Source organism: Asterias rubens, chromosome 6 (genome assembly GCF_902459465.1).
Source record: "Asterias rubens chromosome 6, eAstRub1.3, whole genome shotgun sequence".
In the NCBI taxonomy this organism is placed as follows: Eukaryota; Metazoa; Echinodermata; class Asteroidea; order Forcipulatida; family Asteriidae; genus Asterias; species Asterias rubens.
Window position 1 is genome coordinate 8,484,048 of NC_047067.1, and position 60,948 is coordinate 8,544,995.

General features: G+C 38.5%; 5 protein-coding genes across 7 annotated transcripts in view; 2 read left to right on the plus strand and 3 right to left on the minus strand.

The window, feature by feature from the left end:
* Positions 1–3,187, plus strand: part of LOC117291244 (E3 ubiquitin-protein ligase TRIM71-like) — a 4,315-nt gene extending 1,128 nt beyond the window's left edge. Inside the window, exon 1 of the mRNA XM_033772863.1 lies at positions 1–3,187. This exon is cut by the window's left edge and continues 1,128 nt beyond it. Within this exon, the coding sequence (XP_033628754.1) occupies positions 1–1,529 (1,529 nt within the window). The 3' untranslated portion in view covers positions 1,530–3,187.
* Positions 3,188–7,133: 3,946 nt separating this feature from the next.
* Positions 7,134–19,522, minus strand: LOC117291245 (transaldolase-like). The gene is made up of 9 exons (XM_033772864.1): positions 19,341–19,522; positions 14,476–14,599; positions 13,936–14,043; positions 13,151–13,282; positions 12,489–12,549; positions 10,790–10,904; positions 9,300–9,429; positions 8,673–8,740; positions 7,134–8,353 (listed from the first exon to the last, which is right to left on the minus strand). Exons 1-9 carry the CDS (start codon positions 19,429–19,431, stop codon positions 8,193–8,195), a joined length of 990 nt encoding a protein of 329 aa, XP_033628755.1. The 5' UTR covers positions 19,432–19,522; the 3' UTR covers positions 7,134–8,192.
* Positions 19,523–20,536: 1,014 nt separating this feature from the next.
* Positions 20,537–30,928, minus strand: LOC117291861 (sulfotransferase 1C2-like). Of its 3 annotated transcripts, none has more exons than XM_033773796.1 (7): positions 30,868–30,928; positions 29,868–30,076; positions 28,406–28,629; positions 28,042–28,165; positions 26,697–26,791; positions 25,116–25,305; positions 20,537–22,716 (listed from the first exon to the last, which is right to left on the minus strand). In XM_033773796.1, the coding sequence occupies exons 1-7, from the start codon at positions 30,885–30,887 to the stop codon at positions 22,607–22,609; spliced, it is 972 nt and encodes a 323-aa protein (XP_033629687.1). In that variant the 5' UTR covers positions 30,888–30,928; the 3' UTR covers positions 20,537–22,606. The 3 variants fall into 3 exon arrangements, with proteins under 3 accessions (XP_033629687.1, XP_033629689.1, XP_033629690.1); XM_033773798.1 differs by lacking the exon at positions 30,868–30,928 and adding an exon at positions 30,651–30,822; XM_033773799.1 differs by lacking the exon at positions 30,868–30,928 and adding an exon at positions 30,407–30,435.
* Positions 30,929–32,604: 1,676 nt separating this feature from the next.
* LOC117291539 (leucine-rich repeat and guanylate kinase domain-containing protein-like) lies at positions 32,605–46,868 on the minus strand. Its single transcript, XM_033773328.1, has 16 exons — positions 46,606–46,868; positions 43,913–44,020; positions 43,308–43,389; positions 42,511–42,611; positions 41,592–41,673; positions 40,275–40,399; positions 39,645–39,788; positions 39,101–39,268; positions 37,971–38,077; positions 37,703–37,822; positions 37,396–37,492; positions 36,703–36,816; positions 35,877–36,078; positions 35,330–35,640; positions 34,622–34,710; positions 32,605–34,007 (listed from the first exon to the last, which is right to left on the minus strand). Exons 1-16 carry the CDS (start codon positions 46,786–46,788, stop codon positions 33,695–33,697), a joined length of 2,346 nt encoding a protein of 781 aa, XP_033629219.1. The 5' UTR covers positions 46,789–46,868; the 3' UTR covers positions 32,605–33,694.
* A 32-nt stretch (positions 46,869–46,900) lies between these two features.
* Positions 46,901–60,484, plus strand: LOC117291538 (glutamine-dependent NAD(+) synthetase-like). The gene is made up of 18 exons (XM_033773327.1): positions 46,901–47,071; positions 48,436–48,496; positions 49,355–49,471; positions 49,924–49,977; positions 50,374–50,515; positions 51,402–51,490; positions 52,357–52,474; positions 53,850–53,981; positions 54,633–54,710; positions 55,148–55,321; positions 55,872–55,974; positions 56,378–56,546; positions 56,722–56,964; positions 57,620–57,751; positions 58,246–58,315; positions 58,481–58,609; positions 59,093–59,269; positions 59,806–60,484. The coding sequence occupies exons 1-18, from the start codon at positions 46,987–46,989 to the stop codon at positions 60,286–60,288; spliced, it is 2,556 nt and encodes an 851-aa protein (XP_033629218.1). The 5' UTR covers positions 46,901–46,986; the 3' UTR covers positions 60,289–60,484.
* The last annotated feature ends 464 nt before the right edge of the window (positions 60,485–60,948 follow it).

Genomic DNA, 60,948 nt, shown 5'->3' on the forward strand with positions numbered 1-60,948 from the left:
TCGAGGAATGGAGAAAACAGAACGGGAAAACGTTGATCGAGGAAAGGTTATGCCATCAGCACAACGGCGAACCAGTAACTATATACTGTGGAACATGTAAGACACCAATGTGCAAGGATTGTGCCGATTTGGATCATTCAACTGGGACACACAGAAAGTGCTCTTTGCTGGAAGGGGCGGTAATATGCAGGCGGTCAGTTGAGAAACTCATGACTATTTCAAGACAGACAGAGGCCAAATTTAAAGGTGCCTGGGAGATTTTGGACACAATGAAATCGGATCTGAGGGAAAGTACGCAAAGTCTAAGAAAAGAAGTAGAGCAAGCTTTCAAGGATGAGATAGACGCTTTAAACGACAGGAAAAATGAATTTCTGACTAAAATTGACATGATTGAAACACAGCGGCAAGGCACACTCAAGACACATGTAGACAACGTAGAGAATATACTGGAGCAGTTCTGGACTGCGTTTGACCTAACGGAAAGCTTGATGGACAATGGCAACGACTTTCATGTCCTGATCTTGGAGCCAATCGTATGTGAGAGACTCAAATCACTGTATAAAAAACAACCCGAGCTTCCTCATCATGATCTTACGGTCGTTGATCTCACGGAAGAGACCGAAGAAGGAAGAGAGGAAGAGCAAGTAGATGAGGAAGAAGTCGACCGTGTCCAAGAGTCCAAGGACACCAAGGAGGAGGAAGTACCTGTCTGGGAGCTTGAAACAACTCTTGGGGACAGGGGAGCTGGAGAAGGGCAGTTTGACTGGTGCAGAGGAGTGGCGGCATCTCTGGATGGCGACACGGTAGTTGCTGACTGGGGAAACGATCGCGTTCAGGTTTTCAACAACGGTAACACTTTCACGTGTGTCCTCAACTCAGACAAGCGAGAAGATGGGAAGATATCGATGCCCCAAGATGTCGCCTGTCTTCTCGATGGCCGTTTTGTCGTCATAGACAAATCTCACTTTGTTAAAGTCTACGATCCGAACGGGAAGTTTCTTTATCGCTTCTCGACGCTCATGGCAAACGAGAAAACACTCCCATCTGATGTCGAGCTTAGTTGTGTGACTGTCGACAGAAGAAGCCGCATCGTTGTCGGTGATTGCAAACGCAACTTGGTCACTATTCACTACATCGACGGTAAACTAATCAAGACAGTGCCTGCCGTAGGACCCGGTCATATTGCAACCACGTCCACTGACCTTCTAGTGGTGAGTTGTCCACGCAAGCAAAAGGTGCGAGTGATGAACCACGACGGTCGGTTCGTTTTCCAAGTGGATACATTTGGACTCGGAGAGAAGTTAAAACCAAGAGGGGTGGCTTGCGATAATGACAATAATATTTATGTGGTTCACAAGGAAAGAGGCGGTGAGAAATCCGTCCATATGTTTAACAGTCATGGCAAGTACGTAGCATGTGTGGCAAAGAATCTAAGAGAGCCGTATGACGTTGATATTGCTCCTGGGGGAAAGGTTATCGTATCAGACGATGACGCAGTCAAAGTTTTCAGTAGGAAGTACAAAAAGTAGAAACCTGCAAAGACCCGGGCAAAACAGTTTATCTACGTGTGGTAGAAATGGTCATAATTTGCGCTTATGGATGGATTGTACATGACGTCATTGACCACTATATTTGATGAAACGTGCACGCGTTTGTCATCAAATATGGCGGTCGATGACGCTATGTGGACTTCATCTACGTGTATAGGTTCTTAGTGTAAAACGTATATACAGTTTAACCTTGGGTTGTTCGCATGGAACACCTGCACCTTGCTGCACTCTAAAAACAACTCGGTTGGAAATTAATCCGAATTCAAAATCCTAAACCGGGTCAGCCTAAAAAGAAATGCTTCAAAAGTGTTTTTAACTCCAGGTCATTTTGACTCGGAGTCTGCATCATTTTGACCCACTTCTGGGGACCCGGCGGGAAGCGGGTCAATGCTGAGCCAGAGGTTTTTGGTGTGTGCAGAACCCTCAGCCTCCAATTGCTTAATAAGATGGGTATATAATTATTTTTGACATGTTGAGGAGGAGAAGATGCCTCCATCTAACTTATTACGTAATGATGGTCAACACTGCATGCCTTAGTATAGCTGTAATCTGTATACATAACCCCATGCACAACGCGAATTTCACGTCTATCCGCCATTTTGTGAGTCAACTCTTTGTGTTTGGGAGATCAATATTTTTATTTTGTGTATGGTATACGGTATACTCCAATCTCATTTACAAGGGTGGTCGATCTCGCAGTGCTGTTTTTTTTTTTTTTTTTTTCAAAACTTGCTTAACGCAAGCAACGAATGAGATTGCCTCCATGCCCCCTGGTTATTGCCCTTACAAAAATGAAGCATGCAGCCTGCTCGCTTATGACCGGGGATATACGTTTTCGCGGTTGTGACCAAGTTCTGTTTACGTCCAATGACTAACTAATGGCCAATATTATGCAATTCATGGTATTATAATGTAAAGCATTTTGAGAAACGTTCATGTGGTTACGTTAAGAAAACATCGGTTTGAACGTCCTTATGTTTGAAACTGAGAAGAGTTACCATGGGGTAATGTTTCGATTATTCCTAAAGATTATTATTCCTGCGTGAATATAATATTCACTCCGGAGTTTCGGCGATATCGTCAGTATGCGACCACATTTTGAAATGACATTTTAACAGGTCAATTTTTACACAACTACGTTATTTTATATAGGATTAAAAAAATCGAACGGTTCAAAAAACCAAAGGTAGACATTGGCTTTATATGTTTCGTATGTAAGGCAGATTGTGTGCAAACCCGTTGATAAACAGTACTGTTTGATAGGGAAGGCCGCCCATAATACAAAATAGGGGTCAATTCACTCTAAAGAAACAGAACATTGTGTATTTTGTTTAACCTAACAATTTAGTTGAATGCATTCAACTCATGTTGACCAAACAGATCTAGGAGCATGAGTTCATATCTCGGACTTATGTTTATTAAACAAGTTGGACTTAAACTATTTTGTCAGGGAAACAAAACAATTTATTTTATGACGTAGGCCTACATTTTGGGTATTATGTTATAAACTTTAGTTCAGTCGCAAAGTTACAAATTTGTATGTTACACATATGCTATAATTGTTATAGGCACTGCAGCCGATTTCACGAAACGCTAGGATTAATCCTAACTTCAGTTAGGACGAGTAACCCATCCTAACTTAGGATGGGTTCAATGCGTCCTACGTATTTGGATACGGAACTGAACCCGTCCTAAGTCCTAAGATTAATCCTAAGTTAGGAAGAGTTTGGTGAAATCGACGGCTGGACACCTTTGGTAACTGACAAAGACCATGCTGTATTCTCACTTTGTGTATATCCCAATACACATATATACAATAACAAACCTGTGAAAAGTTGGGCAGAATTTGATTAAGCTGCAAGAGAATTTTGAAAGAAAACACTCCCTAATTACACAACTTTGTGTGCTTTCAGATGCATACAAAGGCTTCAGCTGAAGTGATAAGAAATTAGCTCTTCTTCAAAGGAAGCCCACTTCCCGTTTCTCACAATGTTTTTTTGTTTTGTTACTAATACACAGCTCTCCATTTCTTGTACCACATAAGTTTTTATGCAAACAATTATTTTGAGTAATAACCAATAGTGTCCAACCAGTGCCTTTAATTAAAAATATACTCACCATCAGTCTCTTGGTAGTCTTGATTGGCGACGTTCATTATGTTATTACGTAGTTGCCGATGTAGCAGCACGAATTACTGGAGAGAAGAGATTTCTGTATCACACAAACATCTGACAAGTTTGTTGACTTGTCCATCCAGTCCTCCAAAACAGTCCAAAAGAATAGCGCCATCTATCGGTGACCATAATACAAAAACACAATAATGCCAATCAAGACTATCTCTTTGTAAAAAATAATAAATATAACATCTCGATTAAACTTGAATTGGAAAAATATTAAGTTGTTAATGTTGGTTTATTACTCGATATTTGAAATATAAAAGTCGTACCCTTCATCCTTTCTCTGTTATGACCTAGGTATAATATCTCATTTGGAATAGAGTCATATCTGAGAAGTCAGAACAATGTTTGGAAGTTATGTACTAATTTTGACTTCTGTATGGATTTTGTGTCTGAAATGGACGCTTTATTATAAATGTACATTTTGCAAGTTTGCTTTTTGGGAGTACATATTTTTGAAGTCTTGTCTTTTGGAATACATTTTTTACCATTTGCTGAGTCTTGTGATTTGGAAATACATTTTTTGCGGGTCTTGTTTTTGGAAATTTAACAGCGAGTATTTTTTTTAGCAGATTTAGCAGATTTTTGTTTATAAGACTTGCAACAGCTTTGTTCTGTGAGATGGGGACCAAAATTCCCCTTAAGATGTCCGGCGGAATCGTTATGGATTTGAAGCAGAATACAAGCAGGGAAAGACACCACCATCACTGATCAAGCAAAATGTTATGTGCACATTTTGGTACAAGGTACAGAAGTTGAGCCAAGTGACAAGAATGCTAATCAAATTTTTGTTTTTGTCAGTCAATGGTCAGTGCATCGCCTTCTCAAAAGTGTAGCTACGACGGGGGTCGATATTGTGGGCGTGGTGTCCCGCAACGCTACCGCTGCTGTGAGCTTGGAATCTCAGGAATTTGTTGGAAGAGTTTTAGAAGGGTGTGGTTATAACATGCCTACTTCTGTACGGGAAGAAAATGGTGAGACCACAGGTGAACATTGGGCATGGTATAGGTCCATAGCTGGGATACGCACTGATACATTTCATAAAACCGCTTGCTGCTTTAAAAGAAAAGCAGAATAAAGAGTAGGCCTACCAGCTATAAAATACCACCATATCATCTACGACTGGTTTTCTGCTCATGCTTATAGTTTGCTTTAGCAGCTCCAACCAAGAAACTGACCCTCTGGTTGAAAAACAGGGTTCCCCAAAATGCTGACTTTTACCGCATTTAATTCCTCTTTATCATGTTTATGTTGTCACTCTTACCTTTATATAATGACTTCATTAAGAAGAAGAACATTTGAAGCATAAATCCAGGGGCGGCAAATAGGCGCGAATTATAGTCGCCCAGACTTTCTCCTAAGTGTTAACTGCACGCACGTGCGATTGTTGTCTGAATGCCAACATGTGTGCATCCAGGGCAAATATTATAGAGCGCCGCAAGGAGCAAGATGCGGAACTCGGGCTGAAATGTGAAATCCCACTGGACGCCATTTCGGCAAGTAACTCTTTTGATACAACAGTAGATTAGTGCAGATCAGTGCAGACAATGACCATTCCTATCAATGGGAAACAAAACATTCACTTGCTGAAATGGCGACCATGCGTATTACACGTCCCAACACTAGGTAAAGCTTCAGTTCCGCATCTTGCGCCTTGCGGCGCTCTATAATCTTTGATCCGGGTCACTGTTACAAGATGGCGTCCGTTGTTGCATTATGATTGGTTGTATATTGAAAAAAAAATCTAGTTTGTGAGCTACAAAATACCCAAATAGTTTTCATGATAAAACTAATTTATTTTAGAATGTTTAGACTTTTATTTGTTTGACGATCACCGATATAACTTGGCCGCGTAGAAAAATTAGACACTAAAGTCATGCGTACTAATTAGGTGACGTCACACATAAAAAATTAAAAAAGGGAACCTGGCTTTGTTAACGTTTCAGTAATTAACGTACAATGGTATTTTAGGAAAACATTCTGTAATGAATGGTTATTTCTTATTCAGGGGGTAGATATTGAAGAGTAAAGTCATTATGACTATGTGGCTTGAAATCAATCGATCCATAACACGAACTGAACTGACAAAAAACACTGTTGAGATACATTTTGCCAATTTCACTTTTAATTTTTATTAGAAGAACAGGCTTTTTATAAAGTATATAAAAATAAATCCAAGTAAATACTTTATTCTACAACGAAAAAATGCTTCCTTTATGACCGTATACAATTTCAATACACTTTTAAGTCGTACAATTATGAAGAATATAATAGGGTTTTATCTTTCCAAATCAAAATATAACCGAAGCATTTTAAAATGGCTACAATTTGGAAGTACTGTGAGGAAATCAAGACTGTCAGACAAATCAGGATACTCTCTGCATACATGTTTATAAAATAACAACATTATTTCCAACAATATTTATCCATACTCTTAATAAATGAAATTCATCTTTTCAATAAAATCACAAAATTTCGTTCATAACTGGACCGAGTACATGTAGTATTAATTGGTTTTTACCCATACACCGATGTGTGTTAGCACTGTATACTAAGTACTTTCCCGAGTCCTGTGAAAAAAATATCAAAGGCATGTTACTCGGGTGGGATTCGAACCCACGACCCTTGCAATTCTAGAGCAGTGTCTTACCAACTAGACTACCGAGGTTGCCCGGTAGCTAGAGGCAGTTCGAAAATCCTATGTTTTGGCAGCGGGTACCGCAACATCTCTTATGGACTGAGTAGTATACACATAATGAATGTTTATGAGTGCAATGGTGCGAATATGTTCATGAGTTGAAAGATGGAATGTTCTATTCAACGAGGCGGAGCCGAGTTGAATGGAACATTCCAGCTTTCAACGAATGAACATATTCGCACCATTGCACGAATGAAAAACATTCATTATTTGTTTTATATAACATCCAAGTAGAACTTTGTCATTTTGATTGAAAGAAACAACTTTCAAAACAAACAATTTCAACTGTAGAAGCCGAATGCTAGTAATTTTACTATGCCTTCTTGCAGTAACACCTGCTGCGTTACCAAAGACACGCGCACGCAGTGATGTTTTTACTCAGCTTTTTCGTTCCATCCGAAAAGTACCATTGCACGCTGGCAGCATGCCAGCGTGCAATGGTACTTTTCGGATGGAACGAAAAAGCACGGCGAGTGACTCAGCGTGCAATGGTACTTTTATTTGCTATCACGTGACGGACAATCCTCCAATCAAATGGCAAGGATCTGCTTGGGTGTTATATAATGTTTGATAATTGACAAATTTGGTGCTGGATACGGGCATTGTGTACAACCTCCCCCTTCCCACAATAGACCTTATGCATTGACGTCACCTCTGGGTGAGGGCGCCCTACTAAAATGGCGTCATGTGCATAAGGTCTATTTTGTGTTTTGGGAACCTCAGGAATTCTTTAGAGGGTTCTACATGTCGGTACTTCTGTACTAGAGGGAAAAGTGTGTTTTAGTGTGGGAACATTCTGTTCAGATATTATTTATTTACTTTTTATCTTTTTTTTGGGGGGTGGGTGGGATGACACTATTTATCATATTTATCATGATTTACAGGGAATCATCACCAAAAAATAGTACCACATTATTTAAGACAAGTCTAGTAAAGAGCACCAGAGATTTGAACTGTCTTTAGTTAAGTCGGTATAAAGCCGTGTTCCCACTGGACTTTTTTTAAGTACCGCAACTTTTCTGTAGAATGACAAATGGGGACTCGTGGTAAACTGACCTCCCTTTCAATTTACTGCAACTGTGAGTTAAAACTAACAGGCAGACAGAGGTTGCACAAGACTTTCTGCACAGCCACGATAACTTAACAGGGCCCCTGAAGAGTCCAATGGGAACAGCTTCGCAATGTAAAACTATTCAAACCTCTCGGGAATAAAAGTCTAGGTGGGAACGCACGGTAGAGTTACACTAAAGCCAGTCATGTTAACTTTCCGCTTGGCAGCGGAAGAAAAAGTCAAATAGGAACATGGCTTTAGCCTTTGTTAGAATAGTCACATCAGTCAGAACTAGACATGATCAGGTGACCAGGCGTTTAAAAAGAAGCAAGGCTGTTTATAACCACCACCCAACCCCCAAATAGAGATCTCTTTAGCATGATGATTAATTTACTATGGTCGTCTTGGCGCAAAAAAGGTCTGCTCATCTAATTTTCACTGTACAACCAAACAAGTGACCATAGTGACAATTTCTCTAAGTTTTGACACTAACTGTTGCGCCTAGGCCTACTCTGATTTGGCGAATCCAAATACAAACTGGGTATTGTGCGCACAGCAGCCTTGGCAGTGTTTTGCAAAAACCCTCAGCCATATTTTTCTATCGATGTATCGTACCTTTTTGAAAATCCCTTGAAATTAGAGCCCTGGAATTCAAACTAAAGACTACTCATTGATTGGTGGACTGAATGCACTTCAACCTCTGGAATTGGCCAGACCTAAGCAAGCTTCTCCTTCAGCATGTTCTCCAGCTTGATGGCATCGGCCGCAAAATTGCGGATTCCGTCTGAGAGTTTTTCCACAGCCATCCTGTCCTCATTGTGGAGGTAACGAAACTGCTGTTCCTTCAGGGAGATCTTCTCCAAGTCAAGTTTTTGCGCTGATAATGAATAAGAAAATCCATAGTTGAAAAGTGATCTAAAACTTAGTATGTTTGTTTTTTTTCATCGGGATTTCTTAAGGGCCCAATTTCATAAAACCTGAAACCACAAAATCTTGCGAAGCACAAAATCTTGCTAAGCACTGAAAAGTAATGCCAAACAGAAACAGGGTACCAGCCAAAATCACATGAAGGTTTTTTTTAAATTGAAAAGAAACGGATGACAAATAAAACGCAAGCTTCTAAGTCTGATTATTTGATATAAAAGACAGTATTAAAGATGTTGATCCAGGAATTCTTTGTAGAAAGTTTGTCTTACCTTCTTCAACAGACAACTTGCGCGTTAATGGAGCATTGGTAACCTTCAGTTCTTCCAGCAACTTGGGACTGTAGAGAAACCAGTCATAAAACAACTCAATTAGTCACAACAAGGTCAAATTTTCAAGAGACTTTTGAGTGTCTGAGTTTTACTTTGTTTACCTGTTAATTTATCCTGGCTGTGATTGCTACCTATAATTAATACATCAGAAAGATTGATGACAATACATGTACATGTTTAAAATCAGGGCTACTAAAACTTACTTAAATTCAGAGTTTACTAGCCCAGTTGGCTACTTCACAAAAAGCATTTGTGGCATGTCATGGCAGAGCGGTTAAGAGCACCGGATTCAAGCTCTGGTGTTTGATCAGCAGGGTGTGGGTTCGAATCCCGGTCGTGACACTTGCTACATAAAATTGGGGAGGTAGTGCTTTCTGCTGTACCGACCAGGCTTCGGACTGATGATACCCAAGCCTACATCTGTATGGACTGTAAGAGGGGTAACCCTGTTTCAGCTCTAGGAGTAGGTGGCAACGGCCTCTGGAATAAAATAATTGTAGCCCACACCTTGAAGTGGCCTTTTGGCCTTGTGTGTCTGATGGCGACCTGACATCCTAAATATCGTACCTGATTGTTATGTAATCCACTCCAGCCAGCTCCGTGATTTCACCGATGTTGCGGAATGATGCTCCCATCACAACAGTCTTGTACCCAAACTTCTTGTAGTAGTTGTAGATCTTTTTCACGCTTATCACTCCTGGTGGTGTTAAACACAATCGCAAGCAACAAAACATTTGTTAGAAACTTTTGTTTGAAGCTTTGCATGGTGTGAATAAATAAGAAGAAACTATTTTACACATATTGACTGGCAATGATGTAACAAGTGTACGTCTATTCCCCCCGAGGGACTTTGAGTGACCAGAAGAGGGACCCATTTCTCGAGGACGAAGGAAATATGTCCCTCTTCTGGTCACTCACAGGCCCGAGGGGGAATAGACGTACACTAGTTACCAAATTATGCTAGTCAATATGTGTTTTATAACACACCTTGCTCTTAAATGTGAAATAAGAACAAAAATCTGGAAAAGAAAGGAAGTTTTGTAGTTGCTGTTCACGGTTCAGGTCAATAGAGGGCGCTGTAACCAGGCACTGTTTTAAAAGACTAGTGCCCGGCGGGCACTATTCCAGCAACACATGCATGCGCGATCACTAGACTAAATTAGTTCACCCCACGCGACCGTGTTTCAACCAACCAGAGTACAGAACAAGCAAGAGGTATGTTTTACAAAATAAATAGTAAACTTGAGGGTACAACCATGTGTAAATCTCTTTTGTGTGAGTGTTGGCTCTGAAGAGAGCCGGTGTGGTCCAACGTTTCGAACAATATACTCCCTCTGCTCGTCTTCAGGAGAAACTAGTTTGAAATGAAGTCATAACCCAGGTGCATGGTTTGCATTTCAACAGTAACACAGGTTCTCAGTGGTGTAGGACTTAGGCGTGATATTTGGTCCTTGGAAAAAAGTTGGAATATTTTATCCATTACAAGAGCTGACCTATGTATTTGTACACATGGTGTGGGTTCTAAGAAAAACATTAGGCTACTTAATCACCATATTTCAGCCTTGTCAGATAAAAAAATAAAATAAGAAATAATTTTTTAGCAGGAAGATTATCATGCCTTCAGAACTCAAGAGTGGTCTCAGACTAAGAATAGACTCCGACCATAGACGCAAGACTCAAAACCTTTAGACTCAAAAATCCACAATTAAAAAAACTCTAGACCCAAGACTCACGTATAAGCCTCAGGACCCAAGACTTGAGACTCAGAACACAAAAACTCATGACCCAGGACTTAAAACCTAAAGACTCAAGGACTACAATTTGCAAACACTCGAGTCTAAGGCGGTGGCCGAAACAACGACTTCAGCTACAGTTACAGCTAGATCAGCGCGTCTGCCAGTGTTGAGCAACAGGTAGATGTGCACAATCTAGCCGTAGCTTAGCCGAAGTCGCCGTTTGGGACACGGCCTAAGACTGCATAGTGTGAACTCATCTACAGCACTGTTCTTTTTAGTAGGGGGAAATCCTGAGGCTAAAGGTTAGCACACTTTACTTGCCTGGGTCTTCGGTTGCTTCATATCCAGACTTGCCGGTGTGAGCCTTGTACCAATCCATGATACGACCAACGAATGGTGAAATGAGGGTGACATTAGCCTCGGCACAAGCGACAGCCTGCAATAAAATAGGATATCAGAGTGCGAAAATAATGATAAGCGGCTGGAAAAGAGGCTAACAAATAATAATATTATAGTTATAAGAATTAATTCATTTTAATATAGCTCAAATTCTAACATAACTTTGTTCTAACGTGCTGATCAATAAAATATTAATAATAAAGACTGTAAAAGTACACACTCGCTATTACCACACATTAAAATGAATAAAGGTCACAGCAACATTATTACTTCAAATTACAGTAAAAATTACCACAATCAGAAAAAGAATTAAAATCAAGTTATAACAAGAAGATTATGAATTAACCCCTTGGCTTCTGTATGCCATTCCCACAGGCGTCTTTACGGCAGCAGAATTGCAAGTAGACATTATGATCATCAGTAAACACCACGTCATCTAAATCCCTATAACATTGTAAAGCACACAGGGACTTCGACTCCCAAAACTAACCAGATGAATAATTATGAATAATAATAGGCAGAATTTATATAGCGCCCTACATCAAACCAGTCACTGAGCGCTTTACAAAAGCATCGGTACTAAACCAACAATATAGCAAACAATTTTACAATGATAAAAATACATGATATATAAGACAAATAGCACATCAAAAATATAGTTCAAAAAGCACTGGAAGCTCGACCATCAGTGTTTTAACAGCCTACAAAGATGGCAAAAAGAGCAGCATATTGTAACAATAATAATAATAAAAAAGTCACAGAAACATTTTTAGGTTTCAATCTGGGACAAATTTACAGAATATCATTGTTAAAAAGATAGGTCTTCAGGTGACGCTTAAACACATTGACAGTAGAGACATGAACTGCCTCAAAGAACCATTGCACAGCGCACAGCCCAAATGCAAGCTCTTCCATTTTGGGAGTCAAAACATGCGTTAAAGGATGGTACACGTGTTTCAACACGTGTACCATCCTTGTGTGCACATATTTTGACCCCCAAAACGGAAGCGCGTGCGAGTGATCTGCGCATTGTGGAGTGGGTCTGTAGATGCTCCAACTGTGTCAGGCTAAAGCACAACATTTGTAAGCACAGCACAGTAGTACTTCGTTCAGCAAAAGTAAGATTCATTAAGCATCACACAGAAGCTCAAAATGAATTGTAAAAAGATTGTACAGGAGCATTTCCAGAAATGTTGCTTAGGCACAACATCTTCACTGACCCCCTTGCACGCATGTCATATGCATGTAAGCTATGGCCCTTTTCGAAACAACGGCTTTGGATTTGGCTTCAGGCTCTGTCCTCTCGTCTGAGGGCCTGACCTACGCAAAGAACGCGCAATTGTCAAACAACGGCGGGGGCAAAGCTAGCCTGACCTGAATCTGGAGCCAAAACCGTGAATTTGAAAAGGGCCTATACAGTGTGCCAAGTTCACCATTTTGGGAATCAACAAGTAAACACCTTTTCACCTAAATTTTGCACTTCACTGTATAAGCACACAGGGACGGACACAGACTCATTAAATTGCACAACCAAGATTAAACATAATTGTGATGATGGCATTGGGTGAAATGGGCTTACTGTACTACCAAGGACGGTCTCTTGAAACATATACTACTATACCTGTGCAAATGAGAACAGCAGAGTCAGGTTACAGGTTATGCCATATTCAGCCTCCAACTTCCTGAAATACATGTAATTCAAATAAAATGAATATCATGTAAAAAGGAAAAATAGAAAATGAAGGGTATGTTAGCTGTCATCATAAAGCCGTTACTCCTGTTTACATTTTCACATAGATTATCTGTTCCAAACTCGTAGTACATCTCAGGGCTGGAAGTTCATCTTAGAAGGGGCAGGCCTGTTGGAATTTTGTAAAGGGCACTTACATTGGAAAGTCTTAAAGTAAATGGGAACATTTTGAAGGCCCCCCCCCCCCAAGGCCAAGGCCCACAGGGCAACAGAGGTCCCTGCCTCCATGGCCATGGGTATTATTCCAGGCCTGACTTCTGTCAATATCTTAGTTCACAGCCAGCAACATCAATATTCTTTTTAATAAAAAGCTCATTTGTCTACAACCTCCCTTCCCCTATCTCCTTGAAAATCCAGCATTGCAATCTGACCCCGCCTATAGTATTGCACTAAGCGTCTTTGACCACCATATTTGATGAAATGTGCATGCGTGCAAGGCTATCATTAGCTGAGAGTTGTGTTTTTCATCAAATATGACAGTCGATGAGGCTTAGTGCAATCCATGTATTGGTGACAGTCGTCTGGTACCCTACCTTGCTGCCTGGATTCCTTCCCAAGTTGAGCTGAGTTTGATCAGGACACGGCTCTTGTCAATACCTTGGTCTTCGTACAACTTAATCAACTTCTTGCCCTTCTCAATCTGCTTCTCAATATCAAATGACAGGCTGTCGGAAATAAAATGAAACGTTCTTCCTTAAAATGAACGCCAGTAATAGTTACAGACCTTGTGCACAGATAATAATAATAGTTATAATAAATAGAAATTATTTAGCACCTTAGATCTAAAACATAAGCCCGAAAGCGCTTAACAAATACTGGATAAAACAAATTCTGAAAATAAAAAGAACTAAACGCACAAGCAATTTAAACAAGAAGTACTACATTAAAAATATGGAACAAAAACAAAGGTACGAAAACAAAGAAAAACAGCAAAATAATTGTTAATGACCAAGCCACACAATAAAACTCAGTATTTACAACAAGGATCTATAATTGCGAATGGGCAATTACACAGAAAACAATACATCAAGTCGAAAAATTAGCTTTGTATAAAGTTTGGTTTTCAACTGAAACTCTATATTTTCGAATCACTTCAACACTTTTTCAGCTACAGAAAAGAAATCACTTTTTTACAAACCCTGCTCTAGCTCTCCAAATGGTGAACATGTCATTGTTTGTCTTTAATTGCTGCAATTACCATTAGATATTACTTCAGCCTCAGCAACTTTGTAGCAACGACTCAATTAATTGTTTTGGGGCCCTAGACAAAAGAAACCTCTGCAAATCCGGCTAAACTTTACATTGTAAACTCACTCACCGAGCATCGACCTCAGTGGAGACCCTCCCCGGTACGATCTTCAGAATCTCAACACCGAAGTTGACAAAAAGCTTGTCCATGGTTGCTGTGACCTGCTCGTCCATTGTGCTGTGAAAAAGATAATAATATTAACGGTATAGGATTTGAGGCATTGCATGGCGAGGTATCAATATATATTTGGTTTGCGGTAACACCATGTGTGTATCTACTTGCCAGGTAGAGTTTGTTCTTAGAGAACTGTCTTGCTTAATTCTTCTATCGCGGAGTAGATTTTTCAGGTGTTCGGGAGACTTCAAGGTTTTGAAAGTGGAAAAGGTTTTGAGTGTGCAGGGGGAAATTGTCAGAAAATGCCTTGGTGCCCTTGCCCTTTCAAAAATGAAGCATACAGGCCTGTATTCACAGATAGGTAACATTATGACCTACAAGCCTTGCTTTTCCATTTTAGTGTCGTGAAATGTTCTGCTACATTGTACTCTTATTGCACCCAATAGGGCCCCCTATCTGCAGGTCTGTTTAATAATTCAGATTGGTATACATTACCTTCCATTGGCTTTGCCATACTTGACGGCATCATCGATGAGATGATGGTATTTTTCAATCTTAGCTGCAGCCAAGAGCAGTGATGGATTGGTGGTGGCATCAGTGGGCTGATACTGCTGGATGACTGCAATCAAAAAAAAAAAAAAAAAAAAATGTCTGTGTCAAGCAGGCAATGAATATTCATAATGAAGCCAGGGAATCTCTGCATTTGTATAGACATTTTTGCATATTTATTTATTTCTTCTTTATACCCTGGGGAAACCATATAAATCGTGACAAACAATTACTAAACAAATTGGTTTATTGTTCGTAAATATATACTCTTATGTTTGAAAGAAAAAAAATTCTATTTCCAGGTGACTTTAACATTAAATTTTACAAATAATATTGTTTTCTTTATGAGCTTAGACGCTTTTTGCATTAGTCGCTTTACAAATATCTTTATTTATCATGATTATTATTATTATTTTGGTAGTCATTTCCCAGCTATACAAGGGAAATTGTTCACTGCAACTGCAAGGCCGTCTCAGATGGTATGGTAGAGCACTCAGCACGGTCATTATAGTCTGCGAACCACAGAGGACAAGTACATTGTATGAAACCAAGCACACTTCAAAAAGTAACCAGCACAATATGGTTTATACATGTACCTGTTTAAAAAAACATTCGGTTCTTTTCAAACAAAAAAACTAAGGACAGAAAACTAGATAAATATTGCAGAGTCACAGCTTGTACACTTGCATTCCATAATTGAGCTTGTTTAATCTTGTTTTAACCATTTTAAGTCCATTTCATAGTAATGTACATGTACCTGTTCAAACACACATTACTCTGAAAAAATTTGGTTCTGTTTAAATAAACTAACAAAAAAGTCAAAAAATCTATAAATATTGCAGAGTCATCGCATGCACACTTGCTTTCCATAATTGAGCTTATTGAACCTTGTATGAAATAATTAAAGGCCATTTCAATGAATTGTTTATTAAATTATTCATTGTTCATTAAAAGTTTTGACATCTACAGTATTCCCCACATCAATGTATTCATTTTTGGGAGCATTTAAAATGTCCATACCGTACCATACATGTTTATTACACATTGTTAATCCAAAATTTTCATCAGTGCTTTCGAACTTCCACTAAATTCAATTTAGTTTTCCCCGCACTCCATTTTGTTCATTTCTTCCTGGTTTATTGATTCCTCTCTGGACCCAGGAAATCCTACCTAGGGACTAATCACACAGAGGAAGTCTCTAGATGAAACTTGCTTTAGGGTTTTTAAGAGCGAATAAACAGCAATATCATGCCTAGGCTAATCATGCCCACAAATGCCACAGGTCGGACTAGCAGACTGGCTGCAAATGTGAAAGCAGGAAATTGACTGCTCGAAAATTAACATCCCAAGGTGTACCATAGGTTAGGTACATAGGCCTACCCAACATGTACACAGCCAGAATAAAATGTCAGCATTGTGTGGTATATGTTTTTATTTGTAATTCTTCCCAATCAGAACAAACAGCAAAGACCAGGGTTTGACGTTTTTAATTTTCTCAATCATTTATTTTTTCTTAAATGTTTCTTACAATAAATGGCTTAAATTTGTAACCTATTTAAAGCGCTGTGGGACCCTTCGGACATTAAATTGTTTTTAATCAGTTCATAGGGGGGGGGGGGGGCTGCAATTTCAGTAATGTAATTGGCCTTTATATGCAATTTTCTTTTGGGAAAAAACATGCTGTAAAAATCAATCAGCGAAAAAACTCAATCAGTGAAAATCGGTGCATCGCAACTAATTACAATTTACATAATACAACACAACATTACACTCTTAGTTTAGTCCAAACCCCTCATGTAAAAATTCTGTGAATGTTAACAGAAAAAGAATATAATCTTCTTATGAGAAATATTTCTGATCCAGACTTTCGGAGCCACATGTTTCTTGAAACTTATTAAGCCCTTGCAAAATTATGGCAACAAAAATAAGATTTCCGAGCCACATACAAAGTCTATTAAACTTAAAGTCTGTTTCTAGAGATATTTCTTGAAACTCATTAAGCCCTTGCAAATGTTTGGCAAATTAAATGGGCATTAGTGTGTACTACGCTAACAGTGAGTGTAGTCGTGTACACTATTTTGTAAAGCTGTGACATTGCAGAAATAATTCCCAGCATACTGGTACCTGCACAACCATGGCGGAAGGAATTCAACAAAACTGCACATTCAACCCCAATACTGGTGTATGTGTACACCACACCTGACTGAGAGAACAGAACAACACTTCCTGGTCACCACTCCAATTTGCCTAACAATGCCATTGCGCTCTCACAGTATTCAAGCTTAGGCCTAGATGTACAATGTTTACAGCTTTTGGGGCGTTAAAACTGATTAACATTTTCAAGGACATAAAGAGGATTTTACTTTTTACATATTACTGTACAGGCATGGTATTCGGTCCTTGGGACAAAAAGTAGGAACTTTTGATCAAGGACTGTCTGTATGGTGAAGGCTAGTATCAAGACTAGTTTGGTTATAAATTACAATTTTTTTTCAAAAGCTTGTAAATAAGACCATTATATATACAAATAATTTTAACAGTATCTGCATCTTGCGCTGCATTGACAACTTGGAGACCCTTTTCCCCGATTATTTAATAACGAAGATTCAAGTAGCACTGCCACTGACAAAAGATTGATGTATTTATTATAATCTAACATGAGGCCAATGCAGTGTGGCTATAATGAAGGAGATAACCAAAATTCCTCCACAATGCATTTTATTTTCTGAAAAGTCTTGAGCAGGAATCCAGATCTTAAAACATGCTTGTACTAAAATTACTTTTCAAGCATTTCATTTTCACTTATTCCAAGAGAAGAGCATTTGGAAGTAATACCAAACCTACTTCTTTTTTTTGGAGAACAATACTTATAGTTTTGTTTACCACGTTTACTAGGCAGAACTATTCAAGTTTAAACATGGATAAAAGTTAGAAATGATAATATATAGTATATATGGAAATAAATAAACAAATAGAAATGTTTGCACAAGACATTGCCCTCCGTCTGACCAAAGAGAATGGTCTGACTCACACAATGTTGAACCCAAAGTCAGTGCCCATCACGAGAATTAACCCAACTAATTGTGCCCACACATTTCTTGGAAAAAAAAAAAATTCAGCATCTTGATATGATGACCAATGTCGGTTAAATGTTTTCCAGTCAGACCCATTTAATATTTCACATTAGGCCTAGGACAAGCAGGGTGCTTAGTATACACATAATGAATGTTTATGAGTGCAATGGTGCGATTATGTTCATGAGTTGAAAGATGGAATGTTCTATTCAACGAGGCGGAGCCGAGTTGAATGGAACATTCCAGCTTTCAACGAATGAACATATTCGCACCATTGCACGAATGAAAAACATTCATTATTTGTTTTATATAACATCCAAGTAGATCTTTGTCATTTTGATTGAAAGATACAACTTTCAAAACAAACAATTTCAACTGTAGAAGCTGAATGCTAGTAATTTTACTATGCCTTCTTGCAGTAACACCTGCTGCGTTACCAAAGACACGCGCACGCAGTGAGGTTTTTACTCAGCTTTTTCGTTCCATCCGAAAAGTACCATTGCACGCTGGCAGCGTGCCAGCGTGCAATGGTACTTTTCGGATGGAACGAAAAAGCACGGTGAGTGACTCAGCGTGCAATGGTACTTTTATTTGCTATCACGTGACGGACAATCCTCCAATCAAACGGCACGGATCTGCTTGGGTGTTATATAAAATCTGCTAATTCCGCCAGCTTGCACTTCCACCTTAATTACAGTATTTACTTCAAAATAAAACAATAAAAAAATTAGTTTGGAAATGAAGACGATGAGGACGTGATTGGTTTTCTCACTGTTTTTAAATTACTATAGTTGCAATTAAGGTAGCTCGCCGTCGGGAGGTGGGTTACGTTATCGCAATTAAAATTTTAATAATAGTTTTATTTTTTATTTTTGCTGAACTCTAAACTTGTTATTCAGCTTGAATTTTTTTTAATAATAAAAGTATCGTGGAAAAAAATGTCTGACGTTTAGTTTTACCACCTTACTAGCTTATTCATGTTTTATCTACCGATCTCCGGGATTCGACTGGGAAAAGTTTCCGTATGGCGCCACCACTTTTTCATTCAAAATAAAATAATATAGGAACTTATTTACCTGATTGATATATCCCTCTTTGTAAAAATTAGTGAAAAACTGCTGGCGCCATACGGAAAGTTATCCTTCGACTGTTAGAGTTCAATGATTTTGTGATCCGGGATGTTAGTTATCGCGGATAACTTTCCGTATGGCGCCACCACTTATTCACACATTTTTTACAAAAAGGGATATCTCATTGAGGTAAATTAGATACTATTTATATTATTTCATATCGAATGAAAAAATGGTGGCGCCATACGGAAACTTTTCCGTTATCGCAACTGCTGTGAACAAACTAATTTACTGAAAACAAACTTTTAAATTTAAGTTTAAAAAAAAAGACTTCTAGCAACATCCAGGTTTTATTATAGTAAGGTTAGTAGTGGTAGGTAGTCCTATGTTGATGATACCCCCCAAAACACCGTACACGGTTAGTTAATAAAATTGTGTATTTTAATTTAAAAGTAATTTTGTTAATAAATTGAGTGTTCAGCGATTTGACCACCAATCCAAAGGTAGGCGTGGTCACCAGCTGAGCAGGGTGAACTGTTTCAATAAACATCAATTTGTTGAAACATAGAATCATTTTTACTGCAGCTGAGGTGTGATGTGAGGAGCTGAGCACCAGGATGACACATCACTTTTAAGTTTTGAACACATACAAACTATCCAAACTTACGTTCGAAATCTCCCGTATCCGCCACTACAGTCGACTGCTGCTTGAGCTGTTCCAAAAGAGATGCCATTTTCTGTCGCTTCGGAGATGACATAATGAGAATAAATCTAAATATTCCTGGTTTTAATGGGAGAGTGATGTCACGGAAACACGCACATGTGAACCGAGGCAGAACAAGGGAAAGGTCAATAAATTGGTAGTCTGGTGTCTGGCAAAACAAATTGAAGATTAGCTGTGTAGTTGGCGGGGGCCAGACTAAAGGTCACACTTATTCACTTATTTGGCATAGACCATTCTGTACGTAGTGTAGGGTATGCGGGTACATTACACTTTCCCATCCCAAAGTGTTGCATTAAAACAAAAACATGGCCCCATTTCTCAAGCAATTTACCCAAGGTTTTGCAAAACAATTCTCTCAATGTGAGCTTCTCATCTGGAAGTTTTAATATGAACAGTTTATTTATCGCAACATTTACGTTTATTATAGCCCTCACATTTTGTGGACTAACCCGTGTGTTCTTGAATAAATTAATGAATAATCGTGATTGCATTATATTATGACGTGACAAAACTGGTAGTTTCACTTTCATAAACTATACAAGCTTTGCGCTCCCAAAGTCTAAACTTTTCATGGTTGAAGTGCAGATAATTAAAAACATTTTAAGGAAAAATTATTGTCACGAAAAAGGACTGAGGGGAGAAGAGGATTTAAAAATAAAAGGGAAACAATTAAACAACCAACACCACCCCAACAAAACAAACTATTTTTGTTTAACAGAATAAATCTAAATATTCACAGTTCATGGATAACACAGGGTCTAGGTTCATAGAGCTGCTTATACTGGTAGCTAATTATCAGCACAACTAAAATTGTACAGCCAAAAAAAATTACCAGCCAAACTGCAGAAAGCTCCAGCCAACATTTTCGATGAAATGGGACGGTTACAAGTTTGAAAATTGTCAAACATTGTAAACTTAATCACACTTTTATCATGTGTGAGAATAAGCACATTACCGAGAAACAGGAACTTTAAATTGACCCCCCAAAATATTGGGTAGGGGTGGATTTTATTTATATATTTTTTTCGCTAAAAGTACGACAGCATTAAAAAATATACACACACCCACAAAATCACCAACGCATTCAAAATATAATATGCTGCTTTCATATGTTTTATTCTTTGAAAAATGATCAACTAGTGAGTTAAAAAAGACAGCTACATATTTTAATAAACCTTATAATTCGTTTACTTTTATTATAAAAATTGTAAAATGAGGTAATAACTTGTTCACTGTATTTTATAAAAGTAGTCAAACTACTTACACAATGTGGTTAGTAACATTGCAAATATATATATATATGTTTTGTATAAAACGTCAAACAAAGCAGTTACTACTGTTATTCCTATTCAGTTGTGGACAAATAAAAAAAAAATTCTTCAATTCTTTGACATATTGTTATAAAAGTGAAGAAATCTATATCTGGTACATTTTTGTAATGCTACACAATTAAAACGTAATTTAACCCTTCACCTTTATTTTTTAAGTACGCTGTGGCTAAAAAATTATGCAATTTTATAAAATAAGCTACAGATCAAGAATAAATATGAAAAAAGTACTGAAATCAAAACATTTAATCATCATTGTTACTACAAGACTTCACTATTTCATAAATTTAGTTAATTATAATCTGTAAATTTCAATATCTCATAAACACTTCCATTAACAATTTAGGTCACAAAGTTGATTTTGGGGGAAATAACAAAATGACTGCCACTATTCAAATAATCGAGTTTTTGTACCTTGAAATGAAAATCCACAATAAAAATGAAAGATTTGGCAGCACTTTTAAGTACTCAAGAAAAAGGGTAAGATTCAAGGACCCTTGTCTACTGTTTAATTGTTTTCACCTAAAAATAAAAATTAAATTTAAAATTCAATCAAGTTCTTTTAAGAACTTGATTGAATTTTAAACAGAATTTTAAAAGCTCTAAAATGTGTACAAAGAAATATCATTGTTCTCATTGCTTTTTATTGTAAAACTTGTTAAAATAAACCTGAGATTCTAAAACCCACCATTATTTTCTATACATCAAGTCGTGTTCACATTGAATAGACACTTGATCATGTGACTTGCAGTGTTATCAGGGGTTTTTGTTTGTTTGTTTTTTGTAACACAAAACACTATGTCCACAGATTTACATTAACTTACACAGTTTGAATAATGAAATGGTGGTTGAGCTTCCATTGAAATATTACATGCTGAGGTGCTGTAGTTTTTTTGAGAAATGACTAAAACAATGTCTCAAAGTAATTTTGGTCTGCCTATTCATTCTAGATTTGATTCCTATAGACATTCCTATTGTGGTGTGATAGCAGTTCATGGGATGATAGTGCCCTGTTTGTAAATATTTCCTTTGATGAATACAACAATAGATTGGAACTTAGATTGGTCCCCTGTCTTTATCTGCAAGGGTAAAGACAGGTATTGGTTTTACAGAAGCAGTAATTTAATTAATTATCTTTTTCGATTGGTCTGTGGTGATGTTTGGCAGTTGCAATTTCAGTCGTCCCTACATGTAGGTCATCTACATGCAGCATGCAGTGTGTATGCGAAATGAATGTAGGTTAAAGGTGAATATAGACAGGGATATAGACTCTGGCATATTCATGAGCCTCGAAGTGTGACATGACCAGGGCCAAATTTCATGGCTCTGCCTAACGCCGAATTCTGCCCTTACATTCACGATTCCCTGCTTACGTGCAAGCGCTGAATTTCTGTGCTTAGCCTTGTAAGCTTACCATGCTTAGTAACGTTGTGTACGCATGAGCAGAAGCCGAAATTCGCCGCTAACTTGTAAAATATGCTTGCTGTAAGTACAGATTTCCCTGCTTCGGTATGCGCCGATTCTGTGCTTACATTAAGCAGAGCCATGAAAGTGGGCCTAGATGTTCAGGCTACTTGGAACTAAGATTAAATCAAGAGTACATGATTAAATCAAGATTTTCACACATCCATTGTTCCATTACAATACACTTTAACTCAGGTCAGGTTTCAATAGGTACTCAGTTAGCGATAACAACATATGTTCTTAAAAAGTTTGTGTACTATCTAGTTTGCTATGTAGAAGTTTCTTTAAGAACTTGTCTTGCCATGTATTCCACTGCCACGGAGTAGATTTCAGAATTTGTGAGACTACTTAGGAGGTAAGTCATATTAATTTAACTGTTTGTGAAGTTCCACTCTTCTATATCAACTACAAAAAAATCTACTCGTATTCAAATGTTAACCCTGAGCCTGCCATTTTTTGGAAGTAGACTTCGTCCATCCTCTCATTCTGTGCCACGGTCAAAGCATTCTTCCAATCACCAACAGTTCCTGTTTACAACAAAAAATTAATTAAAAAACTTAAAAGAAAGTACAAGATTCAAGCAATGTAACTGATAGTTACAAAATTACTTTAACTCGATGAACCTGATGAACCCTTACACAACAGAAACTTTAAATAAATACCCACTGGACCACTGGTGAGTCTAATAATTTAAGCAATGGGAAGTTTTCATCACAACCCAACAAGTGGTGTTTCATGGCGAGGAGCGGTAAAGATCAGAGGCCGATTTCATAGAGCTGCAAAAACATTGCTTAAGCACAGAAATAACTCGCTTGTTTTACACATGTTACTGGCCAAGAAGATGTAACGCCATATACATTGCTTGTGACTGGTATTTAGCTGTTGTTTATGTCGGGAAATAGAAATTGCCCGCCTTTAATATGTTTTATAGAAGTTCTGACTCTTTGATGTCTGGGCAGATGGTTTGTTTACACCGGCCCTGTGGAGTCACAGTGACTATATGAACACAATAAAGGGCTTTTAGCAAACTGGTAATCATGGGTGATGATTGGAATAGATACCAGAGCCCTTCACAAATACTATTGGTCTCATTGTTTCAAGGATCTTTTCCCATTTTGGGAGTTGGTGTCATTGAGTAATGAAGCAATCAGCTTTTAAGGTTGAAATGGGGGTCTGGAAAGTTTCTCCCAGTTAGTAAAATCTCGAATTGCACAACCCCAGAATGGGTGATCTTCTGGAAAATACTATGTGAATTTACCAATGGTATCATTTGAGACTTCCCTAGGTATCATAAATATTCAAAACTCTTCAGCAATAGACCAATCAGAGATTGGTCTGGCGTCGCTGACCAGCAGATTTTTAGGGTATATAACGTGTCGCACAGAGGGCCAAAAAGTCATTCTGAATCGATGAGTCTTTTGCATCAATTACCAAAAGCTTAGAGACAGTCTTCGTCACAGCCACATCTTGGGGTGAGTTTTGATCTTTGGTATTTAAGTTAATGTAAAATTGTAGTTGTGATCATTTCTTGTTTTAATATGTTATGTTTAACTGAATCACAAAGTTGAAGGTTTAACATCATTCTACAAGTGAAATATTTCATGGCATTTGTTTTACAGTCAGAGCACTTATCTTTTTGAGTATGTTTCAAAAGAAAATTTCTTTATAGTTAAATCCTGAAAATGTATTATCTTCTTGCGTCCGGAATAAGTTGATGTTTTGAGTTTCATTTCAGTGGAATTGCAAATATTAGTCTGTTACAAAGTCAGTTGAATTAGATGTGTCAGTGTTGTGTTTAACTAATAAGATGTTCCTTGTTTATTATAAACTATAGCTTGTAGCATATCAGCCCAGGCATGGTGCCGATAAGAGTTTACGTGATGTAGAAGGGAAAGTTGATGCTCAAAGTGCTCAGGTTAGCTTGTGGCTTGTTTTGTTTATGTATTTGATTATTCTTGTTTTGTATGCATTTTTCGGTAATCCAGAGTGTTTTCTAAATCATCTCCAGTTAAATTCAAGAGACTTGTTTATTTTAGTCGGTGGTCAGAATAGTGTTTATTATTATCACAACTGTGCTCCTAAAAGTGTCAACACACTACACTGTGCACCTCAGTTCCAAAGTTGTTGCCATGGCTACACATGCCCCAAGGCTGTGTGTGTTTATGTCTGCCAGTCCCAGTCAATGGACCACTGGAAAGACAAGGACAAATTCCTTAGTAGTAAAAACACTATTACATGTATCTTATGTCTAAACTATAGTTTGACCTTTTTACTGGCTGTAGTGTGATGTATTGTGTACTAGTTCTTTATTATTATGTGTGTATTTTAAACCCTTGTTTTGTACTTTAAATCTATTCAGGGGTCTGTTTCAGTTACATCTTTTGGTACCAGTTGCCACTGTGTTGAGGCGCTGTATTGTCTTATGAGAGTGAGTCGTCAATAAAGTCACCGAATACTGAATCTACCTGAACTTGTCTCGTGTGCTTCCGTAGTCGTTTTAGTACACTAAATAAGAACCCCATGCTAAACAGCATTGAAACTGTACTTCAAGTTCTAACGTAATACGACATTTACTTGGAATAATAATTGAGTGGAGTCTTGGCCGGTAATCTGATTGTACTAAGCAAGGTTTTTTTGCTTAAGCAAAACTTTGTGCTTAAGCAGCTCTATGAAATTTGGCACAGGGCTGAAGCTCGAAAGTTTCTGATCAGCAGAGTGTGGATTTAAGTCCAAGTCATGACACTTGTGTCCTTGAGTATGATAACTAAAAATCTTTCGTCCTTGGGATGGAACATTAAGCTGTGGGTACTTCCGACAAGGATTGGTAAGGCATAAATAACCCAAAACACTTATAAAGAGTAGGGCTGATAAATATATAATACCCCCACATATCTGCCAATAACTAAGGCACTGGAAAAAAACGTACCCTTCCGAAGAAACTTGACAAGGTTTTCCTTTTGTCCAGGCTGAAACAGCATAACTTTCTCTTCATCAGCTTTTTTGTAGGACTTTTTCATGGCAGACATACTGCAGTTCTCTACCACACGGTCGATAGCCTCATCCGATAAGACACGCCCGATGTGATCGGCAATGGCGATGACGACTGACTTGGTATCCTGCCAGCAAGGAATGGTGAAAATTCCAATAGTTAAAGGCACTGGACACTTTTGTTAATTGTCAAAGACCAGTATTCTCACTTGGTATCTCAACATATGCACAATTTAATAACAAACCTGTGAAAAAATGGGCTCAAATGGTCATCGAAGTTGCAAGAGAATAAAGAATGAAAAAACACCCTTGTTGCAAATTTGTGTGCTTTCAGATGCATAATAAAAGACTTCAGCTAAAGTCTTTCACCATTTGGAGTGAGAAATTACCTCTTCCTCAGAAATTACAGTACTTCAGAGGGAGCCGTTTCTCACAATGTTTATACTATCAACAGCTCTGTACTGCTCGTTACCAAGTAAGTTTTTATGCTAACAATCATTTAGAGTAATTACCAATAATGTCCATGGCTTTTAATACTAAAAAGAAAGCAGTTTTTCCTTGGTCTATGCATGGCTACATAGGTGGCATGGTTGGCTTGGGTGGCTTGTATGTAAAGCGCTCGCCTCTCACCAAGGTGACCCCGGTTCGATTCCCAGCCAGGGCCATATGTAAGTTGAGTTGTGCATTTGTTCTCTGCTATGCCACAAGGGTTTTCCAGACCATCCGGTTTTCCTCCCTCGGGAAAAATCAAACACTTTTGAGCTTGTTTGTGCTCTGGGTCATAATGGGTTGGTGTGGCTGGCAGCCAAAGGCGCCCTTGCATGCCCGTTCTCGGACACATTGTAGCATCGTCCTTCCTAATTCAGCTCTTAGCTGCAAGTAAGGATGATCAGCCTCCCAAATTATTATTATTATTATTACAGTCTTCTGGAATGACATAATTTATAAGACTTGTCTGGGCTCAAGAGGTTTTTTGCTGCATCGCCATCTCATCACCAGCAGATGAGCAAAAAGTAGCTAAGCACAACAAACTTAAATGCTTACCAGAATAAGGTTTCAAGCCATGTATTATCTGCGATTGTTAGCGCTTTCCAGAAAGCGCTTTGTAGGGAAAAAAATGTGGGTTCGATGGAACAGTGATGAACTGTTTCTTAATTGAACACTTGTTCGTATGCTTATTAAAAACTATGAATTCTCTGCTGTAATAATGTTTGAAGATGACAACAGAACTTCGAGAAGAGGAATAACAATATTACCAATGTATAACAAAACAATTGTTGCACGCTATGACTGGGCTCCATGGGTTGTGCACACCCTCGGGGGCAAATGGCACCCTCTGGGGGCGAATGGTACCCTCTGGTGCCATTGCCCCATTTCTGCCATAGACCCAGTCACAGCGTGCAACAATTGTATACTGGTATCTGGCTTAGCAGAAATGTTTTAAACAAAACATTTCTGCTCATGCTCTTATCGGTTACCTCGTCTGTTAGAAAAGTTAAAGGGAAGCAGATATATTTACCCTTTTCATATCTTCATATTTCAGAACCAGGAAGTTACTGTCATGACGATGTTTCCAGTAGCTCAAGTTGAAGTTGAACCATGAACCGTTCATCACTGCCGGTAAAGAATAATTTAAACGGGCAAATTTAAAAATTTCTATCAGCTATAAGAGAAACAGCAAATCTAAACATCATTTGGAACCAGTTTTAAAAATAAATCTGATCCTTCCACCTTTTTTACCCAACGAGTGATTCCCTTAGCACCCTTAATTCCATCCTTTCTTATTCTTATTCTTTATTTGGCCAATAAACAATTACAAATACAAGCAGACAGTATGTCAAATAGGTAATTATAAGTACATGTACAAAAGTAAATACAAAGCAAGAAAAACAATAAGGGCACAGGAAATTATAAAACAACCCTAATGTGATGGCCAGGATCAACAAAAGTATAATTAAACACTGTAGCTCGAAAGCCTGTTAATCCAGTCACATAGGGAAGCAAACACACTATATAAAATACTCTCTTTGGAAAATAATAATAATTTGAAATAAATACATGTACTAATATAAATAATCTGTTTACACAAAGCACAAATTAAAATAACAACCCAAAACCAGAAGTTAGACAAGCAAATAGCAAATAAATAAATAAACAAATGAATAGTTAATTAAAACAAATAAATAAAAAGTATTAACAAATGAATGAATAAATAATTAGAAAAGTACATGTAAAAAAGAGATAAAGCAACAAATAATTCAATAAAGGGATGGATTTAACAAAAAATAGGTCAATCAACGAAATCTGAGGTATTCCAAGGAGACCAATTCATGGGTCCCTTTGGGGTACCCTGGGAAAGAGGTCAAGGAGAGCAAAGCAAGCCCCCTTTCCATTTCTCCTCTGGAAAGCTTTATGAACCCCTTTTGGGAACCCTCCTAATATCAAAGATACCTCCAGAGAGTATAATGAATATCTTACCGGCGGGGCAGCGCTTCCACGCTTCCATTGGTTTAGTACATCTCCCCATTTGGGGAGATATTCCAATAACAACGTGCAGAGTAAGAAATGACCTCGTCAAGTCCCATTCTCGGGACCACACTTTGACGGCGATCGAGCGCGCACTGTATTATTGATAGTAAAGTTGTCGTGGTTATGCTTAGGAACCTCTCACACAAGAATGGGACTTGAATCAAGTCTACATTTACCCTCAACTCCTGAGTTACCCAAGAGACAGCCATGAATGCCCTGTTTCTCTACTACCTCTAGGGGTACCCCAGAGACAACATGCAAGCCCTGTTATCCTCCCTCAATTGAACAAGTTAAAAATGTCACCACCTATAACATTCATGTCAAAGAGAACTTACTTTCATCAGTTAGAAACTGGTCAAAGACTTCAGACCAATTGTCCTTCGCATTTGGATTGCTACCAGTAAGAAAACGATGCAGGGATGTCACACAGTCTTTTGGGTTGCGTGTCACAAAAACCACCTTCAGAAATTAAAACAAAAAAACACACTTATGATAAATTTTCTACTAAATAGGTTCATGCTTTTTAATCAAAAATATAAAAATATCAATAACTTTAAAATCAAAGTATCCATATCAACATTTATCTGCATTTAATATCAAAGCTGGTAACCTTATTTTGGTGGTAAGCATAATTTTGTTTTGCTTAGCTACTTTTTGAGCTCTCTTAAAAAAGGCCCTGATCAAAAAATGCTGCTTCACCTTTCCTTTGTTCTGGAAGATCTGAGGAGGGAGGATGTTCTCTGGGAGATGAGTTGGGAAGACACGAGGTGATGGCAAATCCTCAGCCATTTTATACGCAGGCACAGGCATGGTAGGCATCGACATCTCCAAGGCACCAAAACTCATCTTTTCAGACCGGTTGATCTTTTCTGGGTAACCGTCAGCAAGGATGAGGTACACAATCTCCATGGTCCAATGAGTTCCTATGAGGAGTGATGCCCAAAGTATAATCAAGTATATTATAAGTGCTTTGAAATTAAAATAATTTAAGAACAAAATAATAAAGACAAAATCGTTTAAAATACCCAGCAACCTCATCCAGAGGCACTCTCATGTCTATACTAATTCTATGAGGAGTGACGGCCAATGTATAATCAAGTATATTATAAGTGCTTTGAAATTAAAATAATTTAAGAACAAAATAATAAAGACAAAATCTTTTAAAATACCCAGCAACCTCATCCAGAGGCACTCTCATGTCTATACTAATCCTATGAGGAGTGACGGCCAATGTATAATCAAGTATATTATAAGTGCTTTGAAATTAAAATAATTTAAGAACAAAATAATAAAGACAAAATCTTTTAAAATACCCAGCAACCTCATCCAGAGGCACTCTCATGTCTATACTAATCCTATGAGGAGTGACGGCCAATGTATAAACATCACAACACTTTTAAAAAAAAATTATATAAATATAATTATAATTTCAGAAAATGTTGTTGCTTGCTTGAAAATCATCCATTTTGTAAAAGTTATTTTCTTCAACCCGTTGGTCCCATCCCAACTCTTTCACAATCCCTAAAATGTTAAACTGTTTATCATCCTAATTAAATAAGGGAATAAAAGAGTAGGCGACGAGTTCTTAAACGGCCGTTTAAAACCAGCAGCAAGTCCAGGCTTGGTGGATCTTTTGTTAACATGAGATGTCACAGGTCACATCATCTATTATGATGTGGACACTATTCGTAATTGTCAAAGACCAGTCTTCTCACTTGGTGTATCTCAACATAATGCACAAACTAACAAACCTGTGAAAATTTAAGCTCATTTGGTCGTCGAAGTTGCAAGCAAATAATAAAAGAAAAAACACCCTTGTCAGACGAAGTTGTGTGCGTTTACGGTTTAGATGGTTGATTTCAAGACCTCAAATTCTAAATCTGATGAGGTCTCGAATTCAAATTCGTGGAAAATTACTTCTTTCTCGAAAACTATGGCACTTCAGAGGGAGCCGTTTCTCACAATGTTTTATACCATCAACCTCTCCCCATAACTCGTCACCAAGTGAGGTTTTATGCTGATAAATATTTGAGTAATTAACAATAGTGTCCACAGCCTTTAACTACATGTACTTAGGTAAATTCGAGAGTTACGCCACGGCTGTAGTCAAGCCTAGTCGCTCACCTGAACTTGCTCATATGTCAGAGGTTCTTAATCTTACCACATTTAGGGTAGGTGAGAACGAAGATGTCGTCATCTCTAACTTGAAATGTCTCCATAGCCTTGAGATTCTCAACGGGGACCAACATCGGTTGGAAATTTACTCCTCTATACTTATATGTCATCGACATAACTTTTCTCATTTGCTCCGTGCTCATCTGCCCAGGTATAGGTGCAGACATCTCGGGTTTCGGTCCTTCTGCTGCCATTCTAAGATTGGGTATCAGAAAAAAAACATTAAAAACATCCAGAGATGCCAAGTCCAGCATGTCCAGAGGCCAGCTATGCGTGAAATTTTTCAAAGCTCACACCCAACCCCCTCCTCAATGCGTGAAAAAATGGTTGCTGTGCGTGAGACTTGGTAGGTGTCTGAATGACTTATAATTTATATGCCCCGCCCCCTCCCCCAAATCCTCCAAGAAAAAGAGAACTTAAAAAAATCAAACTTTGAGTACTGTCTACCAACGAAAATTTATTTACAGAGAAAAAAACAGATGCACTGTGAACACAACGTCTGAATTACACATCATTTATTTCTACCTCCCATGGTTGGTAATGGTTTCATGAAGTGCTAAACACTGCTACGTGACGTGGCCAAATTCTACTCCGAGTCCTAGTCCTAGAAAAAAAGAACTACTTCAGTTTCGTCCGGCTATCGTCTCCCGTAATATAGCACCGATCATGCCGATATAAAATCAAAACGAGATAACAACAATAACCAATAACGGTGAACTACAATTAATTAAAGGAGTTAACAAGTTTTGGCATAATTTGTGAGATTTACCTGTCCTCTGTCTGTGTGGTGTAAGAAGTTAGTAACGATATGCCGTAGTTCACTGGATGGCGCGCGAGTCCGTTGTCTCTAGTCTGTCTGTCTCAGCGTGTACGGACGTGTGTGCACTGGTCCGTTGTCTCTAGTCTGTCTGTCTGTCTGTCTCAGCGTGTACGGACGTGTGTGCACTATGCACTTTCCCCATACTTCGTCGTTTACGTGTACCTACCTGGGGATGGGGGCCTTCATACAATTGCTCAAACATTTTCTGCTTAGCAAAAATCTGCAAGATACCCGTCCGTCAGAAACTGTGCATGCGACATGATAACTTTAATCTGGTAAGCGGCTTTGCTGTGCTTATTAAGCTACTTTTTGTGTTTATTTTATTATTCAGCAACAGTTTCCATTGAGTGTGTGAGAGTTTGGGCCAATGGTAGCTTGTCTGACAAAATTGGAATAATTCATTTTATAAACATGGGAATGTATCTTTTCTATTGGCTAAATCTTTTTGAATAAAACAATTTATTTGCCAACATCATTAAAAAGCATAATATATTATTCACTATTATAACAATTTCTTTAGTTTGTTGATAAGTTTGATCAATACATCATCATAAAATATTACTCATCGATAATAACCCTCGCCCCCCCCCATACAAGAATGAAGTATGCGCCTGTTTGCTTTTCACGTGATTTTATCGTTGTTTATTTGCGGCTTAACTCTGGAAAAATAAAGTCGTTCACAGTCCCTCCTTGCCTTGGGCTCGTTTGTATTGACAATATTTGTTCTCCAATAATAATGAACCAATGAAAATAGCAAAAATTATAATCAGAAAGGAAGATCAAGAAATTACACTAGCTTAAATACCACATTCATGACAGAATACTTAAGCTTGCCAATTTGGAAGTTATAAAACAAAGTAGTACAGGATCATGTGCAGGTCTGTTAAAAAGTAAGTTCCATGTGACAGCTAGCTGTCAAGTTTTCGTTCCAACATGCATTTTGTTTGGATTAGTGTGTTTGGTTGACGTCGTATCATTGGGAAAATTGCAGCAAAGTAGTAACGCAATGAATAACTTTCAAATGATTGACCAGTTATGGGTTTCACGATTTGTTTTTTTTATAAGCACTTTATATACAGCCGAAGTGCTTCCAACCTTGTACCCCTGGTCATTCATTCCTTAATTCACTTCAGCTCACTGGATGGGGAGATATACACAGCCTAAGCTAAATCATCTCTGCCTTCACATGTACCCATTTACCCCTGGGTGGAGAGCAGTTAACTAAAGTGTCATGACCCGGACTCGAACCCACCCATTGCTGAAACACCAGAACTCCAGTTTGGTGACCTTATCCACTCGGACACGAGTTATGTAACTATTGGGTGCATACTAATCTTTCATCCTACTTGAATGCACTTTATGAGAATGAGTATTTATTCTGAAGCAATTTCAATGCTTTACCTTTTCTAGAACTAATAAGGAATCGTGTAATGAAGACAAATGCAGGGTTTGTTTTATATTTCCTTTATTTATTTTTTATTTTTTTATTTTACAATTAAACAAACAATATTTACAGCAATATCGATGTGAAACCTGTAAAGTGTAGGGCCTAATTAAATGAATATCAGCATAATTGATTTATGACACACCTCTTGCTTTTTCTGTATCCTGGTTGGCTGAAACACGGGATGAACTATTATAGTCCAGTGATCGCGCGCCCGTGTTTGCGGGAACTAGTTCCCGAGCGGGCACTAGTCTTTGAAAATAGTGCCCGGTTACAGCGCCCTCTCTTGACTTGAATTGTGAACAGCAACTACAAAACTTCCTTTCTTTTCCAGATTTCTGTTCTTATTTCACATTTGAGACTGAGCTGTGTTATAAAACACATAATTCGGTAACTAGTGTACGTCTATTCCCCTCGGGCCTGTGAGTGACCAGAAGAGGGGCCTATTTCGCACTTCTGGTCACTCAAAGTCCCTCGGGGGAATAGACGTACACTAGTTACCTCATTGCCAGTCAATATGTGTATAATATTTACCAGTTAGAGACCATTTTAGTATACAGCTCCACTTTCCTGTAAATTGCTTTAAATGAATGTACCAGAGGTATATTATGTAAAGACCTTGTGTGACTATATAGTTAGGACTCAATTAGCCAGAGCCAAAAGTAAGACCATTTCCATTGATTGCCATACAATAATAGTTGAAAATAGGCCCTTTTTGAAACCCCTGCTTGGGATCCGTCCACCTGAAAAATGTCCCATTAAAGAGAATCCACTGATGGTCTCTAAGCCCAGCCAAGGCTTGGTTTGGAAAGCAGCCATAGGTTGCCCTGAGCAACACCATTAGAAACAGACGCAGCCCTATACTGCTTGACATGTTTCCTTCTGGGAAGTTTTAACTGAAATAGAGGGAAAGCAAAACGTTATCACACAGATAAATATCACATTTATGGTTTTCTTAAATATTTATAGATTAGTTTTACAGAATGTTTTCAGTGCTTTCTTATTTATTATTTTTTACTTGATGATACCTGTTAGTGGCAGTTAACCGCTGTTTGGTTATCGATATCAATATTTAAAAAAATCAAAGGTCTTTACTAGTCATTCAAATCTGGACAACTGGGCCCAATTTCATGGCTTTGCATACCGTAAGTGAAGAATCGGCCATTGCGGAAGCAGGGAATTCAGTGCTTACGGCAAACATATTTCACAGGTTAGCGGGGAATTTGGGCTTTTGCGGGTGCTGTTCCACGCTACTAGGCATTCTACGCTTACCAGGCTAGCGCAGAAATTCGGCCCTTGCATGTAAGCAGAGAATGATGACCGCAAGCGCAGAATTCGTCGGTAAGCAGAGCCATGAAATTGGGCCCTGATCATAGAGGCGTATCAAATGAGCCTTCAGAATTCAGAAGGTATAATAGCAGCGCCGAACCATACCATACTGCTTGACATGCTCTGTCAGTTTATTGGTAAGTATTAATTAAATGGAAGGAAAGCAAACCGGTAGCACGAAGATAAAGGTCTTTACTATTGTTCAAGTCTGTACAACTGATCATCTGTCAGTAGACATAACAAATGAGCCTTCAGAAGGTATACCAGCAGCAGCGCCGTCATCGGTTCCATACCCAGGCAATGCCATGTCATTCAGGCTACCGGGTAGTTGATGCGATGATGTAGAGTCTGGGGACACATTACCAGACATTCCTCGCGCCTCGGATAGACCGGACAGCTCTGATCCGCTGTGTGAGGCAGCGCTGGAATCGGGGCTTGGGGCCTCAAAGTATCCAGCCGGACCTGTTTTGGGACGAATGATACTGCCGTCTAATCCTTTAACTGGCTGAGGTTCTGGTGCTGTACCTGGTGGTCTAAAGAAAGAAAGGACCAAGGATTGTATTATTACTTTGAATTGAAGGTTGATTGACTCTTAGTGTGTCCATGGGGATGGGCCAAGGGAATTTACTGCCTATCCTGATGGCAAGTAATTATTTCAAATGAGCTAGAATCTGCTGTTTGCAGCTAAGTTTTTCTACTTCTGGTTTAAAGGCAATCAAAGGTGACTGATTTCAATACTAAATACACAATCCGTTCGTTGTTCAATGGAATTTCTGATGACAGAAACTGTTGATTTTACAGAGGAATTTGAAACTTTTCAACATATTCATAAAAAAAGGGTCAAACTTTATATTTCCCCCTTTCATAAAGCCCATTAGCCTTTTTGAGGTATGGCAGACGTGATAGCGGTGCACTGTTTGGTTTGGGTGTACATATTTACCCAAACCTTAGTGTTGTAGTATTGTGTCTGCCATATCTCAAAATGGCTTATGGCTGAGCTTCTAGTAATCATTGAAGTCAATTTGCATGAAGTGATTGTGGCTTACTGTGGATTATGTCAGACACTTATAGTAATAATTTGATTATGAAATGAAACACCACTCAACAAGATAGCACAGTGGTCAAGTGGTTAGTGGTAATCCCTTACCTTGAAACCAATTGATCTAGAGGTTTAGGTTCAATGCCGGCAGCGGCAGCTCTTGCTGCACTCTTACGTCTATCATACGATGCTTGTTCCTGTAACAAAAGTAATCAATAATTCTCAATTTAATTCTTAATAAAATTAGTAGGATATAATATAGTAGCGTTTTTACTAAGTTTGGGGGTGCCATACGTTTTAAATTATACATAACTACCTTTTTGTTTAAATTGCAACAAGAAACTTTTAAAATAATAAGTGCAAGCAAATTTAAAAAGGTTACTTAAACTTTTTTTCTTCAAAACTTGAACACATTCAAATGATCAGGGCATACCGCTGGTAATAAATAAATAAATTTACTGTGTAGTTTTTTCTGAATGAGAATCAGATATAAAGTAAGGTACATGTAGGTACTGATTCCCTGCTCAGTCTTGATGTACAAATGAAATTTAAGCAATAGTTTCTGCTTAGCTGCTTCATAAAATGGAGGTTAACTCGCAAAATAAAAGTGGATGTAGACATCACTAATGAAGTTTACCGGTTTGCCAAAAATTTTGGCACTATTTGGTTTAAGGCAAACACTTAAAGGCTTTTACACATACCCATAGAGTTTGCAGATTTGTGTAAGATTTGTTTTGTAATGTTGTTCTGTTTTACATTTATTTAATTGTTTTAATGTCAAAAAATAATTTTACAAAATATAAAAGATGAACTTACTACACTGGATCGTTGCGGTTGTAGCATCGCCTTCATTCCTGGACTCATCAACTTTCTGGACATCGGGGAATTAGTGTCGGATCCACTCTTGACTCGATCCGACCAAGTCTTCATCCCAGATGGTGATCTCAGTGGTGTAACTGATCTATCCCCTATAGGAGTCTGGGAGTCAGACCTCGCTATGGGACTCGGTGAGTCACTGGATGGGACCCAGTTTAATGTGGATAAGTTTTGAGTGTCAGCAGCGTTTCCGAGACCCAAGTATCCAACGACAAGCTCTCGGCATCTATCAAATGCTTCATTCACATCACCTTGAGAAAAGGTTGAAAATCACTTTGTCAGGGCGTAATTTCATCGTGTCGATGCACAAGGATTGACAGTGTACCATGCTCGAGATTGAGGCATAGGGACCCCCCCCCCCCGCCATAGGGGTGCACTACAAAGTAAAATGTGTAATAAGTTGCAGGAGATTGAAAACAACGAATTATAACATTTGTAGAGGATCAAGGCTACATGTCTTCTGCCCGATACAAAGTTGAGCACTTACTTGAATCCACAGTCATATCAAAGAATCCTGGCTTGTCTTGATTGATCTCACGATATCGTCCAGTCTCTGAGATGGCTTTCTCAATACTGGCTTGGCTTAAACTGCCGATTGACCGAAGCCTTGTCTCATGAGCCGCAGCATCCACTGGGACCAGAAGGATGTATCTAGGCTCATAGTAAGACAGCTTGAGAGACAAGACACCCTGAAAACAAAGAGGTTTGAACAAGATTTCATGAAAGAAGGATTAACTAACAGAGGTTTGCAGTAACACCAATATATTTGAGTAGTGGTGGTTCTAAAAAGAACTTACAGCAAGAAAAAATACTTTTAGGAAGCAAGAAAAAATAATTTTAGAAAAACATACAATAATCGCAATGCAACACAGGATAAGTAATAGTTGATCGATGCCATACTTTCCCTGGAAAACCTGACCCCCCCACCCTAGTTCAGTCAAATGTTTTGCATTTAGTTGAAAACTTGAAGGAATACCAGAGACATACATCTATTGATTACTAAGAGCTAGCACAGTAGGCACTGTTTATTTCAATCTATTTCAATCCACTAAATCGTTGCGGTACCCGCTGCTAAACTAAAGGATTCAATCTGTCTCTAGCTACCGGGCAATTTTGGTGGTCAAGTGGTAAGATACTGCTCTAGAATTGCAAAGGGTCGTAGGTTCGAATCCCACCCGAGTAATATGGCTGTAATTGTTTTCACAGAGCTTGGGAAAGTATTGAGTATACAGTGCTAACACACATCGGTGTATAAGGGTAAAACCCAAATGAATATTCTTTATCCCCGATGTAAATTAACATCTATTTAATACCTCCATCTCCAACGTCAGTATACAAGCCAAGCCTTCCTTTGCTACGTCTTCAATTGCTTCTTGGCTTACTCCATAGCGATGCCCTTCAGAACGGTACGTCAGTAAAAATTCACCCTGCCAGATTAAAGAGAGTTAATGGGAGACTTTCTGGGACGATAGAGGGCAGCAGACTTACCGGGTAAATCCATTGTTCTCAGAATTATGCGCATGTTCAGAACTACGTAAACAATGGAAATTTACCCGGTATGTCTGCTGCCGCCTAGTGTTGGAAAGTCTCCTATTGTTAGAGACTAAAGGGGCTGATGATAAAATCTATCTATAAATAAAGGAGCTTTATAGAAACTTATTTCTTTACTGGCTTTTGGTTCTAGAGACTATACCATAAAAGATGGTTTTTGCTTTAGCCAGGGATGTGATAGACTGTTGAAAAACAAGCTGAACTATGAGCGCAAAGCCTGAAAGCGTGAAAGCATGCGTGTACAAAGCCTGCTTTACATTATCTTTGGTTTTGAAAGCCCTACGCTGCAATCTGGGGGTTCCATATGGTTTTATCTTCATTTTCTAATGAATTTGATCTAAGTTAAAGATACAATATTTAAAAAACAGTGGGGTTTTTTGTGTGTTTTTTTGCCCCTTTTTTTTTGGGGGGGGGACACTTCAGGTTAAAAACGAAGAAATCACATCACTGTTTACCTGTTTGATCTTGGAGTCAAAAGTGTTGTCAGACACAAAGAAGTAGTCTTTCTTGTCGTGTTCTCCAGTGTAAGGCCCTCTAGTTGTATGTGAAATTCTGTCCATAAACGAAACAATGGAAGAATAAAAAAGAAAATTGAGTTTCATTAGAGAGATCAAGAAAAGTAACTGGAGTTGTAAGAGCAATCACAACTGATTTGATGTGACTAGGCGGACTGTTTTGAGCCTAAAATTTGATATAACAAAATAATAAAATAGGAATTTATTCCAAAATTCTGGATAATTTTTGTGTTAAATGTCTACTTACCCACAGCCAAAGTATGTTGGGAACTCAGCAGTAAGCTTTTGAGCTATTTTAGTTTTGCCCGAGCCTGGAGGTCCAACTAGCATCAGCATTGGGTAGGGTGTCTCAATACTTGGTAACGTGCTAAGGGGAAGAAAAGCATAACTGATTGGTTACAAACATGAACACAAAACCTCTTGAATCCAGGGGTCAATTTAAAACAAAACTTTTTATTTTCTCATCAAATTAGAGGTTGTGTTTCGCAACATGCAATTCTAGAGCAGTGTCTTACCTATCATAAATTTTGGCTGATCTTAAACTGCCATACACAGTACACCTCCTATGGTCTTCAGCTGCTATGACATCCAGCGGTGCATCAAACATGTTACTAGCTGATACCTAGTTAAGCACAGATTTGTACAAAACAAATTAATTTATCAGCATCTTGTGAAAGACAAATTTCAAAAACTGTTTGAGTGGATAATTAATACAAAACAATAATATAGCGCATATATCCACCCTACTGCTCATGGCTCCTACAAGAATCAGTCCACAAAAACCTACACAAAAACTTACAAAATACATGGGAAATGAGCAAGAAAAAGCTGGAAAGGCATCAAGGGTCAAATTTGCTTTGATTCACATGAAGTGTAAACCAGACTTAAAAACGCACTGGACACTATTGGTAATTATCAAAGACCAGTATTCTCACTTGGTGTTTCCAAATTAACATATGCACAGAATAACAAACCTGTGAAAATTTGAACTCAATCGGTCATCAATGTTGCAAGAGAATAATAAAAGAAAAAACACCCTTGTTGCACAAATTGGTGTGCTTTCAGATACCTAATAAAGGCTTCAGTCCTTTTATTATTTTTGTAAGAAAAAATTACCTCTTTCTCAAAAACTACGTTACTTCAGAGGGAGCCGATTCTCACAATGCTTTATTCTATCAACAGCTCTCCATAGCTCGTTTTCAAGTAAGCTTTCATCTAACAATTATTTTAAGTAATTACCAATAGTGTCCAGTGCCTTTAAAGGGAAGGTACACATTTGGTAATTGTCAAAGACCAGTCTAATTACTTGGTGTATCCCATCATGGCCATAAAATAACAAGCCTGTAAAAATTTGGGCTCAATTGGTCATCGAAGTTACAAGAAAATGATGAAAGAAAAAAACCCTTGTTGGTCGAATTTGTGCGCTTTCAGATAAGAATAAAAGACTTCTAGCTAGAAGTTTTTTATTATTTTAGTAAGAAATTCTCAAAAACTATGTTACTTCAGAGGGAGTCGTTTCCCACAATGTTTTATACTATCAATAGCTCTCCAATGCATGTTACCGAGTCGCTTTTAAAGTTAATATTTGTTTTGAGTAATTAACAATATTGCCCAGTGCCTTTAACACATTTTATTTGTGACCTACCTTCTCCTCTGCCTCTACTCTGTGTCTATCCAACTCATTAAGTTGTGGGATGTAGAATAATAAGGAGAGGCGGTAGTTTGCGATTCCTTGGATTGGGTTACGCAAGAGGTTCAGGTTCCGTAGTAAGGTGATATTCTCTACAGGCTTGACATCATCGATGCTTTCAACCTGAAACAATAAAGTAGCATTAAGGGATTGGGTCCTTTTCGTACGACACATAACATAACCGTAGAAAGCTTCGTTTATGAGTAAAACAATTTCACAAAATTAATTTAATCAGACTCTCCTGAAAAAAAACTTGACGACTAAATGAAGCTGAAACTTCTACAGGTGAATTATATTACATACATCTTCACTTACGAAGATGAATGCAATTGTATCCCCCCCCCCCCTAATTCTATTTTCTCATAAATATTTTGAGAAACATTTTGTTGTTGAAACATCGAGTTTCAGACTTAAGTCCCAGTCAAGATGGTCCAGGTCCAAATACAAATAAAAGTGCCTAACACTGAAACAGAACAAAGCTAAAAACACATGCATTTACATGATTATTCTCCAGATCAATGGTTTCCAGCAGCCTGTTGTTTTCCAAACCCTTCAAGCTGCTGATGAAGTTTCCGGAAACGTCAATTTGCTGTAGATAGCGAAGTGACTCAACATTTTCAATCTCCTTCAAACGATTTCCTCTCTGTAAAAAAAAAAGGACCAACAGGTTATCATCAAGAAAATATTAATTGACTGTTAATTTTCAAATGAACTTACCCACAGCAAGAAAAGAGACGAAATAAATTCACTGAAAATATGTGTTTGTTGTATGTGCAGGTCTTATTAAAAAAAAAGAAAATAGTGTATTGGGCCTATTGGTTTTACCAACTCAACATGAACGTCTTGCACCAAGACTATACACTGACAAGCAAAAAATACTTGCAAACTAAACATATATCTTAGCAGTGCCCGCTGCCAAAACATAGGATTTGAACTGCTTCTGGCTACCGGGCAATCTCAGTAGTCTAGTTGGTAAGACACTGCTCTAGAATTGCAAAGGTCGTGGGTTTGAATTCCACCTGAGTTATATGCCTATGAATTTTTTTTCACAGGACTCGGAGGAAAGTACTGAGTATACAGTGCTAACACACAATGTTGTATTCGTAAAAATCAAAATTAAAACACTTACAAGGTTGAGGTACTTTATTGGTAGTCCCTGTAGATTTTCAATCTTCTCAATTCGATTGTGAGCAATGCTCAGATACGAGAGAGACTTACACGCTTCTAGTCCATCTAGCTTACCGATTTTATTATCTGTCATTTCTGGTTAAGGTGTCTTACTTAAACCACAGTAACAGTAATTTATGCAAATGCATGTAATAATAATAACAATAATAATAATAATAATACTAAGGGAATCAAAGTGCGGTGAAGAGGTTTTCAACTTGTGGTTTAATCCCAACGAGGTCTGGTTCTTGATAATTTTACCGAGACAAAGTCAAGGTAAATTATCAAGAACCAGGCCTCGGTGGGTTTAAACCACTAGTTGAAAACAGATTCAACACACTTTGATTCCCATTCATAAATACCTTTTCGGTCAAAAACATCATCACTTTTTGGTCAAAAAGTAAAATAAATGCAAACATTATTTTTGTTAAATGATTTCTTTCAACACAACACCCCTCCAGCTATGAAATGGTAAAGCCCTCCACCACCCACGGGTAAACAACTCCTCATAAGGGAATGCTGTGCGCGTCGCGCGTATCGCGTGATGTAGCACAACTGTTTCAGCCGTTACTCTAGACCAATAGGAATGAAGAAACTTTCTTAAAAGAACAGGTGCATGGTCGCGTGTCATGCCCATGAATTAACATGCCCATGAATTAAACAAAGGTTTATACACACCAACGTGACGCGCTCTCCACCAATAGGAATAACAAAATTTTAGAGGTATTTATGAATGCAAAATTACAATGAAGTCTCAAAGTGATTTTTTAAAGTGAAAGAGTAAAACCAGGACTATTGAATACAAAAATTACAGAAAATACAGAAGAAACTACAAAAAAAAGCTGTACTGTCAATTGGATATCCTTGAAATTATATAAAGGACTTCTGGGAATAATGAGAGAAAAAACACCCTAGTTGCACGAATATGTGTGCTTTCAAATGCCTCAAAATATTAAAAGACTTTAGGCCTGAAACCTTTTAATATTTGAGTAAGAAATAACCTCTTTCTCAAAAACTGCCTTACTTCAGAGGGAGCCGTTTCTCACATTGTTTTATACTATCAACAGCTCTCCAATGCTCATTACCAAGTAAGTTTTTATGCTATCAACTATTTTGAGTAATTACCAATAGTGTCCAGTGCCTTTAAGGACAGAATTGTCAAGACTAAGACCCGAAACCACACTCTGAAAATGCAGTACGATGCTGTGGACTGGTTGGTGGTTAAATACAAAAACTCAGTAACTAACAAAAAGTGATTGGATTCAATATAAAAGGATACTGTCGATAACTAGCTTGGTTATCGTGCTGTAATTGGTAAAATCATTCAAGTCTTCTATGCTGTTGAACGACAAATCCACTTCCTGTAAAGAAAAAATAAAACATAAAATTCATGAAGCATTTGTTTAAATTCATAGCCAATGATTTATACAACTAAACAAATGAATCATTTATTCAAATCTACTGAATATGCTCCTTTCGGAAATGGCACAACTTTTCTTATTGGTGGGAGTGCAACCATTTTTATTGATACGTGTCTTAAAACTCAGGTTTCATTGAACAGCCAAACGTACTAATAGACCGATCCAGTAGGCTCCGCCCACGACGCACGTGTGAGCAAGAATACGTGAGGCTCTCCAGTGCCTTTCTGCACAACTCTGCCGCGCGCCAAGCATACGCGCACGCATGTTGGACCTTATTTTTGTTTTTGTCGCACCTTCGTTGCGTTATGATTGGTCAATACGCAATGGGGCGGAGCTTAGTGGATCGGTCTATTGGGTCGCAGGTCTTAAGCATTGACGCCATTCTGCCACTTAGAGATAAAGCGCAGATGATCAATCAAAACGCAATGCAATAATGAATGCGGTGCACAGAATGGGCCAAAGAGCAACCTTATCCTGACCTCGAAGAGGGCACCCCATCCCATTGACACCATGTGCATAGACCTTTTTCGCAAGTACCCATTGCGCAATAGCTAACTGTTAAATGGGGTGCATGCTGGTCTCGTTATCGATCAAACTTTAACGCTAGTTAGACCAGCATGCACATCATTCCTCCCCTAGCGCGCGTACCGAGTATTTGCGGTAAGGTACATATGCGCATGGTCTTTTCTTCCCTTTTTACAATCATTTCTCTAATTTGAATGTTTTTATATATGACTATAAATGATTCATTGCAAACAAACAAAACAAAATACTTACTTTGAGATTATGAGGAGATTGAAATGAATTCAAATTGTTGATCTCATTGTGGGAGGCATCCAACTCAACCAAATATGGCATGTTACTCAACACACTCAAATCTATAAAATAAAAATGATAAGTTATAATAACAAAAACCGGTTCTCTATATCGGCAAGGTTGCTAGGAGCTAAAAGGCATTTTGTCAAAGACCAGGATTCTCACTTGATGTATCCCAACATAAATGTATAGGCCCCAAACAACAAATTTGTTGAAGTTTTGCCTCAATTGGAAAGTTCCAAGAAAATAATGAAACAGAAAACACTCTTGTTGTACATATTGAAAAAATTGTGTGCTTTCAGATGCCTAAAAATGCTTCAGACTGGAAGTCTTTTAATGGAGTGAAAAGGCGACTTTGGCCACAGCTACGACTAGACTGTGCACGTCTGCCTGTTGTTCAACACTGACAGACGCGCTGATCAGGGCCCAATTTCATAGAGCTGCTGAGCACAAAAATTTGCTTAGCATGAAATTTCTTCCTTGATGAAAACAGGATTACCAACAAAATGTCCATTTGTTGCATATTGCTTGTTACTGGTATTCAGCTGATGTTTGCTGAATCCTGAAAATCATGTGGAAATTTTGTTGGTAATCCTGTTTTTATCGAGGCAGAAATTTCATGCTAAGCAAATTTTTGTGCTCAGCAGCTCTATGAAATTGGGCCCTAGTTGTAGCTGTAGCTGAAGTCGCCTTTTCAGACATGGCCTAATTGTAAGTCTGGACAAGCCCAACCAAGCTGAAGCCTAATTTTTACATACCAGAAAGCTTGTTGTAGGGGATTTCAAGTTTCTGCAGATTCAGGTAACCTCCGAGCAACGTTATATCGTGAAGGTTATACCCCTGAAAACAAAATCATAAAACAGATGAAAACTATAGTCACAGCTATCAGAGTTTGCATTTACATTGTGAATGTGCTTGTGTAATCAAGTCTTTTATAAAAGCAATTTGTTACTGTTGACTTTGAATGAACAATGAGATGTTGAACTGTTCTGAGGTAGTGGTTTTTTTTTTTCATCCATTTTTTTAACCAAGGCACTTTTTAAAAGCAATGTTTGAAAACTGTTAATTGATCAGCTTCAAACAAAACTTATGCAAGAGAATGCCAGTTCAAGATTAATTATTTGTAACCAATAGAACATTGTTTTAAACTCACTAAGAAACCAATAACAAACATGAAACGTATACCAATTTGTGAAATGAGGATAACTAACTTTGTTGTTGTTTTGTAGTTAGTTTCTTGGTTTTTTTAATAACAAACATTTCAAACTGTTCTTGCTGGCAAAAATTCAAAAAGAGATGTTGCAATCGGTCAAAATTTGTTTGCTTTGCTAACCAACTTGACTGATTACTGTAGCAGACTTACTGGTAATGTCAAGTGTAAAAACACCAAGTCATCTCCCCCTGCTGATCTCCCAAGGTTGGACAAACCCTTGGCAACGGTTTTCTCGTCCAAGACGCCATCTGGTGAAAGCTGGTAAAAATATATAAATATATATCAATGTCATGATTCCTCTTTTTAGTTTACAGCTTCTAGAAAAAAGTTAACACTGCTGTCCAAGATAGGTTGACATCACAACCTATAGTTCTTTTTCTAGTTGCGATAATAGTAACCCTCCATCCTCCCAAATGTCGGAAGGATGGAGGGTTAATTATCGCAACTAAACCTATTCTCCCTATAAAGTTTGCATGGGTAGAAAGTTCAAAGAGTCAAAGACCTTAAACATGTTATAAACAAGGCGTAACAAGCCCCCCCCCCCCAATGCACAGAGTGAGCCCTTCTCCCTCTTCTACTTCTACTGTACTACTAGTACTCTCTGTAGGACCCGAGTTTGAATGTATTATATGCCAAGGATGCATGAAGAATACAGCAAAAGCCATCACCTTCCTGCCCACCCCCTTTCCCAAATCCTTCCCAAGAAAATACTTAATTAAATTATATAATAAAAGTCCATGACAATGCCCCATGCCTAAAACACGAGTAACATATGACTCGGATGAGTAACACTAACTAACACTTTTTCAATTGGAACAGTACCATTCAGTCCCACTGAACAGAAGTGAAAAACTTGCAAAAGTCAGCTTACATTCCCTGTTTCCTCTCGTTAACTATCACCATGGACTGGAGGAAGCTATATAAGTATAACGCAGTGAAAATGACAGTCTGCACATGGTCTGTAAAAAGTGTAAGTAGGTGTTCGTCACCCGAAAAACAATTCACTCTGTACTACAGTCGTTTGACCAGTTCTGGATCACCTTTTGAATTCACATTGTTTTTTGTTGCAATCTCTTTGATATTTTAAAACAAAAAAGTTTATCAGTTTACCTAAACATGACATAAAACTCACCAAGTACTCACTTACAAAAAAAGATAAGTTCTTTTGAAGAGGCTTTGAGAAAAGTATCATCACCTGTTTGACCAGTTCAGGATCAGTTGAATCTATTCTGAATCAGTAGAGTGCCCTTTATTGCAAACCCATACTCCCATTCATAAAACTGTCTCTCAAGGACACAAAACTTCAGAGGTGTGTTGGCATGGACTTGGACTTCCTTTCTTTATTGAATGTCATGCAAGTGTCTTCAATAGCAGCGCAAAAACCCAGCGACAAAACCACAAAACAACAGCAAAGGCAAATGAAAAAGTGAAGCGAGCCTAAAAAGCATTATAATTGACATCTCCAAGTTTAAAAATCTACAAGAATATGTTGAAGTAATATTTCTCAAAATCAACTAAATAAACTTTCTACTGCAGTAGTATGATTTTACCTTACTTAGTAAGTTAGTGCGGCACCATTTGACGCAATGAGATGTTGAGTGATCCCGAACTGGTCAAGGGTAAGTTGCCCCCCAAAGAAGATTTTGGTAACTTCGTCTCCTCAAAAAAAAAAGATGACTGCACAGTATTTACAGGAATTTTGTTTTACACATTCTTATCATTTTACATAAATATTTTTGGCCAATGATCCCGAACTGGTCAAATGACTGTATCGTAGGAGGTCCTGTTTTCGAGGTGTCCCTAAAATCGTGGCAAATCTTTTACCTCTCTGTGTGCGATGTAAACAGTCCCTAGATAAAAATTGTGTGGTTTTATTTGCCAAGCAAAGAGTCTCCTCTCCCTTGACCAAAACTTAGAAACACGTAAGGCTCCACTGGATATTAGCACTTGTAAATGCAAAAAGTTTGGTATTTTAGGCATTTCTACAAGGTACACAAGTATGTCATAATGTTGAGGCCATATAAAAATATTTGCCCACCGAAAAAGTTTCATCAAACACTATTTCAATTCACAATTCATGATGATCAACTCATGTGACTGAATATTTTACTGAGCATTCTGGAAAAAAAAATACAGAGGCTTAAAGAAGCCATGTGCCTTATATCATTTTCTAATATTTTTGGAGGTTTTGTTTTTTAACCCTCCGATCAATATTATTATTTATATTAAAATTTAAACGATCAGCTTGTTGATTCAATTATCACTGTTTATTTATACGTTTTATTATAAATTTTAAGAGAAAAAAGGGGGGAAAAATAAATAAAAATCAGATTTGAAAGCCAATGATTATTCACACTTTTTATTAAATTATTTATTTTTGTTATTTTTTGCAAATTACCATGGTAATTTTAAAATTTCATGAAAAAATATTTGGAATAAAACGAAGACAACTGCTGGCTATAGAGAGTCATACACAGAGTCTCAAAGAACACTTGTAGTCACTGTAGATGTTTCTTCCATGTATGGCTTCAACGGGAAACTATGCTTTCTTGTTTGCCGTGAAAACAGGAAAAACTCAAAACAAATGGGGCCAGTTGAAGTCATCGAAGATCGGTGTGTAGTGTGAACATTTCAATGTCCATCAAGTTTTAATATATGTTTGCATACTTCATATTAACAAAAGAAGGTAATTAGGGCATCAGTTGATATAAGGCATCATTATTTTTTCCCAATTCAAAGAAAAAGGCATAATAGCGTGAAAACTGGTAAGGGGAGGAGTACAGTTCTGTGCTGTGTGTGTGTGTGCGGTGTGTGTGTGTGGTGAATGTGTGACTGACTCTCACCTCTTCATCTTCAGATGCAGATGACACCTCTCCGGGATCGTTGATGTCTGAACCAATATCGTCATTTTGAAGAATAATCTTTGGGGAAATCCTTATTTCTACCAAGTATGGAGACTCTGTCCCTATATCGTCATTTACTGGACCCGAATCAGGGCGGAAAGTGTCTGCCTCGGTGTCGGCCATGTTTACGTTTCCAAGGAATCGACTCAAACTCTCTTGAATGCACAGCGCCCTCTCTTGATTTCCCTTAACATAAACATAAACATCCGTTCTTCCGTGTTGACCATATTTCGGTCAGGTGCTTGTTCATGTGTGTTTGGATGGTTTATAACCGATCACCTTCAATCTGCTGACTGAGGTAAATCTCACTTTTCTGCAATCATGGGGAGAAAAGTGGTATTGGCAACATGCACGTTAAACCAGTGGGCAATGGACTTCGAGGGAAATTGCAAACGCATCTTGAAAAGTGAGTGATTTGTTAATAAGAAATTGACTTTTGTTGAGCAAATTATAAAACCCTGCTGAGAATGATTGGTAGTGTTTTTCTTATAGTAATTTATTTTCTATGGGGGCGGGGGGGGGGAGGGGTTGGCTAGTTACTGGGCAGGAGGGGAGTGCTGCAAGTGCAGGACAGACTGTAGATTTTTTCTACAATCTCGGCAAAAATGCCAGGGCCACCTATTTGCGACATGAACTTGAAAGGATAGATAAACATTCTGATGCCCCTACCAAATTTTTGGTGCGCAGACCCCACAACACAATCAATGAAGCCAAAGGGGGCACTGACACGGGGGTCGAGGTGCGGGGATCCAATAAGATATGGCCGAGATTGTAGACAAAATAATTCGTTGCATTTTAATGCTAAAAAAGTAGAAACATTTTTTTGTTATTAGAAACAAGTGCAAATGTTTTTGTTTACCTGAGTACAGATCCCCAGTTGTTGGGTCTTAACAGAATCATAGGTTTTTGTTGTCGCACTCGGTGACTTGCTACATTTACTAGGGACAAGGGAGGGGGTGCCAAATACACCTCCACATACCCCTCCGTATTAAGTTGACTTTGATAATGTTTTCTGTAAATGTGTCCGACTATAATTTAATTTAAAGGAAACTCAACTTGAACATTTTCTATTTGACTTTTGAGTATTGACTTTAACTTTATATCATAGGTTGTATCCCCCCCCCCTTTCCCCTTTTCCCCTTCTGATTAGAGGCAATGTCTTTTCATACATGTCTTGGCTTGCTCCATAGATATGATTACTTCTATAAAAACTTCTTGGTGCAAAACTATACCTTTGGCCATTAGGTACAACCATGGTCCTATGTACACCATTTACAAAGGGCGTCTTACATTAATGAGATTACCAAGTGAAGTTGAGTCAATTACAGAGGACGTCTTACATTAATGAGATTACCAAGTGAAGTTGAGTTAATTTGTATGGATAATCAAGACCATCCTTTTAGTGTGCAATAATTGAGTGTACGGTCAGAATCACAAACTTTGTGAATTAACAAAGGTTCAAAGTGTGTGATGGTCATAAGAAATTTGTTAAATTTTCTTGCCTTGAAGCAGAGGGAGGTACCGTAGTGATAGTGAATATTTGGTTAATATAAAAAATAAACTGATGCGCCAGTAGTTGTTAGCCCTCTTGCGCCATCTTTGTAGTTTGCGCTTTACTCCGTCTGCGCTGCGGCTGTGTATTGTGGAGAGAAATTCAATAATAATTATAAAAAGTTACCAATAATGCACTCATTTGTTTGTCACTCATCCTAAAATCTGCATTGCTTTTCATCATTTAACAAAAAACAATCCTTGTTTTGATTTTGCCAGGTATTGAAATTGCAAAGTCAATGGGAGCAAAATACCGTCTTGGACCAGAGCTTGAAATATGGTAGGTGTGACCATAGACAAAGGACAGAGAGTGTGGCTACCGAACACAGACTCCAACAATTCATTATTCAAATAGAAAATGAGATTGGTTGTTTCCTCCTAAGCAGGATACAGCACTTATGAACTGGGCCCAATCTCATAGAGCTGTTTTTCAAAGCATAAACAAGTTGCTAAGCACAACAAAATCATGGTTACCAGAATAAGGTTACCAGCCACAACACCTTTTTTTACTTACTGCTATACAGTTGTGCTTAGCAGAAATTTTGTTTGCTTTAAGCAGTTCTATGCAGTTGGGCCCTGGGCAAGAATGAAGGATTGCTCACTCCAACTGTGTGGACCCTGTTTCACATTTGACAAATAATTTCCCTGTGAAATTCCTAGGAATAACTAACCCCTGCAAACTCCTGGGAATTGGTCATTTCCCGGGAAAACAAATTTCCCTACTTGGGAGTTAAGGTTAAGGAAGATAACCCCTTGGGTTATCGAGAATTGCATTGTTGAGTGTGAAACAAGCATTATAAGATTGTAGTGTGGTTCAAACTCCCCAGGAATTTCGTATGGTTTTATTTCCTGGGAATTGGCTCTGTAATGTAAAAAGGGCTTTAATATGTAGTTGTGGTAAAACAAAATCACAATTTGCACTGTATTCACTGCTTTAGTTGATAATGCATGTTACTTCAGAAGGGGTTATGAATTGGTATACTAAATGGCACATGCAGTCAAGCAAAATATTGGTATATATTTTTTGTTTGTTGTGGGCACGGGGTAAGTTTTTTTTCTTTTGTTCAGTCTTTCACTGTGGTTTTACAAACTGGTTTTCTGTTTCTGTGTTTTTATTTATTTTGTTTAATCATTTCAGTGGATACGGATGCAATGATCACTTCTACGAGTCCGATACTTGTCTGCACTCTTTTCAAGTCTTGGCTGAACTGCTCAAGTCAAAGGTCACAGAGGACATCATTTGTGATGTTGGGATGTGAGTATCTTAGTTTTCCAATAAGAGTGGCTTCTTGTATAGCATTAAAATCTATCATACAGTGATGCATGGTGCTGTAACATTATTTCCCCCAGACAAAATTAGTAAAATAATGTTACAAAAATAATTTTCGTCTCCTGAGCCGAAAATGATTTGTGTGACATTGTTTTACTCATTTCTCAAATACTACAGCACCTCAGCAACTAATGTTTTCATTATCTTCAAACAGTGTAAGTTTATTAATGAAAAACTGTGGACATTGTGTTTTTTGTCCTACACAAAGTACTCAAACCCCCCTAAGTTCAATGGGAATTAAGAAACGAGAGAAGAATATCTTTAAGTTTTAATATGCTCAGAAAAATATGTTTGTTGCCTTGAAAAGGTAGCTATGGATGAGTAACAGTAACTAAAAATGTTTTAAGATCAGGCTTTCCCTTCTTAATTGTCAACAGGCCTGTTCTACACAAAGGAGTGCGCTACAATACAAGGGTTATATTCCTCAACAGGTAGGTAGACACACAATAATAATAATAATAACTGTTTTTTATATATCGCTTTATGTCTTGCTTAAGGACACAAGTGTCACGACTGGGACTTGAACCCACACTCTGCTGATCAGAAACACCAGAGTTTGAATTCGGTGCTCTTAACCACTCGACCATGACACTTCCACATAAGTTGTCTGTGAAAAGAAATATAGCGCATTTCACAATAACCGTCTCAATGCGCTCTACATTACCGCCTGGTCATTGGGCCAATTACAAAGCCAAACCCTTATGTACTATCATTTTGTCTATATTATAGCATTTTGTATTATATTTTCTTTTTTAATGAATGTGATTACTGCAACATTGAATAGACTTATTATGATTGAAATTGGATGTAAAATGTATGTCCTGCAGAAAGATCTTGCTCATCAAGCCAAAGACTGACATGGCAAACTACGGGAACTACCGGGAGTTACGATGGTTCAAAGGTTGGGTCAAGGCCCGCACCATTGAGGAATACTTTCTACCCAGAATGATCACAAATATCACAAACCAGGTATGGCAAATAATAATAATGTCATAATAAATATTTAGTCAATCACCGCAGACCCACAAGCAGTATCTAGCGCCCTCAGTGGCATCGCCATAGCAAGTTCTGTTTTGATTTAATAGACAGGCACAACAAAAAGCTAGTTGACGCTTACATACTCGGGCGTCATTCACTTCCGTTTATGCAAATGAGCAATGATGTAGACATTGGGCCAATCAGCTGGGTCCAGGACCATACATTCTTCACAGGAAAGCTTACTTCCGTTCAGCTTTCTTTGGGCATGCATTAATTTCGCCTTTACAAATAACGCGGCAATGGTTTACAAAGCGAACCAAGACTCTACTCTGATAGATTTTAAGTTTGCACCAAGAATAAAGAACATTAATTTTGGTTTTACTGTATAGACCATGTGACCCATGTTTACATTCAAACTGCGCTCTGTTGAAAAAACACTGTATACGTCATGTTTCGCCGGGCAAAAAGAAGCGTAGTCATGGTAAGATTGCATACACTTTCTAGCTGGCTGCCAAAACACAAAGGTTTTGCCCAGCGGTATGCGCGCGAATCAAGTTATGGTTTTCGAGTGACGTCAGAGGTCACATCGTCTTTACTCGGTACTTTCCTGAGTTTTGTGAAAAAAAATCACAGGCATATTACTGGGTTGGGTTTTCAACGCACGACCCTTGCAATCCTAGAGCAGCGTCTCACTAACAAGACCCAGTATTGATGTTGGAGTTAACTATCCTCCACTGCTACACCCGTCACATGAGCACAGAATTGAGTGATAAGCAGCGCTATAAAAGTAGGCCCAGATCGCGATTTGGAAAAAAAAAAAAATTATGAATTTCATTCCAGGTTTTCCGTTTATTGTGTTGGTTGGTCATTCCTTCAGATAACGGTTCCTATTGGAGATGGGGTAATCTCCACGAGAGATACATGCATCGGGTCAGAGGTGTGTGAAGGTCTATGGACAGCAAACAGGTGAGCTAAAGCAAATTAAGTGAAGGGGTTTTCACACTACTTTCATTTCGAACCGTGTCAAAACCTATCCGGGTCCTCTCCGGTTCAGCCTCGCTTTTTTTTTTCGACATGGATCAGAGATAAGTAACAATCACACTGGTGTTAACGTGAACCGGCTAATGCGCTAATTCAATTTCGATCCGGATTGAGATTTTCAACCCTGGTCCCTACCAAGGTTGATGTCAATCCAGCTAGAGCATGCTACCCGGAGCGGAGGCGGGTTGAAATTTGTACAGTATGCAACGGGGTGAACAAAATCTCTGGTTCGGAACCATGTTCTGACCCTGAGATTTTGGACAGTGTCAAAAGGCTGTAAGTAAGGTTTTGCAGTGACACCATGTGTGTTTCTACTTGGCAGGTAGATTATGTTCGTCTTAAGTGTCTTGCTATATATTCTACTACCACAGAGTAGATTTTCTGAATTTGGGAGGCTTCTCAGTTTCTGAAAAAAACTGTCCTGCTTATTAACTACTACCTGGGCGGAAGGTATATAGAAAATTGGCTGGGACTACTACTTTAGCTTATAGGATCACTACTAACTGCACTACCACGAAGTGTGTTCTTAATTTGTCTCAACGTTTCAACTAGCTTGCTCTAGTCCTCGTCAGGAGACTGTAAGATATATTGCACTGCCACACCATACAGTCCCAATCTGGCCTATGATCGGGGTAGGGCATGCCATTGGTAGATTCACTGTCTGAGTCTGCAGTGTCAAGTCCAGAATCCTCGTCTCTGTTACTTCTCACAAATTAAATGCTAGGAATGAGTTCCGAAAAAAGCAGTAAAGTTTGATGCCATGTTAGCCTGAGTTGTCTTTGTTTGTTCAGCCCTCATATAGCCATGAGTTTAGATGGTGTTGAGATCATCACCAACGGAAGCGGTAGCCACCATGAACTCAGGAAATGTCATACGGTGATTGACTTGGTGAAGGCAGCCACTTACAAGGTTCGTTCAGTTGCGAATCTTTAATAACAACGTGGGGATTTTTTTTTTACCCTCACACAGATGTAAACAAAACAGTCGCTAAATGGAGAACACTGGTATTTGAAGCAGAGTAATGGTGGCAAGCGTTATTATAATAGCTAAGACAAGATACATCTAATAGTAATAATAAGAAGACTTGTAATGCGCACGTATCCACCCTGCTGGGTGTTCAAGGCGCAATAAGATTTCAATCTGCATAAGATTTTTCAAGAGTGTCCTAAAAGATACTTGGTACTTTCCTGAGTTCTATGAACAAAATTCCACAGGCAAATTTGCGTGTGGATTGTGTTCACAGAACTTGGGAAAGTACTGAGTATACAGTGCTTTATGGAGCAAAACAAAAGTAACATTTTTTAACCTGAATGAAAAAATTAACATCTATTCAATGTGGGGAATGCACGCAATTTTGGGAAAAATATTTTGTCACGTTTTTCAAAAAACCATGTACTTGAGCAACTTTTGACACCCTACTGGCTGCTATGTGTTTTGCTTGTGATTGCCATGGTATCTAAACGTGTCACACAAAGCTTCATAAAGCCTATTAGCCAAAACAAATGTTTAGCACTTAATAAAAACTTGCTAACCATAATTAAGTTACAGGCCATAAAGTTGACATTGTGACTGGTACCCGCTCATTATTAGGTAAGCAAAGGGGCTGCCACAAAGCTGCCACCCTGATTCTGCAGAAAGTTCCCTGAAAATAAACCAATCTTTCCGTGGTCTGATGAACAACTTTGAAAATCTCCCTGATCATTGAAACTTTGTCCCAGTTGTGTCAAATGTAATTCTAAAGATCTCCCTGATGGTCATACAAAATCTCCCTGTTGCAAAATGCAAATGTTGACAGCTCTGCTGGCACTGTCTTGGCAGTATTTTCTACTTTTAAAACAGCAATTCTTTTTTTAAATTGTGTCTGAGTGCCTTGACTCAACTAGTCAACTTGACTCTATTCTCGTCTAGGTTTGTTCCCTATGGCTTTACACTATGGCGTGTTAGTTATGTACTAACTGTGAAGTACGTACTGTGAAGTTATGTATGGAAGTGTAGGATATTCAGGACAACCAATGAGAGCAAGGCTTACATAAGTTTGTGATGGCTTGATTAACATGGTTGATGAATAAGGATTGGTCTTGCAAAGTGAGTGGCGGGAGCATGTTTATTGTCACTTTGTCACAGCTTATTTTTGCTGAGACTTAACGTACCACGTGACACACGATGACGTCATCAACGTCATAACTCCACTGATATATTGCTACCATGAGGGATATTATGTATTCCGATTTTGAAACAATTATCATTAACAATTGACTTCGGACTTTGCCTTTTTTTCTCGCAGTGTGGCGGTATTTACATGTATTCCAATCTTCGAGGATGCGATGGAGAGAGAGTGTATTACCAAGGAGGTTCACTGATCGGCATCAATGGAAACATCGTCACTAGAGGAGAAAGTTTCTCATTAAAAGACGTGGTAGGTTGTTTTGAAGAAGAAGAAGAACAAAAATCGTTTCCCTTGAGAAAGACTCAAAAGATAAAGCTATTACAACTTGTTGTACTTGTTACACATATAATTTTTTTTTTTCTTTTTTTTTCTCTCTCAATTTTCAATAATTTATTTGTCCATCATTAAAAAGATAAAAAAGGAAAATTTATGTGTCAAAACATTGATAAAAAGCTCCAAGAAATAGAACAAAAAATACATAAATATTTATAAAAATATGATTAAAATATACACTGATGAAAGATAAGTAAAAACACAAACATATCTAAACAAAAACACCACATTAGCAAAAACTGCCCAAACCTCTCCACTCCCACTAGCCATAGGATAAAGATAATCAGTAAAAAAAAAAAAAAAAAAGGGCATTTATGAATGGGAATAAAAGAGTAGTAACTTGTTCTTAAACGGCAGTTTAAAACTGGCAGAGTCGTGGCCGTGTGATAAAGGCCACAGTTTTCGGCTCGGGCCTTTTCTGGTTATGTCCCCATTTCCAATTCTCCGCAATATTGTTTTTTGTTACTGTTTTTTGTATTCTCTGCTGGAATTGGAAATAAATGTCTTGAAATGAAAATGATTGTATCATCACAACATGATGCATTTACGTCTATATTTTTTTTACAGGATGTGGAGGTCGCAACTTTAGACCTAGAGGATGTCCGAGCGTATAAGGGGCAGATTAGCAGTAACAATCTCTATGCAGTATGTATTTTTGTTTTAGTATTACTGATCCTACGTCCTATATATTTGGTTTGCGGTAACACTATGTGTGTATCTACTTGCCGGGTAGATTTTGTTCTTAAGAGAACTGCTCTTGCTTTGTATTTACTACTTAACCTTGGAGTAGATTTTCAGAACCCGGGAGACTACTCAGTTGTGAAAAGAACTGTCCTACTACCCGGGCGGAAGGTAGTAAAACTCCTTCATTACTTCTACTTTGGCTAAAAAACTTCACTACCGCGGAGTGAGCTCTTAATTGGTCTCAGCGTTTCGACTAGCTTGCTCTAGTCAACGTCAGTCTCCACTCTTCTTCCAATCTCAGTCATGATATGAACATGAACAGAACATAACAACTTGTTCAAACAGCTTCTTGAAATTGTTGTATTTTTTTTTTAAGTCGGTATTTTTTTTATATTTAGGCCAGCGTTGCCAAGTCTTTTCCCCGGATCAAAGTGGAATTCTCCCTCTCCGGTGCAATGGACTCGTCTCTGAGAACCAATCAACCCATTCAATGTGCCCTCCCGACACCGGAGGAAGAGATAGCTCTAGCCCCAGCATGCTGGCTATGGGATTATCTTCGAAGGAGTGGCCAGGTAAATCCATTACTATGTTTAAAGTAGGGTTTGAAACATTGCATGGTGGAAATACGTTATGGAAAGGTATGCAGTAAATGAGTTGGGGTTGTTGTGAAAAGAACCGTTGGTTTCAACTTGATGTTAGATCAGTATGCTCTGAATGCTTCTGTGAACTCTAAGCTCTGAACGCTATTTCTATTTCTAAAATATTTCAAACTATTCTTTGTGTACTATATTAGCCCAGGCTGGTTTTTCGAACTATTGTTTGCATTTATACCGTAGGTCCTTTTGGTTGGTAAGCAGTTTTGCAACAGTTAATTCCATTTTCTGAAATATTTCTTTGTGTTCTATATTTTCCATGGCTGTTTTTTTCTCACAAATTTGTGCTTTTATACCAACGGTCCTTTTGGTTGTGTAACTAGTTTCCAAAAGCTAATTTCTGAAATGTTTCTTTGTGTACTATATTTGCACAGTCCGTTTTTTTTCTTAAGGTCCTTTTGGTTGGACAGCAGTTTCCAACAGCTAATTCTATTTTCTGAATTATTTCTTGTGTACTATATTTGTCCAGGCTGGTTTCTTCTTGCCGTTGAGTGGTGGTATTGATAGTTCAGCTACTGCATGCGTCATTGCTTCAATGTGTCGACTGGTTTGTCGTGCAGTCAAAGATGGAAGTAAGTCTACAGATTTAGGTTTCAATTCAAACATGAATGAAGAATGTCCTCCATTTGTAGAATTTCGATTTTATCAGTCTTAAAATTTCACCTTTGTGAGAGCAAGGCAATTTTTTTAATTTGTAAAGGGCACTTACATTTGGGAAAAATATAGGAAACAATTGAAATGGCACTAATTAAGGCCAAGAAATGAGTTGTGGCCTCCCCACCCCACAGGCTCGTTCACGCATGGTGCTGTCTTCAAATGTGGCTTTATGTGATTTTATATAAATACTTTTGATATATTTTTATATACAAATTTTCACACCAGGAAAAGGAATGTCATGTACTTTTTAACATGACTAATAAAATATTGAATTGATTTGAATTGACTTGATATGGAATTGATATGTTTTTGTGCCAGATGAGCAAGTTTTATCTGACATTCGTCGTGTGACGTCCGATCCCAGCTACACGCCAACCGATCCAAGTGAATTAGCCGGCAGAATCTTATTCACCTGTTACCTTGGTACGGTCAATTCGTCCGTCGATACGTACACAAGAGCTAAGAATCTGGCTGCGGAAATAGGATGGTGAGTTTTCTTCAAAACACCTGAGAGAACATAACAAGTCAAATTCAAACTTGCTCTATGTGTGTTTTAACAGCACTATTTACTCACAGAATTCCACAGATGAAGTTGTAGCGTTTAGTTTTAACAAAACTAGAAGAAACCAATTGACTCTCATTCAATATTTATCCTCTTGCAGCAGTCATACAGGTGTTACTATTGATTCTGCTGTCAACTCCACCGTAGACATCTTCAGTAAGGCTACGAACAAAGTGCCCGCATTCAAAACCAGGGGAGGCACTCCTAGAGAGAACCTTGCTCTGCAGAATGTGCAGGCTCGTACACGCATGGTGCTGTCCTACGTCTTTGCACAGCTTAGTCTATGGTCTCATGATAAACCAGGGGGACTGCTGGTGCTCGGCACGGCCAATGTGGATGAGAGGTTTGTTTAGAATGGTTATTTGTTTGTACTTAATATAATAATATAATAATAGTGGCGTTTTATATAGCACTCAGTGACGCTCAAGGGGCTTTAACATACAGTATTTTACTGCAAGGTATGTGGGACTATCTTTGAAGTATGAGACCTACTCCTTTTACATCATAGCCTCATGTAATAGTTTACAAGGTGCTGTGTCGCAATATGCAGTCAATCAAACAAGGAACACCAGGGGCGAACACCTTCTCTTTTCAATAGTATAAGTGCACTGGGTTCTTTTACGTGCGTAACACAAAACATGGGACCAATGGCTTTATGTCCCATGCGAAGGACGAAGTATCACGGTTAAGTGTCTTGCTGAAGGACAGAGGTGTCACGGTTGGGACTCAAACCCACACTCTGCTAATCAGAAAGACCAGAGTTTGAATCCGGTGCTCTTAACCGCTCGGCCACGACATGCCAAGTATTGAAACCACAAGGGAAACTAACTGGGTTAATTTGTAAAATAGTTTGGGGTTGAACATCTAACAGCACAAGTACTAGTCTTATAAATAATTTAGTGTATGTAGATACTTGATTATGACCAGCTTCTTATGATGCTTCATCTTGCGTTGGTACCTTGACTATGACCAGAGTATTATAATGTTTGTTTTGACAGTTTGCGTGGTTACCTGACTAAGTATGATTGCTCCAGTGCGGATGTGAACCCCATAGGTGGCATCAGTAAGACAGATTTAAGAGGTTTCATCAAGTACGCTATGGAGAACTTCAATCTACCATCACTTGGAGGGTGAGATTATATTGCCAATCCTACTTTTTCCCAAGCGCCAAAATATCATGCCAGAATAAACAAAATCAAAGTCTATAGTCTTGGTCTGGCAGTTTGCCTTAAAGGGAGGGTTAAACATTGTTGACCACAAAAACTAACTGGGTAAGAAGCACTACAGCTGTTGATAGTGTATTACAATTTGAGAAATGATTCCCTTCAGGAATGTGGTTTCAGAGAGAGATTAGAAAACGTTTCAATCTAGGTAGTGGTGTCTTGCCTCGCCTTCCACCTCTGGGACCCTGGTTTGAATCCCACTGGGGAGCACTATGTGGATTGGGTTTTCAGTCCCTACTTGACTGCGTGGGCTTTCCCTGGAGTAATTCTCGCGGGTTTTCCTCCCACATCTAAAACTGAAATTTCTTCATCATTTCTCTGCTCGTTTGGCTTTAATTAGAGCATTGAGAATATATTTATCAAGACCCAGAAATTCAGAATGTGTATGCTTCTCTTTGAAGGATCATGGACGCACCCCCATCAGCTGAGCTGGAGCCGCTTTCAGACGGAAACATTGCACAAACAGATGAGGTGCGTAATTGTAATAATAAACTGCTCTTATAAAGCGCATAACACACAGAGTCCCAATGCGCTGTACAAAGTCAATATTGAACACAAACACAAGCTGCGAGTAAGGATGACTAGCCTCCTAAATTATTACTATTATTATTATTATGTTGTATGTATGGAATACAGGCAGACATGGGAATGACATATTCCGAGTTATCTACTTACGGACGACTGAGGAAGATAGCAATGTGTGGACCATACAGCATGTTCTGCAAGCTTGTTCCTGAATGGAGTGATACATGCACACCCTCACAGGTACTACAAAGTGTTGGCATGAATCATGGGGTTTTGTTTGCCCATTATTAATATGTATGCAAGTTCTCTGTGGTTAACGCACAGCCTGGCCTGCTACTAATTTTCCTGCTAAACCTGTCAATAAGGCTTGCGCTTGAACAATTTGTTCTGCTCAAGTAAGCAGATAAATGTCTTACCGTTCTTACCGTTAGACTGGCCCCAGCAGCCCAGCAGGATTAATCCTATCTCAAGTAAGGACGAGTAACCCGTCCTAACTTACGAATGGTTCAATTCATCGTAACTTTCTCTGATACGAAACTTAACTTGTCCTAAGTCCTAAGATTAATCCCAAGTAAGGAAGAGTTTGGTGGTGAGAGCAACGGCAGGCATACTACCTTTTTTCTGCACTGTACGTTTACCGGCATGCATTAGAACAACAATGGGTTTCTGTGTTTAACACCAGTGCTTGGTTTTCATTAACTCATTTCCTTTTGTTCTTCCAAGGTTGCTGAGAAAGTGAAGCATTTCTTCCGTTGTTACTCCATCAATAGACACAAGATGACCACTCTAACCCCAGCCTATCACGCTGAGAGCTACGCCACAGACGACAACCGCTTTGACCTGCGCCAGTTTCTCTACAACACCAAGTGGTCCTGGCAGTTCAAATGCATTGATGAAGAGGTCAGTGTGAGGCGTTATTTCCCCGTAACTAAATATCTCTTGATAATCCCTGAAACTCACCTTAATAATATCCAATATTTAAAGGTACTGGACACCGTTTGTTATTACTCAAAATAGTTGCTAGCGTAAAAACTTACTTGGTAACAAGCAATGTGGGGCTGTAATTGATAGTATAAAGCATTGTGAGAAACGACTCCCTCTGAAGTAGGATAGTTTTTGAGAAAGAGGTAATTTCTCACTCAAATATTAAAAGAAGCCTTTTATCAGGCATCTGAAAGCACACAAATTTGTGCAAAAGGGGTGTTTTTTCTTTCATAATTCTCTTGCAACTTTGATGACCAATTGAACCCAAAATTTCACAGATTTGTTATTTTATGCATATGTTGGGATACACTAAGTTAGAATACTGGTCTTTGACAATAACCAAAGGTGTCCAGTGCCTTTAACTTTAATTGCAAAGTGAGACACATTGAAGTCATGAGAATCTCATCCCTGCAGTCTGAAAAATGTTCTGCTCTTTTTCCTTGCTTGCTCAGGTTGAACGATTGAAAACAAAGAACCTTCAACTGACGAGAGAGAATCTTCCATCAGATATCTCGGATGGAAAAGAAACGAGCACCCATCGTGCACAGACATCTTCAGCTACGACCTCAACAGAGGTCATTAGGGGTCACGGTGAGGCCATGACCCACAATACACTGGCGCAGTCGGACAGTGATGTCCCTACAGCACCAGTGGTGACAGTCACACCAGCAGGTGACAATGGGTCCAGCGATGACAGTGACAGTGACACTGTTAAAGCAACCGCAGGTTCCAGCCCAAGATCTGAGGTCAGATCATTGGCATCTCCCCACGTGTTGAGGAAGAGAGGTCACGGTGGTGACGTCAAAGACGGCGAAGTCGGGGATGATGTCACCAAGAAGATCAGGAAGGACGTGGGTAATGGAAATAACAATAATGCCAACTATAGCAAGAAACGGTCGCCATTGAAGCGAGTGGCAGAATGGTTGAAACAGTAAGAATTGAACGTCCATGAAGTGGGGAACTTTCGCTTGTTTCAGCCATAATGGGTTTCCTGTATTCAAACAATGAAAGCAAACTGAGGCTGGAAGGGTCAAAGAGCATGACCATTTGTTGTTATAGGACTTGAGGCATTGCATGGTATGATATAATAATATATATTTGGTTTGCGGTAACACCATGTGTGTATCTACTTGCCAGGTAGAGTTTGTTCTTTACTTTGTTTTGCTTTATTTTCTACTTCCCCGGAGTAGATTTTTGGAATTCGGGAGACTTCTCAGTTCTGAAAAGAACTGTCTTGCTTTTTACCTACTACCTGGGCAGAAGATAGAAAAACGACCGGGACTACTATTTTAGCTTATAAGTGAATTGTAATTAACTTCAATACCACCAGTTCTTAATTGGTCTCAATGTTTTGACTAGCCTGCTCTAATCACCGTCAGGAGACTTTTGTGGAATGAGAAATGGTCTTCATTATAATTAGTGTAAATCGGGTATTATGGGAACAGTGGTAGGAATCAGGTTGGCTTTAGTTGCTTTTAATCTCTGTGGACCCAGGTTGAACTCCCGTCTCACGTTGGTCCACGTAGTGTTTTGAGTATCTACATTGTGTGGACCTCTTGTGTTCTCGGGTCCACACTTTCTTGAATAGTTTTCCT

Bases quoted from the DNA above. Each gene is read 5' to 3' on its own strand.
- LOC117291245 (XM_033772864.1), bottom strand. From the start codon at position 19,431: ATGTCATCTCCGAAGCGACAGAAAATGGCATCTCTTTTGGAACAGCTC. The intron at 14,600-19,340 runs GTAAGTTTGGAT...TTTTGATTGCAG, and splicing joins GGATACGGGAGATTTCGAAC to TCATCCAGCAGTATCAGCCC. The intron at 12,550-13,150 runs GTAGGGTACCAG...CATGTATTTCAG, and splicing joins GAAGGAATCCAGGCAGCAAG to GAAGTTGGAGGCTGAATATG.
- LOC117291861 (XM_033773796.1), bottom strand. From the start codon at position 30,887: ATGAAGGCCCCCATCCCCAG. The intron at 28,630-29,867 runs GTAAGATTAAGA...CACTCCTCATAG, and splicing joins TCTCACCTACCCTAAATGTG to GAACTCATTGGACCATGGAG. The intron at 25,306-26,696 runs GTAAATATATCT...CCTTGCTGGCAG, and splicing joins AATATGAAGATATGAAAAGG to GATACCAAGTCAGTCGTCAT.
- LOC117291539 (XM_033773328.1), bottom strand. From the start codon at position 46,788: ATGGCCGACACCGAGGCAGACACTTTCCGCCCTGATTCGGGTCCAGTA. The intron at 38,078-39,100 runs GTAGGTCACAAA...GTGCTTAACTAG, and splicing joins GAGTAGAGGCAGAGGAGAAG to GTATCAGCTAGTAACATGTT. The intron at 37,823-37,970 runs GTAAGACACTGC...TCTTCCCCTTAG, and splicing joins TCAGCCAAAATTTATGATAG to CACGTTACCAAGTATTGAGA.
- LOC117291538 (XM_033773327.1), top strand. From the start codon at position 46,987: ATGGGGAGAAAAGTGGTATTGGCAACATGCACGTTAAACCAGTGGGCA. The intron at 48,497-49,354 runs GTAGGTGTGACC...TAATCATTTCAG, and splicing joins GGACCAGAGCTTGAAATATG to TGGATACGGATGCAATGATC. The intron at 51,491-52,356 runs GTGAGCTAAAGC...TTGTTTGTTCAG, and splicing joins GGTCTATGGACAGCAAACAG to CCCTCATATAGCCATGAGTT.